Below are 72089 nucleotides of genomic sequence, written 5' to 3'. Positions count from 1 at the left end.
GTTGAGCCTCTGTTGAGAGGAGCTTTTTCGAAATGAGAATTTTTAAAGTTGTGGAGCCTCTGTTGAGAGGAGCTTTTTTAAGAAAGAATTTTAAAGTTGTTGAGCCTCTGCTGAAAGGAGCCTTTCCAAAATGAAATTTTAAAGTTGTGGAGCCTCTGTTGAGAGGAGCTTTTTCAAGAAAGAATTTTAAAGTTGTTGAGCCTCTGCTGAAAGGAGCCTTTCCAAAATGAAATTTTAAAGTTGTGGAACCTCTGCTGAGAGGAGCTTTTCCAAAATGAAATTTTAAAGTTATGAAACCTCTGCTGAGAGGAGCTTTTCCGAAATGAAATTTTAAAGTTGTAGAGCCTCTGTTGAGAGGAGCTTTTTCAAGAAGAAATTTTAAAGTTGATGAGCCTCTGCTAAGAGGAGCCCTTTTCTGTAAAACCAAAAAAAAATAACACGATTTATTTTCGGACAAAATCGTTGTCTTTGTCTTTGCCCTATTCCTGATTCTCAGAAACGTGTAAAGAGGGGCAGCTGTAGACATCGATTTTGTCCGGGTCTACTGTTTTATTTTTTTATAATAATAATATTTAACAAAACAAAACAAAAAAAGAAAAAAAACAAAACAGAAAAAAACAAAACAAGTAAACAAACAAAAAAAAAGAAAGAAGTCAAGGAGTTGGTGCGATGCCGAGCTGCCTCGACCAACTCCTTGACCAACTCCTTATCAGCAACCCAATCAGCGCCCCCCCGACCAACTTCCTGCCAGCCACCCTACAGCTACCAACTAACCACCCTACAGCCAGCAAAATCTCACTTAATTGAAACTCTATAAAATCAACACATAAACTCAAAAAAAAAAAAAAGGGAACGAAAAAAAAAAATTTTTGAGGTGAGAGTTCTAAAACAAAAAATTGTTCCAGCTTGACAGTTCAGGAACGAAAATTTTTGATCTACCCACCCAAACACCCAAAATACCCAAACACAAAAACCAACCGAAAACAACTATAAACAGAACCGCCATAAAAAAACCAAAACAGAAACAAAAATAAAAAAATACACAGTCCTCGCCTACGGCAAGGAACCTCAGCGCCAAGCTTCCTGCACGAAGAAGAGAAAGAAAGGTCAGCTTCAAAAAAAAAAAAAGGGAAAAAACGCAGAAAAAAAAAAAATTTTTGGTCGAAACTTTGAAAACAGATCTAGGAATTTTGAGACTCTTTTTGGTGAAAAAGAGGTCAGATCTACGCTCAGGGGGTCGAGAAGAGCTTGTGGGAGAATTTTAGAATTTTTCGACCATCGGATACTGTGACCGGAGACCGACGGTGACGACGGACGACGGCGGCACCAACGGTTGACCGACGATCTGCTGAAGAAGAAAAAAAAAAGTTTTTTTTTTGGAAAAATGAAAAACTGACCCAAAAAAAAAATTGAGCCTTTTATAGAAACTGCCAAAATCAAAACGACGTCGTTTCATTAAAGGCCCAAAACGACGTCGTTTTAAGCCCGAAGATCTGCGCGTCAACCCGCAACCTGACTCGGAGTCCGCGCGCCAGACCCACGACCCGCTTCCTTCATCCGCTCTGCTCGGTCTGACTGGACCGGACCGAACTGCCAGACAAAACTGATCCGGTACTAAACCGCCGAACCAACCAGACCGAACCGAACCGCTGATCCAACCGCCGAACCGATCAGACCGCCCGGACCAACGTTGACCGGACCGTTGACCGGTCTGGTTCAGGTAAAAAAAAAAATTTTTTTGAATTTTCTAATTTATTATTATTATTATTATTTGTTATTTTAAATATATTTTTATATTTATGCATGATAAATTTATAAATTTGTTAGAATAAATGTTTAATCGTTTTAATAATAATAAAATTAAAAATAAATAATAATTAAAATATATTAAAATGCTTTAAAATAATAATAATAATTTTTTCTGCCTAGATGTTGGAGGGAATAAAAATATTTTTCTAAAACAATAATTCTGCCTAGATGTTGGAGAATTATTGTTAATAATAAATAAACATAAGAAATTTTTAATTAATTTTCAAAAATTATTAAAATCGAACTTGCTTCAAAAATCCGCCTAAATGTTGGGGATTTTTAGAGATGTTCGTATTTTCTTAAAAACGAAACCTTAAGCGCTGTTGCTTAATCCTAGGTTTCTAAAACCCTTAAAAATCCAAAATCCATTAAATCCAAAACCGCTCGAAATCCAAAATCCTTGAAGTCCAAAGTCCGAAAAATCCTAAGGACACGTGTGAAAATTCTATTGGAAGCAATTTGTTCCCGAATGCCGCCTAGATGATGGGGTATTTAGGAAATTTTACTTCATTAAGTCTTTTCACACGAGTTCATAATTCATATTAATAATAAGATTAATAAATAAAAAGTATAATAAAATTGAGATTTTAAATATAAATAGTCGCACCTAAGCTCTGCCTAGATGTTGGAGAGTCGAGGTGGTCTCATTATATTTAAGAATCCAACTCTTAAATTGTATTTTATTAATAATAAGATTAATAAATAAAAAAGTATAATAAAATTAGGATCTTAAATATAAACAGTTACACCTAAGCTCTGCCTAGATGTTGGAGAGTCGGGGTGGTCTCATTATATTTAAGAATCCAACTCTTAAATTGTATTTTATTAATAATAAGATTAATAAATAAAAAAAGTATAATAAAATTGGGATCTTAAATATAAACAGTTGCACCTAAGCTCTGCCTAGATGTTGGAGAGTCGGGGTGGTCTCATTATATTTAAGAATCCAACTCTTAAATTGCATTTCATTTTACATGACATTCATTAGCATACATACGTTATCATATTATCATCAATAATTGTCTGCATTATTCTCTCTTTAATTTACTCATTGTACTCTGCCTAGATGTTGGAGAGTCACCAACAATTTTCTGTAAAGAGTGTTATTTCATTTTAAGGATTGTTGTGTTAAATCTTAAGCGAAAAAGGTTACTTTAAATTCTGCCTAGATGTTGGAGAATTTTAAGATAATTCTTTAACTTAAAGATTTTCTCAATATTCCTAAATAAAAATTTTAGCAAAAAAAATAATATTTTTTAAATAAAGGAAATTAATGTTAAATTTCAAATTAAAACCATTTTTATCCGACATTGAAAATAGCGCATAGTTGAATGGTACCAATTTATGGACGTTGTGGGGGTGCTAATCCTTCCCCACGCGTAACCGACTCCCGGACCCAACCTAATTTTTCGTAGACCGAAATATATCTTTTTGATAAACTTTAAACCCGTTTTTATAGTTTTATTAAAAAGATAAACTTTTGGGTGGCCAATCACACCCTAATAAAGATTGGTGGCGACTCCCTCTTTTTTTATTTTCTTTTTTTTTTAAAATAAAAACTCATTTTTACGTCTGGCGGTCCCAAAACCGTTACGACAGCTTATAACTTGTTTTGATCTCTTCTATTCTTCTTTTCATATAACTTGTTTACCTATTAACCAAAGCATTTATTGATAGCCTGGTATGATTCGGTAGAGGGTTTCTATTAACATTTAGAGTCTCTTGTTGGTTGGTATCAAAGTTTAACACCCCTTTATTGATTAACCCTTACACTTTACGCTTCAAAACAGTACAGTTCTCAGTGGAATGACCTAGATTCTCATAGTGATAATCAAAATACGAATTGAGGTCATACCATTTGAGGAATGAAGGTTTCAAAGGTTCAACAATAACAAGAGCAAGTAAATGTTTCTCAACAAGTCGAGGATACAAATCTGTGTATGTCATGAGAATGGGATCAAAAGTGAGTTTTTCTTGGATATTTCTTGGGGCTCTTGGACCACTATTAGGTCTCCATTCTAGTTTTATAGGTACAGTAGGATGATTATAAAAATAGGTGGATATCTGAAAAGATGACTAAAAATGGGATGGATAAGCTGATGGTTGTAATGGTTGGTATGGTTGATATGGATGAAGGATGGATGTAACATTGTTTATGAAAGGGTAATGGGTTTGGTAGACTGGTACAGAGTAGGGCGTGAAACCTCTAAATTGTTACCCCACATAGTTTACTGCTTGGGCTTCATTCTCTTTATTTTTAAGAGCTTCATCTTTCTTTACTCCACTTATCTCTCCTGTATTGAGCTTGCCATTCTTTATAGCACTTTCGATAATCTCACTCGATATCACCATATATGTAAAGTTCTTAGTTGCATTGCCTATCAATCTCTCATAGTATGGTGCTTTCAAAGTATTCACAAATAAAATAGTTGTCTCTTTTTCAGTGAGAGGAGGTTGGACAACCACGTCTCTCCATCTTTATGCATACTCTTTGAAGTTTTCAGTTGCTTTCTTTTCCATACTTTGTAGAGATAGACGATCTAAAACCAGATTCGTGACATGTTGATATTGTGTAAGGAATGCCTTTGTAAAATCTTGCCAAGAACAAATACGAGTCTTATCTAATTGAATATACTATCTAGCTGTAAAACCCGTAAGACTATATTGAAATATATGTATTAACAACTTCTCATCATAAGCATGTGCTACCATCTTTCCATAATACGTGGTGATATAGGTCATCGGGCATTTTGTGCCATCATATTTTTTAAATTCAAAGACCTTGAATTTAGGCGGAATGATCATATTAGGGACTAAACAAAGTTCGGTTGCATCTGTGAAATCGTAAAAATTCATTCCTTCCATTGCCCTAAGCCTTTCTTCTAATAACTTCATCTTTTTTTGGGCACTATTATCTTTCACTTTCTCAGATATCTTTATCCCTAGCTTTTCTCTTTTTTTGGGATCATCCAAATCAGGAACTAGGATTGGCTCGGGTGGTTTTTCCATCATAATAGGATTAATAAAATTTTGAAATTGTCCCAAAGTAGGTGTAGATGTCATTCCTGGATAAGAATTGGGATATCCACTGGTAATAAGAATTTGTACTCTAGTTCCTTGAGAAGTTTGAGTTGGTTGTGGCTCAAATCATGGAGGGTAAATAGGTCTGACGATTGCTCTTGAAAGCTAAGATTTTTTTCTACCGCTTTTCTCTTGTCAAGTTTTTCTGAGCATATCCATTATTATACTGAGATCCCCTCTTAGTTCTTCTTGAGCTTTCTCAATTCTCTCAAATCGACTGGTCTGTTTTTAGTTCGTAATTCTTGTTTGAGTCCTGGTGTTGTATGAATGGCAGTGGGTTGAGTCAAAAATTTTGAAGGAAGAGCTATTCGTGAACCTTTATTACCACAAAAGTTTTAGAAAAATCAGAATGACATGTGTTGAAAATTTTATTTTTTTTTTTGAAATTTTTTTTTGAAAAAAAAATAAAAATGATGCGAATGATGCATGAATACAAGTAAAAAATATTTGCTCCTGGACAAATTTCAATACTAAAAATTTTCATTGATTTCATACAACTTTGATTACATGAGATTTATCATCCTAGAATTATATTCATAGAAGCTTTTGACTTGCTCATAATGGTCTTTTACCTTGTCTAAAAAGTTTACTAGGTGTTGTCCATATTCTCCTACAGGATTGATTTCTTGTCTTAATGCTTCTACCTTTTCAACCATCTCTCATGCCTTTTTTACTGCCTTACAAACTTGACAGGTTACATACTCTATGTGCTGTTGCCTCCCTAAACTTTCTGCTTTCCACATCATGCGAACATCTCTTTCTGAATCATATGTGAAGATCCAATCTTTTTTCCTTCTATGCCACTCATCTATCATTACTAAATATGGTTCTTGTGATCTTGCAATTGTAGTTCTAACCCTTGGATTATCTGATGAAGTGATTCTTTCTCATTTAGTACTTCAAAGTACTTTCTTTTCTCTTTTACAAGCATGGCTTTCAACCTTTCTTTTTTTTTTTGGCATTTCACCAATCTTGCTAAAGTTGTAGAGTATAACCCCTTCAAATTTTGGCATTCTTGAGAAATTCTAGTGGTCTCCTCTTACTTTTCTTGAGCTTTACCTTTCCATTGGTTTATTTCTTCTTGGAGCTCATCCACTTTGTGCTGCCGACTAAGGTAAGACTTAATGACTTTTTCAGTTTTGAATTGGATTCGTAACCTCTTGTTTTCTTTATGTAGATCTTTCAAATCACTATTAGCCACATCTCGTTCTTTTATGGTTTTTTCTAATCTGCTCTCTTGTATCTCTACTTCATACTTTAGTTGTCTCACTTTTCTCATAAAGTCTCAAATTTTCTCTTTTTATTTCTTCTTTTTCAACTTCTAATTCTTTTTTCATAAGCTCAACTTCTGATAATTGTACTTTTGTTGAAAGATTAACTACTTGGTGTGAGCTATCATCGGGAGAGAGTATTATGTGTCTAGGCCATCTTACTTTTCAAATCTAGTAATCAAAAGTGACTTTGTCGATGAGAGGCCCTAATCTCATTCTTCATATTTTTTTCATGCTTGGATTAACTGCTCTAAGGTTTTTGATGAATTCAGTTCTCCATAAATGAATTCCACTTGGGCTAAACCATGAGTGGCAGGAACAAACTGTTTTGCACCAAATTTTCTAAGCACCATCAACGGAGCATAATTTACAATACCTCATAATCCTAACAACGGTATCCACGGCTCATTTCCTCCACGATACAATAAAGGCACTCGAGGTGTCCAAGGTACCATCCATTCAATTTCATCATCGATAATCTTTCGTAAGAAAAGGACCCACTCTTTCTTAATCTTCAATGTTGGCCATTGACTTTTGCAAAACTCTTTAATTGGTACTTTGTTTCATAAACACGGCTTTAAAAATGCTCTCTTTTAGCATTTAAAATGACTTCTAACACACATATATAATAGAGGTGCATATCTTATGAACCGTCCTTTTCTATTTCGTCGATAGAAATTCAATGATCGAATGGTTTCTGCTAAAACTATTGCTGCGAGATTAGTTGCTTGGGTTTCAATTTGCTCAAAAAAATCCACCACAGTTATCTTAATGTAACTCAAAGTCTTTGGAAAGATTACCATGCCATAAAATGATAAAGCAAACACAGCCATGCCTTTATCATCATTTAAATGCTCCTGAATGAAGTTTCGAAGAAAGTCCCAACGAATGCCGAGATGTTCACCTTTAAGCTTCACAAAGGAATCAATGATTTCCACTTTAACCCTCATAAGCTTGACCAACTTTTTACGATAACCTAATTTTGACTTTCGAGTGAATACTTTATCTGGACACTGTAGTTTTATCCCGAGCAAAATTGAATACTCTTCAATAGTTGGCATCAAATCTTCCTGATTAAAAGTGAAGCATCTATAGGATGGATCCCAAAACTATATAGCTGCCCTTATCAATTACTCATCGATCACTATTGAAATGAGGGATGTAATTTGCCCATACTTCTTACAAAAGCTTTCTTTTCTTTCTTCATTTAATTGTCCCTAGATAGCAATTAAATCTTCTAAATTATTTTGTGTGAGATTCAAATGCACCTTTTCGAGCAACTTTGACACATAGTCGATAGGCAAGCAATCTTCATTATTTTGTTGGGCTTCTTTTGACCAAATATATACTTCATTATATGACTCACGTGGGACACTGATTGAGAATGAGCAAATTTAAAGTTCTACGGGATCCATGAAAACTTTTTGGAAAGAAATACGTCTTAGAGCAAATATCTCGATGCAGAACTATATGATATGATTTATCTAAAAAAAAGAAAAAAAAAAACAAAATTGAGTTAGTGTGAGGATGGGGTTTGAAAACAAATTTTTTTGAGGTTTTTTTGTTTTGTTTTGTATTACACAATTTTTATTCTTAAGTATTTCCTACAAGAAGGTAGACGAGATTGTACCTAAGGTTGGTTTCCTAGGCTTATTACATGTTGGGTTTAGATTGACGCATGTCTGAAGGTTCCCAAATTGTTCCTCACTGTCATCCATGCTGGACTAGTAAAAGACCCCGATCCTCACCCATTATAGGCTATGAACGAAAAGGGTTCAATTTGAGTGGAAGTATTTCACTTGCCATTACGGAGGTTATCACTTCATGATGGCATAGGTACTTTACTTCCTCCTATAAGGGACAGAGCTCGGGTATAGTGCTCGTGCATGAGATGCAGCATGTCATTGTGTGTGCAAATGTATCCTAATTTATTGAGAGTAATATATACAGAAAAATAAAGTAAAAAAAATAGTAAAAGAAATGTGTGTGAACTTTTTTTTTGTTTTTGATTTGTTTTTTTTTTTACTTTTTTTTGTTGAAAATAAAAAATAAAAAATCTAAGAAATCAATTAAGACTGTTTAAATCAAAATTTGAGGATAACACATAGTTAATTTGGCCTGACTCTTAAAAACAAATGGCTATCCTCAATGGAGTCGTCAAGCTGTTGTAACAATTTTGTGTCCACCCGATGAATTTGGAAATGAAATAAAAAAATAACAGAGTCACCGCTAATCTTTTTTTTTTTGATTAGGTGCGATTAGCCACCTATTAAAACATATCCTTTTAATGAAATCTTAAAATTAATTAAAATTTATTAAAAAGATAATGTTATGGTCTGCGCAATAGTCGGGGTTCGAGAGTTGGTTACGTATGGGGAAAGATTAGTACCCCCACAGCGCCTGTCTAAGACGGTACCAATTAACTACATGTTATCATTCGATTTTGATAAAAACAATCTTATTTTTGGTATTTGAAAATTAATTTTCTTGATTTTTTTATTTTTTATTTATTGTTTTTAATTCAAATATTATTCAAGAAAAATAAATTAGAACATTTTTATTGAAATAATTCTTAAAATGTTTCAGTATGTTGGTAACATTAGAAAAACTTTTTCTCACCTAGAGATTTCTTAGGCATCGTTTCTTGAAATACCTTAGAATCTTATCCTTGGAGATCCGAATTTACTTTTCGTAAAAATTATATTATGTATGCAATACAGAATGTTATCATGTTGATGCACACATTTTATTTTATTTTAAAAAAATTTTATTAATTGTTTTATTAACTTTTTTTATTTTTAATTTTGAAAAAAAAATTTTATTATATTGAAGTTTTTCTATAAATATTCCAATACACTGGTAATATTTTAAAAAAAAAGCTTCTCACCTAGGGATTTCTTAAAGCATCTCTACTTGAAATACTTTTGGAATCCTATCATTGGATAAAATTTCTTTTTTTCTTATTTATATTATTATTTTTTAATATATTAATTAATTTTTATTTATTGTTAACAAAAAGAAATTTTTATTGTATTAAAAAATTTTTATAAATACTCTAATACACTGATAGTATTTAAAAAAATTCTTCTCACCTAAAGATTTTATAAGCATCATCACTACTCGGAATACCTTTAAATCTCATCATTGGATAAAATTTTATTTTCTTATTTTTTTTATCAATATTATTATTATAAAGGTTCATTATTTTTTTTCATTTTATTATATTTTAAATTTTATTTTAAAATTAACAAAATTATAGAAATTTTAACTACATAAAAAATTATTCTAACAAATTCAAATATTTTAGTATACATAAATATTATAAAAATAATATATAAAAAAATTTAAAAAAAATTTTTTTTACCTGAACCGGACCGATCAACAACCCGATCAACGCGGGTCTAATCGGATCAACGACTCGATTCTATCTAGCGATTCAGGGATGGTTTGGCCTGGTCTTGGTCGATTCAGATGAACTGGTCAGGAGTCAAAAGAGGAACGGATCGTCGGGTCGGTTGCGCGGATCTCGGGTAGGGTTGCGGGTCGACGTGAGAATCCTCAGGTCTCAAAACGACGTCGTTTTGGGCATTATTGAAACGATGTCGTTTTAGGTTTAGTCTTCTATATAAAAGTAAAAAAAAAATTTCATTCATTCTTTTCCTTCAACAGAAAAAAAAAACTTTCTATTTTTTTTTACTCAGCCAGAAAAAAATCGTCGGTCGGTAGCTTTTTCGCCGTCATCGGTGGTAGAAAAATTCTACAATCTCCCAAAAGCTTCCTTTTTTCGTCCTCATTCTAGATCTGACCTTATTTTCATCAGAAATAGCCCTGATAAGCGTAGATCGGGCTTCAAACTTTCGAGTTTTTTTTTAAACTAAAATTGATTTTTTTTTTAAGTAGCTTATCAAGCGCTGGGTTCCCTATTCCAGGGGAATGTTTTTGCCTTTGTTTTGTTTATGCAAAATGGCTTTGTTTTTTTTTTACAGAAAGCTCTTTTTTTTGAATTTTTTTCGCCTTCTTTTTTCGATTCCTTTCTTTTTCGCAGATTACAAACTCTATTTATAGAGCTTGCTGGAATTCAAATCCTAGATCTTCAAGGATTCGAGTCTCATTTTTTTAACTAGCGTGATAAGCTGACATTCACGCTTTGGCTAGCGTCGACGGCTGCCAGTGGTGGTTTTGGATTTTAAGGAGAGTGCATTTAATGCACTCATGCTTAGTCAACTTGAATCAGATAAGGAAAAAGAAGAAGGAAAAATACAGAAAGAAAGAAGAAAGAAAAAAGAGAAAAGAGAAAAAAATGAAAAATAAAAATAAAATAAAATAAAATAATAATACTAATAATAATAATTAAAAAAATTGTGTTTACATGTTCATATAATCACTTTTAAGATGGGACATGCAAATTATCAAAAATTCAAATTTAAGTATTTGTAATTTATTTTTTTATCATCAGATTGTAACCTCTTGTATATTAAAACATATAAAAGATTATAATCAAAAGGCTTACTATTCTAACAAATGATGAAGAATGTGACGAGGATCTCTTGAAGTTTATTGAAACAAATTGCAAAATTATGAACATGGATTATTGTACCATGAATGTGGAGGATTTTTTTCAACTTAAAACTTTCCAAGTTTCTTTGAGATTGAAACACCAAAATCTATGAAAATACTTATCTTAGACTTCATTTGGTTTCTACTAAGCACTAGTAAAATCAAATTAAAGCATACTATGCTAAACTGATGGATTGTTGGGAAACAAAAGTTAGTGCGTTTCATGCTTTGTGATTGCACAGGACGCTTAAAAACTAAATGGATCTTAAGGGTCTAGTGGAAATATTTCACTCTCACCATAGCGTTATTTCCATTTTTACCCATGCTCACTTGTCGTTTTCTTTTTTACACTCACGACTACAGTGCAAGGACGAAAATGTCTTTGTGACTTGAAGCCTTTGTTTTTTGTTTTTCTATTTATTTTTGGTATTTTAGTTTTCTTTTTTTTTAATATTTTCAAACAACATCATTATAATTATTTGATAAATTATTTAAATAATTATTTAATAAATTAATTAAAATATAAATATCTAAAAACCATAAACAAATAAATAAATAATTTTTAATTGTAAAACATTATTATTTTTTTAATAAATTTATTATTTGCTATAAAAATTAACTAATAAATGTTTAAATCCTTTAAACTTTTCATTAAACATAATTTTTAATTTAATATTTTTAATGATCATTTTATTTCTTATTAAATTCATCTCACTGTCACTATTACAATTATATCCAAATACATATTTTATAATTGATTTTAATTTCACCGTTTCAATATCCAATTTCACTTCCACCATTATTTTTTACTTCACCAAAGTCAATTTCATTGGCCTTTAATTCCTCATAATTTTCTCTCTTCTACAACATGAGCATAAAAAAAAAAAAAAAAGAAACTCAATTTTCCTATATTCAATCCCATCAAATTCTTGTCCAAAACTTCTCATTATATTTTTTTTTATTGAAAAATCTAAGTAATGAGATAAAATCAAGAAGAACCGGACAAAGATCAAATGAGGAGAAACTTTCTCAAAATAATGCAAGTTTTACACGTGAAATTTGATTAGGCATAAACACATCTAATAAGAACATGCTAACTAAGAATTTGTAAGTTTCCTGTACGTATTCTTTTCTTTTCTTTTTTTAATTTTAATTTATTGTTTGTAAACCTTTTCTTATAAATTAATTGGATCAAGATGAGTTATTCAGATTAAATTTATTACTAAAAAAAATCTGTCTCTCTTTTAAGTGGCATCAAAAACTCATATTTTATATATTATTTTATTTCATAAAAAACTATATTTTATAATCATCCTAACATAATTTTAACTCATTGTAATAGAATTTAAACAATAGTCAATTTATACCTAACGCAAACCAATTTCTTTTTCATTTTCTATTGTTAATGATCAATAATAATGAAGAAGATTAAAAAAAAAAAAAAAGACTAAAAAGGAATCATGTCTCAAGCATCTTAGCTATGATTAGTTCAATTAAAAATTTAATACTTGATAGAAAGAAATTGTAATATGAATAAAAGAGAAGATTTATAGGTGTTAAGATTTAAATTTAGATTTATTAAATATTATTTTTTAAAAATAATTATATAAATTAATTGAATTAACAACCGATTTTCTCACTTAATGTTTTATATTTACCTTTTTATTGTTATTTTTTTAATCGTATCTTAAAAGAATCATTTGTTAGTTTTAGCCATGTGCACAGACCATTTAAACACTAAAAAGGAGTCAGGTCACAAGCATCTTAGCAGTGATTAGTTCAATTAATAATTTAATACTTGATAGGAAGACATTATAATATGAATTCAATAGCGACCTCCAAACGGAATGTGTTATATTTACTTTTTTATTATTATTATTTTTTAAACCTATCCTAGAAGAATCATTTGTTAGTCTAAGCCACGTGCACAGACCATTTAAATACGCCTTTCTGATAGGTTATGCCCCATTGTTTGTAATTCCTAAAACCATTTCCGAAGAGCCAAAGAGCTTTTTCCTTCCTCTAACTCTCTGTCTGAATGTCTGCCATGGCAACACCAGTTAAAATACATGAGGTCGCTCGAGTCACCCCTTCCTCTGGCTCACCCAAATCAGCCAATGAGTTCTTTCTCCCACTCACTTTTTTTGACACATATTGGTTCAAGTTTCCTCCTGTTCAATGCCTATACTTCTACCAACTCACGGAATCAACCTCGAAACCTTCCTATTTCAACTCAGAGATCCTGCCTAGACTCAAGCAATCTCTTTCTCTTGCACTTGCCCACTACCTTCCTCTCGCTGGCAAACTCAAATGGCCTTCAGGGGCCTCCAAGCCCATAGTATTATACACTCCAAATGATGGTGTTTCTCTCACTGTTGCCGAATCCAATGTAGACAATTTTCACATCCTGGCTAGCAATGAAATGCATAAAGCAAAGGAGTTGCACCCTTTGGCACCTGAGTTGATTTTGTCTGAGGACAACGCTGAAATAATATCTTTGCAAATAACGCTATTTCCTCGTCAAGGCTTTTGCATTGGCACAACAGCGCAGCATGCGGTGCTCGATGGTAAAACAGCAAGCATGTTTATGAGGTCTTGGGGTTATCTATGCAAACAAGGTAATATCGAAAAAACCCCTTCTTTGCGACCCGACCTAATCCCATCTTTTGATAGGAGCAGCATCAAAGATCCAGCTGGACTTGAGATGCTTTTCTTGAACCAGTGGCTAGCCATTTGTGGTGAGGATCAAGATTCCCATAAGAAAAACTTGAAAATTCCGCTGAAGTTTGAGGCAATTTCCGATAATACGGTTCGGGCAACGTTTGAGTTCAATCACAACAATATCAAGAAACTTACAGAGAAGGCGTTGTTTAAATTAGGTATTAATGGAAATCAACTTCATCTCTCAAGTTTTGTGCTGACTCTTGCTTATACAGCAACCTGTCTGGTTAAAACAAAAGGAGGAGAAGGTGACAGACTTGTTGTCATTGATTTCGGAGTTGATTGCAGAACTCGTCTAAACCCTCCTGTCCCATTAACATATTTTGGTGACTGTGTTATGTGTTTTGCAAGTTCTACAAAAGCAAGAAATTTCATGGGAGAAAATGGTTTTGCCTTCGCTGTAGATATGGTAAGCGAATTGGTAAAAAAAATTAAAAATGGGGTTCTTGAAGGTGCTGAAAAGAAGGTTCCAAACTTTTTGGCTCCAAAGTTACCAGGATTGCAATTAATTAGTGTTGCTGGATCACCCAAGTTAAACCTTTATGGGTCAGATTTTGGGTTGGGTAAGATCAGCAAGGTCGAGATTGTGTCAATTGATAGGGATGAAGCTGTTTTTATGGCTGAGAGTAGAGATGGGAGTGGAGGAGTTGAGGTTGGTTTGGCATTGAAGAAGCATGAAATGGAGAATTTCGCTGCTTTGTTTTCTGATGGATTAACAAACAATGATTATGATCTAAAAAATTGAAATGCCCTGGATTTAATATCAAAAAAGGTTATATTGTATTTTGTATGCGTCGAAGTGTTCCAAGAAAAGAAATTTCCTTACAATTACAATGAATATGAAGTCATTGGATCTTCAGGAGAAGAGAAAAGGCTTCCATTAGATTCTAAGTTCAAGTAAAATGTTCTCTTTCTGTATAAATATTAAAAATCGTATTTAATTAATTAGTGAGTATTGTTCTTTTTTTCTTTTTAATCGAAGTCTATTTGTATTTGTTTCATCAGATTTTAAATTTCAATTGATCCCACGTTTGTTTAGTGGTTTGAAAAGTACGAAATAATGTTGTCATGTTTGCAGTTTAGCTTAGTAAGTGTGCACTGTGATCCTTTTTAAACCAACTTTGATCGGCTACCATGTTGGATTAGTACAGTTTTGATTTCAGTTATTAAGAAAAAAATCTCAATCAATTAATCAATCAGTCAATAACCCAAGTAAAAATCAAATATAATTAATTCATAAATCATGACATTCCAAAGATAACAATTTAACATTATTCAATTCATCTTAAAATAACTTACGTTTACGGTAAAAAAAATACAAGATATAAAAAATTACATATAATTATAGACATCTCAATCTGTTTGGAGTTTTATTTGATTTTGATTTTGTTAATAAAAAATTAAAAAAAAATTAGTGGTTGAGTTTATACGAAATTATGTGAGTAGATTGAAAAGGTTGGAGTTGGACTTAAAATTTGAGGGAAAGGTTTAAAGGGAATCAAAATCCCTTCTGAATTAGGATTCTTCGAATTAGAACCCTATAAATACATGCCTACAGTAAGCAAAAAAAAAAAAAGATTAGGAAGAGAGACACAGAAATATATATATAAAAAATAAAAGCACGCAAAAGGCAACCAAAAAATATAAAAATTTTTGGAAGATTTTTTAGTTAAAAAGGAGATTTTTTCTGAAAAGTTTTTGAAAAATTTTTAGTTTCCAATTAAATTTTCTAGCGACATTTGAAGATTTTGGCAATTTTTAGTGACTTTTTCAGTCTTCTATAAGTTTTCCAATTTCCAGTATCAGTTTTTCAGAAATCGATGAACTTTCAGCAACTCAACCTAGATTCCAATGAGATTTTCAAAATCCAGTGAATATTCAATCGGCATTCTTCGGGTTTTAGAGAAAAATGGAGAGAAAAGAGAAAAAAAGAGAGAGAGATAGGGAAAGAAGAATTATGAGGAAAAAAAAGGTTTTAGCCTATTTATACCCAACTGAAATAATGTCGTTTTGGCGTTTAAAATGCCTCATGATCCGCATGTTTTATTCAAGCCAACTTGACTCGAAGGTTAACCCGTTTTGACTCATTCCAACCTTCATCTCAAGCCGAGCCAAGCCAAGTCGCTTTTTGAGCCATTCCAGCTTTTCAGCCTACAATCGAGCCAAGCCTGCTAGCTGAGTTGAGCCAACCGTTCCTATTTTAGTATTTTTTTAATTTTATTTTAATTTATTTATTTTATTCATTTGATTATTTTCAAAGCATTTTTGCATGATCAATTTTTTTAGAAAAATTACAAAAAAGAAAAATATAAAATATAAAACAAAATAAAAATATTTTAAAAATAAATAATAATTATCCAATGACGAAATTTTGAAAAATTTCAAATGGTAAATTTCTATAAAATTTCTAGATGAGAAATTTTTTCTAAATTGGTCTCAAATGATGAAATAATTTAGATAAAGTTTCAATAATAATAATTAATACTTATTTTCAATTCAAAAAGGAGAAAAAAACACAAATTTTAATAAAATTTGAAATTAAATACTAATTACACAATGATGAGATTCTTAAAAATTTCAAGTGATAAATTTTTTAAGAAATCTCTAGGCAAGAAATTTATCTAAGTTTGACCCAAATTGTAGAATAATTTAGATGAAATTTCAATAAAAGTAGCATTATTTTTTTTCAAATAAAAATTTTGGTTGAAAATATATGACAATTATCCAATAATGAGAATCTTAAAAATTTCAAATGGTAAATTTCCTAAGAAATCTCTAAGTGAGAAATTTCTTTGAATCTATCCCAAATGATAGAAGAATTTAAATGAAATTTTAATAAAAATAATTGTCATATTATTTTTTTTAAAGATATAAAAAAGATAAACCCAAAAGGTGGAAAATTTAGAAATTAAAAAGAATTTTTTAAATAGACCTAAATGGTGAAAATTTTATGAATAAAAAAAATAACTTTCTAAGATAAAATTCTTAGTAATCGTAATTTTTTATTATCTAAAAAATTTCTAAGTGAAAAGATATTTTTAATTTTGACCCAAATAATGGATGAATTATATATATTTTCAATAAAAATATCAAAATAAAAAATGATTAAATCTTTTTCCAACGATGGAGCCTCTTCAAAAAAATAAATAAGATTCTTGAATACTCCTAAGATGATAAAATATTTTTAAGAATTCTATCAAATTGATGGAGAATCTTAAAAGTTATTTTCAATATTAAATATTACAATTAAGACTATCAAAATCAAGATTTTAGGATAATTTAAAATAAATTGGTACTGTCATTTGGAAGAGCATGTAGGGGTGCTATAACCTTTTTCATATGTAACCGAACTCTCAAATCTTGTTATAATTAATAGACTAAAACTTATTCTTTTAAAGACCCTTAGTCAAACTTAAGAGCTCCTTAAAAGTATAAATTCATTAAATGGTCAATCACACCTAGAAAAAAGATTGATGATAACTTTTCTTATTAAGTTTAACTATAGATTTACAGATCTATATATTATAACAACAATCATCAATAATCAAACAATCACTCACAGTCAATATTCATGGACATTCTCCTATAGTCCTATAATGTATTCTAAACACAATTAAACACGTATACCTATTTGGACCCTTTAAATCGCTTCTAATCCTAAAAGGTGTCTATGCCATAAACTCTACAATTCTTTTACATGTTTTTCTTATATCTAACTCTATTGAGACTTTTATTATTTATAAATATATTAACTTGCCTATCAAGAATCTTTTTACTTTTAAAATTTTCTCTTGCAAATATTTTTCTCCATCAAACAATAGATAGCCAATCTCAAAAAATCTTAAACAAATCTCTTATGAGATTTGAGTTACTAGTTACAATAATCTCCACCTTAACTCAAATTCATCAATTCATTAGTCTTCACACTAGATATGCTTGACTCCACACATAATGAAAGTCTTGTAATAGTCTTCTCTTTTGTCTTCAAGCTTTACATAAATCGATCTCTCAAATTACGAACTCAAACTCTTTCTTTAAATCAAGTTCCTCCAAACTTGCCTCTTCCCACTTCTTTAACTTTTGCTTTAATATCAATTTTTAGGATCATAATAGTTTTAATTCTAGTTGTTAGTTAAAAAAGCCCTAACAAATTAATCAATCAAGCAAGCAGAAACATAATCAAGTCATAAATCATACGCATAAGCGATAACAATTTAACGTGGTTCAACCCAACCCAAAATGGCTTACATCCATGAAAAAGAAAAATATCCACTAGTTGTAGAAAAATACAAATAATCATCAATAATCAAGCAATCAATCACAATCAATATTCATGAATATTCTCTTATAGTCATATAAAGTATTCTTAACCTAAACAAAAACACATACCCAAGTGGACTCTCTTAATTTTCTCTAGTCCTATAAGGTGTTTATCCCACAAAATGCTACAAGTCTTATACATCTCTCTCATATCTAACCCCATCGAGACTTTCTCTATTTATAAGTATAATAACTTACCTATCAAAAATTCCTTTTTTTTTAAAATATTTCTTTTGTAAATCTTTTTCATCAAGCAATATCTAGCCAAACTTGAAAAAAAAAACTCAAACAAATCTCTTATGAGATTTAAATCTCTATTCCTAACATTTTAATTCCTTCATATTGGTGCTAAGTTGTTTGTAAGGGTGAAAACTTAAAAGCACAAGAGAAAAAGATCGATCAATGACAATAACCAACAAAGATTGAAAGGTTTTTTAGCATTTGTACTCTAACACTCAAGTCAATGCTCAATCAGAGAATAGGAATGAGGAAAAGATAGGCAGTAACTATGGAACTATAGTTTTTTAATTGGTTTAGGAGTACTTAGAAAGGGTGACTTATACCTGTGTAATAAGGGCATTAGACCTAGATGGCTCGAGCTCTGAGTAGCAAAGCTAAAGCTGATGCCATAAGCCTAAGCAAAGCTGGCAATTGATGATCCAATCAAAGGATGATAAGTTTGCATTCTCATGTGCCAGCAGATGGTCAGTTAAGGCAGCAAAGTTGATGTAGAGCCTAGGATTTTAGGTCAACACTAGATGTCAGCTCGACCAAACTAATCAAATTACCCTTATTTGATAAGTGAGTTATCCTATGAAATGAAAGGTTTATTTTACCCTTTGATCATAAAATGCCTTTAACATTTTATCCCTCTATCAAGTAGTCTAAGATGTCAAACTAGTGAGAATAAGGTGATCTATTATAATTAAAACCAAACTATGAGTTAAGTGTAAATTTATTTCAAAGCTTTCATGGCATCGTGTTGATGAAGCATTCTCATGATTGACTCAACCTCAACTTGCCAAGCTAATCCTAAGATCATACCGACATAAATGAGGTGATGTCAATGTTTAAGTATAAGATAATGTAATTGACATGGTAATCCTAGGATCATACCGACGTAAATGAAGTGATGTCAATGTTCAAGTATGAGATAATGCAATTGACATGGTCCTTATTTGGTATGACCTTCGTGATGCTTGTTGTGTATGCATAGCATAACCAATACGATATTACGTATGTAATTGATGTGACACTTGTAAACTTTATATAGTAAAGCATAACATGTTTAACATGATATTACATGCAAGGCCAATGTGATATTTATGGATTTTGTATAATGGATTTTGCATAGTAGTACCAACTTGACCCTCAATTAATCTGAATTTGCATTTATTAAAGAGAGAAAAATTTTGATAATTTTTTGAATTTGGGCTAAGAAGTTGAAAAGTCATCCTCAATATCTATATAGTGATGTGGCTTAATTTGGACCATCAATCCGATTTGAAACTTGCTATATAAAGGTTTTATAGGGCCTCTGTTTCTCACTACACAGACTTTTTTACTCTTTAACCAACCAGTATCTTCCAATCTCAAACTTTTTAACCTTTTTTCATTTGACCTTTTTTCATCCAACCTTCTTTTCAAACTACTTCAATATGTCTTTCTTTTCTCATTATGCCATTAGATTCTAGTTTGTCTAACATTAGGGTAAAGATTAGGGATATTTAGCTTAGCCAAGATAGCTTTACTTCGGATGATGAGGTCCTCTATGTTATTATAAGAGAAAACTATCATCGTCTACAAAGGGCCAAAAATAGATCGAAGATAATGTTTGAGCTAGACGAAAGGTCTATCATGAGATGGATGAGCTTTTGATGGTAATAGATTTTGATCTTTAAAATTGTGTAGTTCTAATAACATGGTTAGTATAGCTCATCTGTCTGACCTTTATTTTTCTTCCTTATCTGTCCTACCAAACATTCTTAACCAGCACTCCATTTAGCCTATTAGTTGTCTAACTCTGAGTCTAGTTCTAGCTCATTGTCTAAGTCTAAGGAGTCTTCAAATTCCTCTTCATCTTCTTTCTCCTACAACGTGGTAAAGGTCTTAGCCTCTTCTTAGGCTTAAGAGCCTATTCATTCTTCAGAAGTCGAGCAAACTAGTGAGAAGGCTTTTAAAGTAATGTAGGCATAGGTTTTAAGTAGGCTTAAGGGTTTGGCCAAGTCAAGGATACAAATAAAGATAAAGAGGGAATAGAGGGTTTCGACAATGATGATGACTCCCTCGTCCCCTCTATATCCCTAGTCCCTTATATATAACCTCTAAAGATGTGATGAAGAGATTAAAGAGTCGAGTTAACTTTAAAGATTGTCTTAATCTGTGCTCCATTCATCATGTCTCCATTGTGAAATTCAAGTTTGATTTTTTCGAAGAGGGTTACAATGTTGTAATGCCAACCTCTCAAGACAGAATCACTAACCTATTAGAGTCCAAAAAAATATAAGTGTACTAAGATTTTATTATGGCCTACCACAGGTTTGTTTTACATTTTTTTTATTATTGAACTTTTTTTAGCTCATAATTTAACCATCACCCAGCACCAAACCTTTTATGACCTTTTGCTTTTTTTTTTTTTCAAAATAGATCTTTTCCTAAAATTTTTCCTCTAGTATGGACATGATCCTTGGTCAGGATTATTTAGACAAACAAATCATAGTAAGCCTAAAATGGGTAACAATGGATGATTTCATGAAAGGCAAAAAGAAAATAACTATTTTTCATTTCAAATATGAATGATTTCTTTAAAGATTATTTATTGAGTAAAGATAAACTCATGGATAAATCATCATAAAAAACCACATGCTTTCAAGACATGTCTATTTGATTTTGTCATGAATAATATTTGCTTACCAATTTTAACTCTCTTTACACAACTTACTTTTTTTGTTCAAATAATCTTTACGGATCAAGTTTATCAGTGTGAATGAGTTTTCAAAATTAAATCTCAAATTATTGTTATATTGTCTAAACATTCATTATTTGGAATTTGAGAATAGGAATAAAAAAGGATAAGAAAAATAACAAAACATAGAATAATGTTTAGATTAAAGAGAAAATGTAATGAAATGCATCATACTTACCTTTTTTTTATTAAAATGATAAAAAAGCATTACTCTAAAAGAAAAACTAAAATGATAAGTAACTTTCAGCCAATCTTTTAACTTTCTTATTATGCTCTTGTGTGATTAAGCAAAAGATTTTTATTAACATTTGCCCTCTAATTTATCGAAAGTCACCAAGCCTATTTGGATAACTTTACACATTGTGCTTAAAAGTATGACAAGTTTCTATAGAATGACCCACGTTCCTATTATGATAATCACATGTGGTGTTAGCATCTTACCATTTAGGATAAGTGGCTTCAATGGTTCCAATTAAACTGGAGATAACAGGTTATTCTTTATTAATTCTGATAATAGCTCAGTATATGTTATGAGAATAAAATCAATGTTAGTTTTCTCTTAGTTGTTCTAGATCTTTTCAAATCACTCGCTTGGTTATTAGCCTTGAAACTAGTGAAATAATAGGACCAGACCCATATACAAGTTTTTGAAAAATTGGTTGGTAAGAAAATAGGTAAACGGTTATGGAATAGGTTCATAAGGGTCTTGTGCAAGACTATTAACTATAGGGTAGTAAGCAAGATAAACTAGTTATGGATATGGAGCATAACTTCTGAACTATTACCCTTTTAAACTCACAACATGGGCTTTAACTTCTTCTTTTTTTTTGGCACCCCACTTTTCTTTGTATTGTTGTTTTCTCTTCCTTCGAACCTACCATTCTTGATTACATTTTTAATACTTTTTTTAAAATCACCATGGCAACAAAGTTCTTTGTTGTTTTTCCTATCAAGGTACTTTTAAGGTACTAACAAATAGTACTATAGTCTCTTTCTCAATCAAAGGTGATTGAATTTGAGCAACCACGTCCCTCTACCTTTGGGCATATTCTTTAAAAGACTCTGTCGTCTTATTTTCCATGCTCTATAAAGAAAGATGATCAAGAACCAAATCTATAATGTGACAATATTGTGTAATAAATCTCTAAGTAAGCTCTTTAAAAAAATAGATACAGGTTTTATCTAATTAGATATAGTACCTCATAACTAAGCTAGTAAAGCTATCTTGGACCATATATATCAACAGTTTTTCATCACTAGTATAAGCAGTCATTTTTCAAAAGTACATAGTGATAGGTTATCGAACACTTCGTACTATCGTACCTCTAAAACTCAAAAATCTTAAATTTTGGCAAGATTGCAATATCTGGGACCAATTAGAGGCTAACTATGTCTATGGGGTTGTAAAGGCCTATCCCTTCGACTGTTCATAATCTTTCCTTTAATAGGTTCATCTTTTTTTTATATTCCAAACCCTTTAAACTTTCAACTCCTTTCAGCTTCAACTTTTCGTTCTCTTTTTTGTCATCTAAATTGTAAACTAAAACTTGTTCAACTACATTTTCTCTAAAGATAGGATTAAAGAAGCTTTGAAAATGCCTCTGATTTGATGTTAATAGCATTCCTAGATAGGTATATCATGCAAGAAATATGAATTGTTATGAAAAAATTTCTCTAGAGGACTAGGTCTGGTATTAACCATACTCAAAAGGTATGAAAGGTCAACAATATCCTATGATTAATGGTCTTATAGGCTAGTGTCTTCTCCACAACTTTTCTTTTATTTAACTTATTCAAAGCTTTTAAAATTTTATTCAACTTTCTCTTGAGTTTTCCCTAAGCCCTCTCTATTTTTTCAAAGCATTTTGCATTCTCTGGCTTCATTCATCTAGCTTGGACCCAGCTATTATACTAATGGTGAGTAGGGTGAGCTGAATTCTTGGACAGTTGAGCTTAGACAATTGAACTATGCTTGAATCTTGTGTATCACAATTAGCATGTTTATGTTACTAAGTGTTTATGCAAATAAGTATTTAAGATTATCCTAACTTGCTTAAAAATCTTATATGTATGAATGAATGCATGCATTAAATGCTTAACACAATAAAAGTATGATGCATAGACACATGAATATATGTATAACAATGTATGAAAAGAAAATTATGAATATATGTACTAATGTTTATCATATTATGATGCATGAGTGAATGCATATGTTAATGATGTTGCATTAAAGTCCAACAAATAACAACTTAACAATAAATAAGAGATCAAATAAAATTTTTCAACTTTCATAAGGTTGATACGAATGAAACTTAAAAAGTGAATTCATATGTCCTAACTAAGGTTATATTTTAATGATGGGTAGACTTTAACATAAGGTTGGCATCTTATATTTATTATATGTGGTTTGGATTCACAATTTAAAAGTTTCCAAATTGTTCCTCACATCCTTGTTCATAACATACTAGTAAGGCACCCCAATCATTGTTTGTCGTAAGCTACAAGCGAAAAAATTTCAATTTGAGTGAAATTATTTTGCTAGCTCATATGAAGAAATGAAATCTCACAAAAGCCTAGGTACTTTACTCTCTTTTAAAAGACGAAGCTCGAGTGTAGAGCTCATATTATGCATATGCACATGCATAACACAATAATAAATGTTTGAAAAATAAATAAAGAAAAAATCTTTTTAAGAAAAAAAAACAAATTTATTAGGCTTAGATAACACAAGTTTATTTACTAGCCTAATTCTCATTTATCCCCAGTGGAGTCACCAAATTGTCATAACGTATAGATTCGTAAACCTATCGCTAGACATAACTAGAGAAGTCACTGTCAATTTTTTTATTTAGATACAATTGATCACCTAACAGAATCTGTCTCATTTTAAAGAGAAATCCCAAACTTAACTTGCGTATCTTTAAAAGGTATATTCTTATTTATAAACTAGAATTGGATTTAGGAGTATGATTACGTGTAGATAAGATTACAACACTCTTGCAATACCCATCTAAAGGATAATACTAGTTTGATTTGTTGTTATCCAAAAGCCTAAAAAACTTACCAATTAATTAATTATTGAAAATTACTCTCAAATTACATTAGTATATTGGTAATAATTAACAACATTTTCTTACCTCAAGAGTATTCAAGAAAACTATTTGTCACACTTTGAAAATGCTCCATCATCAAATTCATTTTAGTTTAAACAAAAAAAAAAAAAAAAACTCTTATTCACTACTAAAGGGGATTTAGAATCTTGATATTAAAAATTTTTATTTAAATTTTTTAACAAGTTGATAAATTTTAAAAAAGATTTCTCACGTAAAAATTTATATAGAAATTATTATTTACAACGTTTTAAGTAATTCTATCATCAAAGTTTCAAAATCAATTTTCATTTTTTAAAAAATATCTTTCAATATATAGGTAAGATTTCTTAAAAGAAAGTATTCTCTAATATGTAAGTAGTATTTTCTTAAAAAATTATTTTTCTTCTTCAAGATATATTTTTTTTATTAATAAGATTATTTAATATGTTGGTAAAATTTTATTATAGATTAAAAAAATCACAAACCTTCAAATATGTTGTAATGCTTTTATTTCCCCAAAACTTAATTTTAAAATTCAACCCTCCCATATGTTGGTATGGTTTTATTTTTCTTTTCTTCAAACTTTATTTTCCTAAATTTTTAATTTTGAATTTAAAACCATCCAATATGTTAATAAAACTTTGTTTGTTTCACTTTTCAAAAATTTTAAAAATCTCAAATATGTTGGTAAGATTTATCTCAAAATTAATTCAAAAAAAATTCAAACCTCTTAATTTTATTTGTTTTTAAATAATCAACTTCTTAAAAAATATTTATGATTTAAAATAAAAAATCAAATTAAATAAATAAAATAAAATATTTAAAAATCAAGAAAAATACTAAATTTTGTAAAAGTCAACTCTAGTCAACCTATCAAGCTAGTTCAAATGGTTCACTGGTTTAATCTGGTTCAGCCCAGTTTTTTGGTGGTTGAGAAACTCAATAAAGCAAGTCAGGTCGCGGGTTTTCAAATCGGGTCAAATGACCCAACTAATTTTGCTCCCTAAAATGATGTAGTTTTGGCTTTCTATAAACGCCCAAGTTTTTTCTTTGACCTTCAATTTTTTTTCTTCTTTCTTCTCCCTCTATGAATCAATTTCTTTACATCTTTCTCCCTAATAATTTTTTACTACCATTGCTAGTTCCCCTATCGTTATACTCTATTGCTAGGAAAGTCCATTCAAGCCCAAAATCTCACTATTATTTCTTGTCGACCTTTTTCTTCCCAAATTTGAGCTTAATTTTTTTAAAATCATTCTCAATTGTTCCAAATTTGAAATGAAAATCATAACTTTTCTACTACCTTTTCATCTTCTTCTTATCGTTCGATTAGGTGGAGATTTTAATATGCCAATCTCCTCCCAAGGCTATTCCTCCTCACAATTCGGATCTCTCAAAAATCACACCAGCCATCATTGATCACCACAATTATGTCTTTTTTATCACTAGTGTTCTCAATGTGGCAGCCACTTTAGCTGTTTGACCACCTCTTAAAGTATATTCTCTCTTCGTGGATAACCTTAAAAAAAAAAATCAACCCTACAACCAAAATGTTTTGGTTTATTGTACTTGATGATTTCTATTTATTATGTATCTGATGATTTTTGTTTGTTGTATATTAGGCTTCTTTATTATGTGGCTTTCAAAAATTTGATATTGATTCCTTTTGCATATTACCAAATTTTAATTCTTTAGCCATGGAGAGTTTAATGGTTTGTCAATTTTATGAATGTTGAGATAAGGTTCACATATAAGTAAAGAATTTCATATTATTAAAAAATTTGAATGAAATATCTTACATATACATAGAAGACCCAAAAACTGAATAACTTAAGCTTTTGAGCTCAAATGTGTCCAACATATAATTATGAGCTCTCTAATGTGCTCTCCTGGGCTCTAAATATAGCAAATCTCTCAATAATTTGTATCAAAGCCAAAGTCAAGGATTCGAGTCCCAATAATGTTGATGGGGAGAAGATTATTGGCAAATCAAAGGTTGACCGCATCCATCAACTCCATGTGCTCAAACATCAGTGTTAAAAGGTTTAACTTGAATGCAGCGAGTATATAATAATATGTAAAAATAAAACACTCAAGTGAGCAATACTGAGACAACCTAGGTGGCAAGGTTGAATGTTATGGCCTGGCCTAAAAGCACATTAGAGATGTAAGGTTGCCTGGCTCAAATAAGGTTTTGATAAGACTTACTCGTACAAGAAAATCGATATGGGAGTTGATCAGAACTCATAAGTGAACGAAGGAACAATGTTGGGATAAGGTTCACATATGAGTAAAGAATCTCATATCACTAAGAAATCTGAATGAGATATCTTATATATATATGGATGACCTAAGAACCAAATAGCTTAAACTTTTAAGTTCAAGTGGTGCCTAACATATATGTATAAGCTCTCTAATATGCTCTCGTAGGCTCCAAGTGTAGCAAATCTCCCAACAGGGAAGAGGTATAATGATGGGAGATTCAGGTTAATTTGGGATGAATTTTATGTTCCTGGATGTTAGTGGACGATGGTGATGACTGTGGCTATTATAGGCTAATGGGCTCAAGATCATCGATAATTGCTTTTTTTGCATTGACTAGTGATGGTGGAAATGGCTAGTTTTGAGTTGATAAGAAAATCTAATATTGGACACTGCTCAGTGAAGGTTGAGTCAAGGGTTGACAATAAAAACAAAGGTGAACTTGTGGTGGTTCAAGGGTGCTAATTAGTTACGAATCGGCCACTGATTGTTAGGTCTTGCTCTACTCTATATGTGCTTGATTGTTATGTTTAAATAAATATCTAATCTTAATAGAATTCAAATCTCCAAAATGGGATTCCATTCTTTGGGACTTTTTTGCATTATCTCTTTTAATTTCAACTTTAATTCCTACCACTTTATCTTTGAAGAAGTTTTAATTCAAATCTAAATTCAAACATCATAGATTATTATTTTTTTATTTCTTTTAAATATAATAATAAAAATAAAATAAATAAATAAATAATAAAAACAATTATCAAAGAGTAAGTAGACTTGGTTTGGATTTAAAATCCAAACTAAGACCAAAACTCAAATGGTAAACCAAAACTAAACAGGCTGGACTCATGCCCAATTAGAATTTTGAAAACTAGACCATCATGAATTAGTATCAAAACACTCGATACTCGAGAACATTCCCAATAACCTCGGTCAGGGTGCCTACAATTTTCATATAAAAGAAACAATTTGCACGATATATATTATTTCCGATTTGCTATCAACGTCAAGAGTCAAGGCCCACTAATACCAGAACCAAATCACATATTAAATATTCAAGACCCCGCATATTAAAGGCAATTGGATAACAAAAAAATTTATTGAATTCCCCATAAAGAGCTAAGAACCTCTAGAGGAGGGTATACCTGTATTTGAATTTAGTGCAAACCAAGCTTTTATTATTTTCTTTGTTTAAATATCTGCCACGGCATGTTCAACTCGGTGAAAATACTATAGATCACTCGAGTCAATCCATCCTCTAACTCAGCAAAATCAGCCAAAGAATTCTCACTCCCATTCACATTCTTTGACATATACTGGCTCAAGTTTCCTCTTGTTGACTGTGTCTACTTTTATCAACTCAGTGAGTCAACTTCTAGCCCTTCCTGTTTCTACTCAAAAATAGTCCCTACACTCAAACATTCCCTTTCTCTTGCACTTGTTCACCATATCCCTCTAGCAAGCAACCTCATTTGGCCATCAGATTCTTCCAAACCCATCATTTGATATACCCCAAATGATGGAATTTCACTTACAATTACCAAGTCCAATGTCGATTACTTTGAAATTCTGTCTAGCAATCAGATGGATAAAGCAAAGGAGTTGCATCCTTTGTCGTCTCATGATCTGTTGATGTCTGATGACAAAGCAGCACTAATTTCTTTGCAAATCACACTGTTTCCTCATCAAGGCTTTTGCGTTGGCACAAACGCACCATGCAGTTGTTGATGGTAAAACTGCAACCATGTTTATGAGGTCTTGGGTTATTTATGCAAACAAGCTGATGAAGCAAATGTATCCGATAATTAGCCACCAGAACTAACCCCATTTTTTGATAGGTGCATCATCAAAGATCCATCTAGACTTGACCTGTTGTTCTTGAAACAATGGCAAGCTTTTCTTGGGGAAGATCAAGATGTCAGTAAGAGAACCTTGAGAATTTAACCGACAAACACCGAATTTCTGATGATATAATTCGAGCCACATTTGAATTCAGCCGTGAAGATATCAAAAAACTCTAGGAAATGGCGTTATCTAAATTGGGTACTAATTGGAAACTGCTTCATCTCTCGAGTTTTGTCCTTACACTTGCATATACAGCAACCTGCTTAGTTAAAGCAAAAGGAGGAGAAGGTGACAGACTTGTTTCAATTGATTTTGGAGTTGATTGTCGGAATCGTCTAGATCCTCCTATACCAATAACTTATTTTGGTGATTGTGTTATGTGTGTAAGAAGTTCTGCAAAAAAAGCAAGAAATTTCACGGATGATAATGGCTTTGCTTTTGCTATACAACTGGTAAGTAAATTGGTTGAAGGATTGAAGAAGGGGGTTCTTGATGGGGCAGAGAAAAAGGTATCAAATTTGTTCACATCCAAGTTACCAGGATTGCAGGTTATTCTTGTTGCCGGAGCACCCCAATTAAACGTTTATGGGTTAGATTTGGGGTTGGGCATGTTGAAGAGAGTGGAGATTGTATCCACAGATAGAGATGGAGCCATTTTTATGACTGAAAGTAGGGATGGGAGAGGGGGAATTGAGGTTGGTTTTGCATTGAAGAAGCATGAAATGGAGAATTTCACCCCCTTGTTTTGCGGTGGATCAAGAAACATTACTATAAGGTCTAAATTCTAGACATTCCATCGCATCAGTGTTGATGAAGTATTAAATTTTTAATTTTAAAATTCAAATATTGATAACCTCTCCTATTAAAAAAATCTAAATATCATTTAAATACCTTGTTTTTATGGGTTTCTTCATCGCAGCATACAAATATATTCTAATTCAGTTACGCTAATCAAATTTGAGTAAATGTCAAAATAATAGACCCAAGGTAAAACAAGTCCCGTAAAACATGTCATATAACCCGTAAATGTCAAAATAAAAGGAAAACAAGTCCCCGTAGTTTATATTTTATCAAGGATAAAATAAATAAATAAATAAATCCTTAAGGAAACCAACTACTATTTTATTTATTTTGAATTTATATTTGATAATAAAATAATATTATACAATTTATGAACAGTATATAAAATTTGTATACTTAAAATGTATCAAATATTAATTATTTTGTTATTAACCTTGATAAAAATTACAAAATCTATCAATCATGGTATTAAAAAAAAGAATTTATATTTAATGTATTATTAATGTATAAATTTTACACACAATTAATGAATCAGATGATATTATTTTATTAATGAAAAAATATCAATCCTTAAAATTAACTTACAAAAAATTAATATTTTTTAAAAACTTAACTCATTAATAATTAAGATGATATTATCTAATTTATTTTATTAATAAAATAATATTATCTAATTTATTAATAATAAATAAAATTTATACACTAATAATACATCAAATATAAACCTTAAAAAAGAAAAAGTAGATTTATCAAGTCCAACCAAGAGATCTCGAATCTTGGGATTTTATTTAAAGTCAAAATCAAATCCATCACATATTTGATATTTCCCACCTTGTAGAGAATTGTTTGGTGTAGTTTTAAGCCAACCGTTGTTGAATGTTCAAAAGGGAAAATATAATAATTATTATTTTTCTTTTTGATAAAATTCAGTATAGAACTTTTTATTTAAAAACGAAAATTCTTGATCAATAATGTTGAGACGATTTTAAAATCAAATGAACATTTGTTTTAGAAAAGCACAAAGTCTATACTTGTCAAAATCAAGCTTATGCCAAATTTATTTTAATTCTTTTAGCTAAATAGGGATAAGATATTAAATTATAATTATCTATATATCCCAACCTCTATTTCTCAATCACATGAAATATTATGACTAAAACTAAAATAAAATGAAATATATAAGCAACAAATTAATTATTATAGAAACCATTATTCAAAATCCAAGGCAAGAATGTTATTGAGGCTCGTTAAATTTATTACTATGATTTTTTTAATAATTAATATGACTTGTTTAAATAAAAATAGTGGTCGGTTCTTTAAAAATACACAATTTATTTTTTTGCAAATGATAAATATAAGTTTTTATTTTAATAAAATTATTTTTTAACTACAAGTTAAATTTAGTGGCCACTTCTGACTTAGGGTCTTTTTGGATATACAATGATATCGGTTCTGATAAAATTAAAAATAATAATAAAAATAAAATTAGTTATTATTGCATTAAATTAAAATTAATGATGAGATATATGTGTGGATGTAAAAATAATGATAGCAATGAGATGAATTGTAATGAAAAAATTAAATTAAAAAATATATATGATAAAATTTTAAAATTATTTAATATTTATGAAATTAATAAATTATTATAAATTATTAAATTAATTCTATATCAAATCATAAATTTATTAATAAATAATTAAATTTTATTTATTAATTTATTTATTTATTATTTCATAATTTTTAAATAAAATAAAATAAAAGTTAAATTATAAAGATATTTTTATATTTACAACTTAACTTGAAAGATTAAAAAAAAAAAAAAAAGCAATTGTATATTACACCAAAATAGTCTAGTGAGCCATCATTACAAATCATGCCGCACTGAGATAACATTTGGATATCTTCAGCTCTGTTGACACAAATTACATGCAGACCGCACCACATTAAGGATAACGTAGAATCCAAACGTAGCCTTAACCAATTTGATCAAATTAGTTTTTATCATGGAAGGGAAGACTTTTTTTTTTAATAATAATTATATATTAAACATATACTTATATATACATTGTAGATAGGCTTTACATTGAATTAAAATTCTTACTTATAAATTACATAAATCTTATTAATCAAATAATTTATTTAATGAATGTATTTTAATGAAATTAGAATTCTTATTTATAAATTGAAAAAATCTTTTATTAATATATAAACATAAAAGATTTTAAATGACAATTTAAAATATTATGAACGTAAAAATATGTTTTAATCAGTTCAGAAATTTTTAAAAATAATAATTTGTAGAAAATACAAATAAGTATTCGATAATTTTTCTCATTCTTTTTATTTAATCATATATATAATGACATGAGATTTAATTTCTCGTAAACTCTAATTTCACTTTTGTTAGATGAAATTTAGTCAGTTAATAGTTATTTAAAGAATTATTATCTAAAAAATTTGATCATATTAATGATAACAATTCAATATAATTAAAGCTCTTTTTATCTATAAAACTAATCTTGTTATTAAAATTTAAAATTACAATAAATAAAAAAAATTAAATGAAAAAATATAAAATTTTAATAAAAGAGAATAATTTAATTACTCTTGAACTCTAACTTTGCTTTTGTTGATAAATTTAACCATCCAAAAATTATCTAGAGAATTATTATCTAACATATTCTACCATAAATGACTACAATTCAACATAATTGAAACTATTTTCTATTTATAAAACTATTCTTATTATTAAAAATTGAATTTATAATAAATGAAAATTAATTTAAAATGGCAGTTTAGGAATTTAATAAAAAATTGGTCATTTTCATCAATTTAAAAAATTATCCTAGTCAATACTTATAGAGGAGGGACCAATTTATACAGTATAAAACTTTTATAATTTTATATTTTTTTAACTATTAATTTTAATAAATTTAAGGGATAAAATTAAATTATTTTTTTCTATTTCTATTTATTTCTCTCGCCTTTTGATCTATTAAAATTAAAGATAAAAAAAATTTAAAACTAAAAAAAATTTAAATATGAATATTATATATATATTATTACTTCTAAAAGTTCCTATGGAATATATTGGAACAATGAAATGTATTTCGAGTCTAACCGGATGCTGCAAGGAAGATTAAAGCCCACTTAATGGAATTTGCTAGGTCACGTAGCTTCGCTTTTTTCTTTTTTTCTTTTTTTATAAAGTAAGTTGTAGGTTAGAAATAACCAAAAAAAAAAATTATATATATTAAAATTTGAACTTTAAACATATAAGACATCAATTTTTTAAAAGTATATGTATAAATCAATTAAATTAAAATTTGAGTTCATATAGCTTTGTTCTCTTTAGAACCTACTGAATTTGGTTCTTAAAAACTATATTAAAGGAAAATTAAATTTATGAAATTAATATCATTAAATGAAACAAATATAGGGTTTTAGTGGGAAAAATGTCACAAAATGAGTGATTGTTATAGAAAAATTTTAAGCTATCAATAAGAGTTAATTTTTTCATCTTATAAAATAAAATTTATCTAGATTTCAGTAGGAAACTTTGAAGATTCTCTTAGCACAAAGATTTTTATGAATTAAATGTAATTATTAAACTGGATGTTTGAATTGATAGGGAATGATTCAATTATTAAATTATAGTTTTAACTCTCCCGTTACATTCAAGTCGGATAAATGATTAATAGATTTGCACTGATAAAGGAACTTAAATTAAAGATTAAAAAAAACATTCCTTTGATATCATACCAGTGTTGGGGTCTAGTTTCGCTAGTCTATTATAATAATTTTTAATATTTTATTGATTTAGTAAATATTTAAATTAAAAATTAGAGTGATATATACAATTAATATAAAATAATTATTTAAGGAAAAGTTAACATTGTTAATTGCTAATTTTAGAAGAGTTAGGCAGTAATATGACCTTATTAGAAAGCTAAACTCTTATAGTTACTTTAGTTAACACAAACCTGTTCTTTACACATTTTTTGTAAAGTCGTCGAACTATCATAACGTCTAGATCCGTAGACCTATCGCTTTATATTTACTTGAGGAGTTGCTACTTATCTTTTTTATTTAGGTGCAATTAGTCACCTAATCAAATCTGTCTCCTTTAAAGAAAAATCCTAAGTTTGGCTTAGGTATATTTAAAAAGTAGATTCAATATTTATGAAACTAGAATTAGATCCTAGAGTACAGTTACATATGAGAAAGGTTATAGCACCCTCACAACGCCCATTGAAAGATGATACTAGCTCAATTTTGTGTTATTCGATAAACTTAAAAATTTTACCAAATAATTAATTATTAAAAATTATTCTTAATTAACTCCAATACTTTTGGTCAAAAATGAAAAAAAATTTTCTCACTTCAAGAGTATACAAGAAAACTAATGTTTCTCTTGTAGAAGCTCCATCGTCGGATTATTTAATATTTAAAAATTTTCCAAAGAAAGAAAAAGATAATATGAATAATGATTCGACTTTTGATATAGATTTTTCTTGTTGTTTTATAAGAAAAGACTCACACTTTTATACAAGAAAAATTGATATTTTTAATTTTTTCTTTAAAATATTTTTTTTCAAATTTTTTTTTCAAGAAAAATTGATACTTTCAACTTTTCCTTAAAAATCCCTTCTTAAAATCTTTCTTTTTTTATTTTCAATTAAAATTAATATTTTTAACTTTTTCTTAAAAATATTTTTTGAAAATTTTTATTTTTAAGGGAAATTTATACTTTTAACTTTCCCTCAAAAATATTTTTTTAAAATTTTTGTATTCAAAGGAAATTGATATATTCAACTTTCCTTCAAAAAAATTTTTTTTTTTAATTTTCATTTTAAAAAGATCATTGAAAATTAAAGGATGTTTAATTAAATAAATAACTTATTTTAATTTAGTCAATAAATAAATAAAAATAATAATAATAATCAATAAATAAATAATAAAACTAAATGAAAAAGAAAAAAAAAACCTTTGACGCGGCTCGACTAAGAATTTAGCGCAACTCTAGAGACAGAATCAACTGGTTGGTTTGGTACACGACTCGGCTCAACGGCTCAACGGCTCAACATCGACTAAGGTGAAACATAGGGAAGCAGGCTAAACGATCGGGTCAGGTCGCCTGGTGATAAAACGCGCGGATCTTGGGTCTTCTTAAACGTCAAAACAACGTCGTTTTGACAATGCTATAAAAGGCTAAGTCTCAACCTTTTTCTTAGATCCCACTTTCCCTTTCTCTCTCTACCCCCTTCTTTTCTCTCCCTCTATTTTTACTCGGATGAATTTCGGTTGAATCTTTCATCAAATTTTAGAAATTCCATCGAAATCTAGGTTGGGTCCTTGGACGATCGTTGAAAAATTTATACTTTGCCTAAATCTTCATCAGATTCTAAAAACCCTAGCTAAAAAATTCATCGAAAAATTTAACCGACGTCGAAAAATTATCGAAAACTAAAAAATTTCGTCAAATTCTAAGAATTTTCTAGATTTTTCTAGAAAAATTGTTTTTTTCTTCCTAAACCTAAAAATCTTCAAAAACCTTTCTGATTGCTTTCTACTTGTGATTTTTAATTTCTATTTTTGTGTGTTGCTTTTGTTTTTCCCTATCTATTATATTTTTTTCTGTGTATTCAAGCCTATATTTATAGGGTCTCAAATCCGAGAACCCTAAGCAAAATAGAATTTCAATCTCTTTTGGGTCTTACTTTTGAGTTTTAATCTAACTTAAAATTCCCCAACCCAGTCCTACCCAAATCCAACCTTTATTTTTTTATTTTTCCTTTTTTTTCCTCTTTTTATTATTTTTTATTTTTAACAAAAATCAAATGTAAACCCCAAACAGATTGGGGTGTCTACACCTATTACAAACAAAAAGTAATTTACCATAAAACAATAACATTCAATGTTTAATAATCAGCTTCAATATGTAAAAAGTAAAAATCATTTTCTAACCTGACATGGTATCTAAGCAGCAAATCAATGCTCCTTAGGTTGTAAAATTTTTCAAACCTAAAGTGCTAAAGAATTGATAGTCAATCAAAAAGGGAAGAATGAAGCTTACAAAGCTACTTGTGAGTATCTAGGATTACCTTTCTCAAACTTGAACTCCTCTCTACAAAGTCAAAACATAATATATGCAAACCAACTACAGTGAATTGAGAATCATACTATTTTATTTATAAGTAAAAGATGATACCATGTACAAAAAAGAAATGTTGTCACCTTCATCAACCTGTCTTTCTTTTGACAGACATCTAAATAATGTAAAGCCTTCTTATACTTTGTAAAAACCATCTTATAGTATTGTTTCTATTAAGTAAATTCATTAACGCAAATAAGACTTCAAATGAAAAACTAAAAAAGAATGAGAAAAAAAAAAGAGAAAGAATAATTAATAAATCTAAAAAGCACCATCTTGAAATATCAAATGTAGTAAGAATATTGCATAAGCACAGTCCTATTTGGCAATGAACCTATTACTACATTAATAAACATCAATAAGCCTATTACCTTATAATGTTCATTTCTAAAAGCTTTAATAGAAGCCACAACAGTCATCCACCAAGAGAGTTCATTAGTACTCTCATTAATGTCAGCTAGCCAATCACAATAAATATCACCACAAATATCACCATCATTGAAAAACTTGGATATCCTATCATCTGCCCCCTCTAAAATCATAACATGTTTGATTGGACGAACAATTCTCATTCCTTTGACAACCTTACCAAATACAATAAGTTCTCCATCTAAATGAAAAGTGAGAGTTGTAGTGATGAATAATAGAGACCCATTTGTGTTAAGACCAGCATTTGCCATAGATAACACTCATTTCTTTTCATGTTGCAATTGAAAATTTTCATCTTCAAATTTTAAACCATAAATTGACTCTCCTCCAATACCATCTCTAGCAGATATATCTACACCTTATACCATAAATCTTTTGATAACTTTATATAATAATTTTACAACACTTAGATTAAATTTGAAGTTATAGTATAGGTACAAATACGTTTATTCATAGTTATGGTAGATGATAACTTTGAAAGTATTATGTGTGATCATTGCCAAGATACAATAATCACCATTTTTCAAGTGATTATCAATAACAAATTTGTTTTGGGAGAACGTTCAGTATAAAGTTAACTTTCTTTTTGCAGAGGAAAACATAAAAGACATTAAAGAAAATAAAGAGATCAAGACTCAAAAGAACTAAAAGTAAAAGGGAAATTAGAAGACATGGAAAAGCTTCCATCTGTTTAGTATGTGAAAATCTTCTGCTATTTGTAAAACATTAATTTTGATGAGGAAAATATAGGCATTTTTAGGGGAAACAAATATTATGAAGGATATCCCATTAAATTTTGAAAACCATATTTATTACTACTATTAATTAGAAATTGAAAAATTAGGAAAAAAATTAAGCTCAAGCTTAAATCCACAGCTTAATTGATTTATTCTTTTAAAAAATAGCATGTTTATTATACCTTCCATTATATTATACTTTTATTATACTTCCCATTTAAGCTTATACCTTAATCTTGACTAAATTATTAAAAAAGGCTTTAAACTGTTTAATTTTATTTAATTAAACTATTTATTTCATTTGTATTCATATGTCTTTATTTCAAATAAAAGATTGATTTATATTAAAGACTTATTTAGGTATAAATTAAATATTAAAGGTTTATGTGCATAAAAATTAAAAGTTAAATGTTTATTTATATGTAAATTAAAAATTAAGAGCTTATTTGGATATAATAATAATATAAGAATTTATTTAAATAAAGTAATAAAATTGAGAGTTTTTTGTATTATTATTATTTTAGCCCTTAATCTTCTAAATGAAAAGTAATTAATCTTTTCAATATAGGTTTAGTTATTTGATCTTCTTGTTTGGTAACCCAACTTTGAATAATCATTAAGTTAGATCTTACATTACTTTTTAATTAAAATATTAAGCATGTAAAAAAAAAACATATATGTAAATATAAATTGTGAAATATTAACAATAATCTCAAAATTATGAAAATTTTAGATGATATATAGTTGTTATGGACATGTTTTTCATATATAGCTAGGCTTAAAACAACCATATATAGCATGCATGCATGGTTATAGACATGTTTATCATTTTCAGTGAACCTGTGTGATTTTCGTTTTCTATTTCTCTTCCTACCACATTTATGATAAATAGTCATAATAACAAATAGATAAATGCAAACTCCTACTGCTTTACTTTCTTATATACAAAGTGCATGGGCAAATCATTAGCCAAGCTGTATACTTTTTTAGGATAAAAACATACACTGATTATTGATTAATTGAAAAAGAAAATTCAATACCAACTATGATTACTGAAGCATGATACTTGAATAAAATCCAATAAATGTGGAACAACCAGAAAATTTTGCCTTTTGTTTAAACATTGTTTATTATTAATATTTATTTAAAGCACATCATTTGACAGAGCTTCTCACAAACAACTAACAAAGCAAACATGATAATTGGTTTCAAACCTTTCCAGAAGTCGTCGATCAATGTCCATCAATTCTGTCACATTCTTGTCACCATCACAAAAAAACTATAGAATCTAAGACGGAAACATATGAAAAGAGATATGAAAGCTTATTTTTCTTCAACCATCTCTAAAAAAAATCAAAAAGGAAACTTAGCTCAAAATCCAATAATTTGCTTATATGAAAATTTTCCAATGAAATCCTTTGTTACCACTCCATTCTATAAAGAGATAACGAAACTAAATATCTCAAAAATAGACATGATCAATTGTATAACAACACCTAATTTTATTTTAACCAAAAAAAGTGAAACATATACAAAAATGCTCATTTAGGGAAAAAAGCTCAATAGAATCTAATGATGAATCATTAGCTTAGAAAAACTAGTATAATCAGTAGGCAGATAACTTTCAAAATTAAGTTCATTCATGAAAATGTAAATCGTAACTTGTATTTTAATACTTATTTTATACATATTTGTCTATGTGGGACATGAATAAACACATGTAGCTTAGAGGAATCAATTGAGAGGCAATGAAAGCAATGGCTTCTATATAATTAAGCCTAAGCCCTCATGCCAGATGCTTTAAAGCAAGGTACCCTATAGTATGAAGGCCTAGCTTCTCAACTTCTGCATTATGAACTCTTCTAGGTGACTATTTATAAAAAGGCAAGGGATGGTTTAATCTAATACCAAATGCATTTTTTTAGTTAAGAAAAATTGAAATAGGTAAGATAAATGAATACATGCTCAATATAACAGTTGTTGTAGTAAAGGCAAATTTACAGAATAAAAAATTATAGTAAAATTCAACTTAATCCCCAACAACATTTAACAATACCTGTATAAAAAAATGCTAATTAAACAAAAAATGCAACCCAATCCAAAAAAAAAAAAAACCCAATTTGATTACCATTTATGCAACATATAACAAACATTTTAGACAAAACATTTTAGACAAATATTTTAGAAAAAAATCCAAACATAACAACATATATTCTAAACAAATTAAAGACAAAAAAAAAATATAGCATTGAAAAAATTTTGTTCAAAATCCCCATGATTTATTTAAAACTTTTACATGTCTCCATTAATATAAAAAAAAATATCAAAAAATCCATACCTAATCAATTGCAACAAAAATAGCTAGTTCCATAAATGCAAAACCATACATTTCACTTACAATCATCATACATTTAACTCATTACTTAATTATTGTAAACATCAAACAAAAACAAAATTGATTTAAAACATACCATCCAAGCAAAGGATTGGAAACCAATTGACTTATTAAAATTAAATTCATAAATTCATGAAACTCTCTTCTACAGCTTCCCTCTCATTATTTCATTCGCTTTAGGTTTTCACACGATTTAAGAGTCTTTGGTTAGATATGATCCACCTGAATCGTAAGTTTATTGGAAACTTAGCTTCGTGACCTCTAATCAAGTTAAGATTTAAATATTGGACTTTTTGAAAAACTATGACATTTCCCCAAATTGGTGTTGCAAATTAAGAAAGTTTCCAAAGAGGAAAAGATAGCAAAAAAAGGTCATTGAAAGGAGCAATCCATTTAGAAAGATATGGGTAAGACTAGACTATGAAAGAACATGGCAAAGGAAAAAAAGAAAGGCAATAAAGATAGTAGAGCCATTGAAACCTGTTAAGTAAAAGAGAGATGAGTCAAACAACACTTACATCTGTAAAAGCTATTAGATGCCACATGTGTACCCTTATCTTATCATTGCTAACAACCCATCGGTAGAGACTCAAATATAAAATTCTTAAAAAGAAAAATTTTATCATCATGAAGATCATTAAGGATCCTTTTTATATAATGTAGTATTGATTAGAAGTTGGATGATGGATTGTTTCACTCCATTCATCTTAAATTTAAATTCAAAACCTTCAACTTCAAGATAAAGAATTATGATATAAGCTTTCTTACATACATCAAATGTAAATTTCTTGTATCTAAGCATTTGACCTAAGTATAGATAGAAAGCATTTCATCTACAATTTTTTTATTATAATCTTATAATTATCCAATCACATTAAAGAATTATGTAAGAATATATTACTTATAAATGTGTGTTGTATATAAAATTTTGATGGATCCTACATAATTTTAAACTGTGATTGATTAAAGATTAAGTACAAAATGCCTTTTGTACAATACACTTTCTATCAATTTAGTATATAAAGAAATAAAATTCGTAATTAGCTATCCGAACTTTCATTCTGTCATACACTTCGATATTTTGGACTAACGTCATTAATGGAGTTGTTAATATGACATTAATACCCAATAAAATTATTACACATATAAAAAAGTCTAATTATCACTACTTCATCATTGTCATGTCAATATTAAAAAAATTCAAAAATTCAAGATTAAAAAAAAAATCTAATAGATTTTTTAAAAAATCCATAAATTTTGTGGAAAATAAAAACTACAAAAACATATTTTGAAATTTTTAAAAAATTCAAAAAAATTGAAAATTAAAAATCCGAAAAATTTTCAAAAATCACAAATTTAAAAAAAAATGAAAAATTTTTAAAATGTTCCAAATTTTTGAAAAATGAAAAATATGAACAATTAAAAAATCCAACAAATTAAAAAAATTTTGAAAAACTAAAAAATTTTAAAAAGTGAAAAAATAAAAAATAGTAAAATTTTGAAAAAGTTCCCAAAATCTCAAAAAAAAAAAAGTGAAAAATTTTTAAAATTCCAAAAATAGCCAAAAAGAAAATTATATGAAACATTTTTAAAAATTCAAGATAATTACAGTAAAATTTTTAAAAATTAAAAAACAAAATCCTAAAGATTTCACAAATCTAAAAAAATTATTGAAAATCCCAAAAATCTAAAAAAATTTTAAAAAATTTTATATAAAATTTTTAAAAAAAGAAAATATCATAAAATTTTGAAAAATAGAAAAAAAAAGAACTTTAAAAAAATCTAAAATTTCTTAAAGAATAAAAAAAATTTAGAAAAATTATAACAAAATTGAGAAAAGTAAAAAAAAAAATCTGAAAACTTAAATATTATAAATTAAAAATATAAAAAAAATTAAAAACAAATCATAGATGGATAAAATTTATTTTTCATTTTTTTAGATTTTAATTTTTTAAAAAATTTTAAATTTTTCTAATTTTTCTTTTTTGAATATTTTTAGATATTTTTAATTTTTAATAATGTTTATTAATATTTCAGTTGTATTTTTTATATTTTAGACTTAAAGTTTTTTGGATTTTTAAATATTTCATTTTTTTAAAATTTTTTAAATGTTTCTTTTTTAATTTTTGGGATTTTTTTGAAATTTGTACTATTTTTTATTCTTTTGTTGTTGAATTTTTTGTTTTAAGAATTTGTTTCTATATTTTTTTTAATTTATCATTTTTTCTTTTTTAAAATTTTTTTGGAAGTTTTTAAAAAGTTCTCAAATTTTCTTTTTCTGAATTTTTTGGGAATTTTTTGAATTTTTCATATTTTTGGAGATTCTTAGGATTTTTAAAAAATTTTAATTTTTTAATTTAAAAAAATGTTTTGAATTTTTATATTTTTTAAAATATTTTTATTTTTATTTTTTGAATTTTAGAATTTTTTAAGAATATTTTTAGATTTTTTGAATTTTTCTCCCAATGATGATGTGAGGACGTTTTTGTCACATATCATGGTTTTATCATATATTGATGTTATATCAACAATTTTATTAATAACACTAATTTAAAGTAGCAAAGTGTATAATAAAATAAAAGTTCAAGTATTTAATTGTGAATTTTATTCGGTCAAATATCAAATTGACAAAAAATTTATAATACATAAGCCATTTTTATATTAACCCATTAATTAATTGTAATACAATAATTATAATTTGTAAGTGAATTATGACATTCTCTATACATTAGTATATCATTATGACATTCTCCATACATTAGTATATCTTTCAACTAAAAATATTTACTCCCTCTATCCCTTTTTTTTTTTTTTGTCCATATTTTTTTTAGGATGTTCCAAACTTATACCTTATTTTCTTTTTTAAACATCTAAAACTTTTTTTTTATATTTTAAAATTATATTTTATGATTTTTTTTTACTTTTTGACATTAAAAATCATGAAATTTTAATTTTATAAAAAAAAATTAATTTTAATATTAAATACATTAAAATCTAATTTTTTTCTTAAACTCTATAAAAATTAATATATAATAAATATTTTAGGACGGAGGAAATATTTCAAAACTCCTAAAAAGCATTTGCATAATTATAATTAAAAATTTTATTTGGAGATTTGAGTTCTAATCTTAAGGACAAGAGGGTAAGATTTATGAATAAGAGAGACTTGTCTCATTTTGTATAGATCAAATTCAATGTAATTTTATTTTTAATGGGATTTCATATATAAATTTAAAAAAAAAAAAAAACAACTAGTAATTTAGAATATTTCCTTCTTCTAAAGTCCAAATAAACTGTTTATGACTTTTTTTAAAAAATACTATTTTAAATTTAGACTTTTGATTGGTGTTTTATTTTTTATTTTTTAGTATTTATTCTTATTTTCAATTCGCTTTTCAATTTAATCTTTTTTATTAAAAATAAAAACAATTTTTAAAAATTAAATTAAAAAATTAAAAAAACAAAAAAGAAGAAAACCACACAAACCGTATAGAGAGAACCTAACACAAAAAAATTGTAGGCAAGTAGAGAAAAATACCTCCAGAGTTCACAAGTGGCTTTCACTCTCTCTCCCCTTATTTTCCTATTCCAATTGTACTTTCTTTCTCCTTCTTCCTCTTCCTTCTTCCTCTCTCTCCCTGCAACTAAAACAAACCACTGTGCCATCTTCACCCCTTTGAAAGAACTCTCATTGCTCTCAAAGCCTTCAACATTTTCAGGTACCATTTCATTCCCTTTTCCCTTAGATCATTTTATTTTCTTCTCTGTCCTCTTCCTTTCTTTACTCTTAAGAAAAAAAAAAAAAAAAACCTTTTCTTTTAATTTTGCTTGGCGGGTATTTGTTTAATTTTTGTTTTTTGCATTTATTTCTTTGATCAATCATTATAAAATTTTTGTATTGGAAACTGGATTTTTAGTTATGGGTTTTTTATGTTCTTTTTTAGTTTATAGTCTAAATGTTGACTAAAAATGTTGGTTGATTTATTAAAAGCTGTTGGTTTTCTTCAATGGGTATTTCTCTTTTTTTTTAGAGTTTTTTTTTTTAGCTACTTGCTAGTTGGATCCATTGAATGTGCTACCTTTTTTTCGAATATCTAGCTTTGTTTTATTTTTTTTATTGTTCTAGATGAATACTTGGCTTAATGCATTTAATTGTTAGGATTTTGATGAGAATGTAGCAGTCTTTTGTTAGAGAATGTAGGTAAAATAATGTAAGTTAAGCCCTTTTATGATTTTATTTTTCTCTAGACTTTGCAGTTTTAATAAAAATTGTTGGTATCTAGTCTCTTTTGGGAAGTTTTTAACGGAAATTCTTTTTAATTTGTTTTTTTTCTTTGTTTCTTTCCGTTTTGTTATTTCAGTTTCCTCATGCATTTCTATAGTTTTGATACTGCCTGAATTGTGTAAAACCGTCCATATTTAAGTTTAGATGGCTGTCTTTGAAGATATGTTCTGGTGGTGATATTATACGTTGTGTTTTCTTTCAGCTGATGGCATTGGAAACAGCAACTCCCCCACCTACTCCCAGTGCCCAAGTTGTTGGAAATGCTTTTGTAGAGCAGTATTACAACATTCTTTACAACTCTCCAGAATTGGCCTATAGATTCTATCATGATTCAAGTGTGATTAGCCGGCCAGATTCCAATGGTGTGATGCAATCAGTGACAACCATGCAAGTAAGCTCCTTTGGGTGTTATTACTTCTCAATGTTGTTGTTTTAGTTGGTTCTAAGACTTTCTAATCATTCATCCTTAAATGTTTCATGTGAATCATTAGCATGTTATATGTTCCTATAATTTGCTTGATTCTATATGCAGTGTACTTTTGCATCACCAAATGGTCTTTTGATAGCTACTGTATGGTTAAAGGGCAGTATAACCCAATGTTTATGATTTAGATGATGCTAAATTTGAGCATTGGTGCTTGAGTCATTAGTTTTTTATCAATAAAATTATTGTGGAGTTAATTTTCTTTTAAGTTAGGGTATAATGCTTCATAGGATAACCCCATGTCATAAAAGTGGGATTCTTTATTTTGGCAATAAAATGTGGGTTATGCTTTGTGCATTTTTTGTCTTTATATGCTGACAAATGTTGTTTGTTTCTGCTGCTATCATTCCACGAATAATCATATTAATTTAGCTTAGTTGGAGCTTGAATTATTATTTTTCTTTTTGGTTTTCGTCAAAAATCTGGTATTATGTTCTGAAAAATGTGTCAATTTTCTGGCACATAATATTTGTCTCTGATTTCCAACATTGCCCACCCATGTGGTAAAACTTGAACATTTAGTATTCAATTAGGTAAACATGAGAAATTGGTCGCTCACACATGCTCTAGCTCTCTCTCTCCCATCCTTCTCCCCTTTAAACATATTTTTTCTTTTGGGAAGTTGAAACTGCGATATTAGCGTCCTTTTCAGATTCCAGTAGTAACAAACAACAATGTTTAATTGTCTTGTGTTATAACTGCTGTCAGTATCATCCACTGCAAAGAAATTCCAATATTGTTTTTCTTGAACAGGGTATTAATGAGAAGATTCTTTCCTTGGATTACACAAACCATAAGGCTGAGATTAATACTGCTGATGCTCAGAAGTCTTATAAGGAAGGAGTAACTCTACTAGTAACCGGATGTCTAACAGGAACAGATAACTTGAAAAGAAAATTTGCACAATCTTTTTTCCTTGCTCCCCAAGACAATGGGTACTTTGTTCTGAATGATGTATTTAGATATGTAGAAGATGGTGAACCCTTGGAGAAACATAATGTTAATGGTGTTCATGATGCTCCTAGAGTGCCTTCAACACCAGAACCAGGTAAAGTTATTTTGTTTTCTTATTTTTCTTTTCCTTATGTTTTATTGAGATTCCTTTCGATATTCTTGTAATTTTTGATTCCAGAGCCTAATCGAGTGGTGGATCCTTCTGCACCAGATCCAGGAACTGCTCTTGTGGAAGAGAACCAAAATGTTGCTGAGCAAGTTTATGAGCCATCAGACCAGGAAAGACAGGTGGTCAATGAAAAAGAGGCTGTTTTAGATTCCCAGTCTCATTCAAATGGTGATGATATTCCCATAATTGTTGAATCAGCTTCTTCTTCAGCCCAAGAGGACACTCCAAAGAAATCTTATGCATCAATTGTTAGTTTATAAATGAATATGATTATTTGCAGTATTTGCATCCAGTTGCTCGTTTAAGTTTATTAGTTATTGTTGTAGGTGAAAGTACCAAAAGGGGTTTCAGTGCCAACTAGAGTCTATGTGCCTACTAATACTACAAGAGTGACACCCAAGAAAACTGAGAACCAGCCTCTTGTGTCCATAGCACCTGCACCACCTGAAGCATCTGCACTTTCCAGCATTGATGCCCAAGAGAGTAACAATATTCCTGAGGAAGGTATCTTGCGTGCTTGTGTGTGTGTGTGTGTATGTTCTTTTTACAAAAATGAACTGTTGAAAGTGAATAAAAAATTATATGCTACTTCTTTACTCTAGGTATGTGTGAACTGACATGATGTTATAAGTTATAATGCTTTCAGTACAAGTAACTGTGTATTAACTCTATATAACTCACAGTTGAGGGCCATTCCATTTACATTAGAAACTTGCCCTTCAATGTGACATCTTCACAGCTGGAGCAGGAGTTTATGAGGTTTGGACCAATCAAGCAAGGGGGTGTCCAAGTTCGAAACAATAGGGTTGGTTGCTGACGCATTGAATGGATAGATTATATTCTCTTTCACTTGCATTCTTTTGTTGATATTTTTATCTTCTGTTTCTTCAGCAACAGGGATACTGTTTCGGTTTCGTTGAATTTCTGTCTTTGAGCTCCATGAATGATGCAATTCAGGTGTGGCCCTCTTTTGATATACATTGATAGAATTTTTCAAAAATTTAAATTTTTTTCTTTTAATACTTCTGACTTCCCTTGATATCAAGCAAGGTTTTGAAAATTATATGGGAGGAGTTACATGTTCTTGACACCCCTGCCCCCTCAACCCGTCCCCCACCTTGAGTCTTTCAACCAATTGGGGAAACAAATTTTTGTCAATGGCATCTTTTTTAATTTTTTTGTTAATGCTTTTATACAAATTCCAGCATAGGACAGTGCAACTTTGTATGTCTTTAGGATCTTATTAGCTTCTCCATTGATCACCTATAGATTCGAATTATATATAGGAACCATGGAGCAAGCATCAACAGCGCAAATTGAGAGCAAATCAACCTTTTTAAGTAGTATTTTTTTTCTTTTTCTTTTATCAAGTTACCTTGCTTTGGCAAATTATACAAAAGTTGACACTCAAAAAATAATTCTTTTATCAAATGCTTGGTGCATTTATTGATTATTCTCCTAACTTGGTGCTTCGCTATTTTTGTTGGTTGAATCTTATTCATTTGTGCAATAATATGCAACCACTTTCATGTTGTCCAAGTGTCCAAACCTTCGTTTAGATTTTTATTCTCTTCCTCTCCCCTCCTTTCTCCTCATTTGCATGCATGTACCGTGCCAAGCTAGAGATGAAATTACCGAAACCTTTTCATCAGTTATTTGTTTAACAAGTAGTTACTACATCTTTCAGAGCTTGTTGGCATTGTCTCTTTTATTGAGATGGGTTATAAAAATTAGAAGAAAAATGTATGGTGTGTGTATATTGAAGTTCACATAATTCACATTACAAATTGATGCATGAACTAGGAAAAATGAGTTCGGCATGGCCAAGGCTCTTGTCTGGAAATGTACTGGTTAGATTCTTGGATTTTCGGATAAGATTGACAAAGTTTTCCGAAGATATGCAGAAATTTATTTCCTTTATTTAAAAGAAAAAACCATTTGTGAATTCAGAGAGAAAACTATATCTCTAGGTTAGTGACCTTTTTAGATGTGTTTGGGCTCTCATTTAATTTGAGGCTGTATGTTATTTTCTACATATGATATGGGATGTTGTAGATTGATTTTAAAAAGCCTAGTGTGATCTCATACTCGTTCATGCAATGGTCATAATGCATGGTAACTTATCATTGCATACAGTAAGCTTTCATATGGCTGAGCTGATGCTGATCATGGTCTGTTTCTATCAGATGAAACTTTAAGCATGGCACCTGATTCTTTAGATGATGGGCCTGTATTAGAACCATTTCATATATGCAGTGCCGTGAAGATAACTAAAAGATATTGTATTGCTTGAAATGGTTCTTACTAATGTGCGCCCCACGCCCTTTGAAACCTTTTATGTCCACCTGAGTTGTTTATGGCAAGATGACAATTTTCCCTTGCTTACCTAAGTTATTGGTTTTCCTTTTCAAATCACATCTTTATCCTAGCTTGCTGATATCATCCATTATATTCGGTCATAACTACAAATGCCATACTTTAAATGTTATCCCTCAGTTGAAACTTTAGTGAGTACTATTGTTTCTTTTTTGTTTTCTTTTCTCTTGAGTAGCAGTTTTGTCCATTTTCTATTTGAAGTTTACGTTTTAGGGCATTGGGCTTATTGAGTAATAACTTCAATATTCAGGCTTCACCAATAATAATTGGAGAGCGTCAAGCTGTTGTGGAGGTAAAGAGAACTTCGACTAGAGGTAAGTAAAATGTCTCAACTTATTGATGTGCCCTTCTTTTTATTATTAGAATATAAAATTTCTGCGCGAAAACTCTTCAAATTTTGTAAAACTACGAAAAAAAATGGAAATGGTGTTGATTAATTTGTGATAGTTAACGTAGATAGTGGATGAAGTGTAAAGATCAGACATGTCTAATGAAGTTGTCAATGCTGCTGTTTCTTACAGTTGGTAGTGGAAGAGGTAGCTTCCATTACAGAAGGGGAGGGTTTCGAAGTGACAGCTTCAGGGATCGCGGAAACTATGGTGGTAGCCGAAGCTTTGGCAGAAATGAGTATGGAAACCGAGGTGAATTTTCTGGTCAACCTAGGGGTTCAGCTGGACGAGAAGGGAGAGGGAGAAGTGTCCGTTCAAGTGGACCGAAACAGACTTATGCTTCTACTTGAAACCCAATAGAGTAAAACTTCGTTTCTTGGCGGAAAAGTTTTTTTTTTCATAGGGTTAGTGCTCAACATTTTGGAGGAATTGGAGTTGGTGAGTTTATCTTAGTAATTAATTTAACTAGGAATCAAATGTTGGAATCAATGAATGAAAGGCAGTGATGTATCTTAGATATTCTGTTAGAGAATTTTGTGAAGGGCCTCTTATTACCATGCCAAACAATTTCTGATTTTATGTTGATGGAAATCACTTGAGTTTGTGGTGACCCTAACTTCAAAATAGATCAAGACCCTTTTTTTTCTCTGGTTTTTTTTTTACTGTCTTGTAATTGTTCAAAATGGATATGACTTTTTGACTGGTATGATACATTCCATCATTATCATCTCTTCTCTTGGTATTACAACAATGGCAATTGAACATGTTTTAATTTTGCAATTCAGGTGGATTATTTTTTATTTAATGATGGAATTTTTAAGCTCAACCAACCTTCTAGCAAAATAAAATGTGGATAAATAAAAATTAAGTCTTTCATTTGCCTATGATTATAGCTAATGTTCTATCCAAATCCAATAATTTGGTTGAAAATTGTGTTTTTTTTTTTTTTTCCGCAGTCTGATTATAGAATCTAGTCCTGATAAAAAAATTTTAGAAGTTAGTTGAACCTGACTTTGGCTGTTTCCCTCTTGTTTGCTCTTTGCAACTTGATTGACTGCTTAGCTGTTTCCATGCAACGGGAATTCGCAACGTGTATTTCCTTACAACTTAAGCCACGTGGCAAAACCTAGATCACTAATCCAAAAGGTTGTACCGTCGGAAAAAAAGTGTGCAAGTTGGGGCTTTGGGACCCCATTCTCCGATCTCCTGTTGATTTTATGCGTGTTCTTCGGAGATTCCCCTGCTCCTATGTCCTTACTTTCTTTTTTTTGCTTTCTCTTTCTTGTCTTACTGTCCTTTTTATATTTTAAAATATTAACCAACGTTTTACCGTATCCACAAGCATTTTGTACACGTATCGTATTTTATGTATGTCTCGCATATGTATATACATTTTTTTAGATTGCTCCGACAATCAATTATTTTTTTAAAAAAATAGGATCCGTCATTAATTTAAAATTAATTGATTAATTTAATATTTTTTAAAAATAGCTATTTATTATAGTGAATATTTATTTTTTAAAATTATACTCATAATAAAAATTATATTTATATAATTAAAAAATCAACTAATATATTATAATTTAATTAAACAATCAAATTCACACGTAATGAATATTTGTTGAATGTTGGTATAGAGGATAATGATTATGAGTTGAGTGATTAAAAATTAAAAAAATATGTTCAAAAAAATTAAAATTATTTAGAGAAAATTTTTGAGAATTTTCAAAAGAATTTTTTTAATTTTTAATTTTTAATATTTTAAAATACTTTACCTTTGCATTTGCATTATCATAATGCAAATTAAGACTTAAATATAAAATTAATTTTTACATCAAAAAAATAAATTTAATTGATTGAACTAGCTTATTATAATATGTATATACGTTAATATATGAATAAAATGCTATCAATAAAAAATAATAAATATTAAATTAAATATTAAATTTAAATTATTTATATAATTATTCACAAAAAATTTATATTTTAACACTTATATTTTTTTAATCTCTAAATTACGATCTCTTTAAATATATATATATATATGTAAACTCTAAGAACATAATCTAATTGATTAGTGGCTCATTCTTTGACAATAATATCGAATATATGACTTTGCAATGATATAAAATTCATCTTGTTTCGATTCAATCAACTAAACAATACATAACACTTGGCCAACAAAACTCTTAAGAGGTTGATCATCAATAGCCTCTACCATTCTTTTATTATGAATTGTTCGATTATGTATAATACTATTTTTTTTTTATAAAAATATCACAAGATCTGAAAATAAAAAAATAATTACATATATTAAATTTATTAAATTAAATATAAATTTTGCTAATGAATGTTTTAAAGATATGCACTTAAGGAGTATTTTAGTGTGATAAAGTAACTTTATTGTTAGTGTGAGAATATTTCCTTCAAGTAAAAAAAAATAAACTACTATTTGATTGACAATGACATGAACTTAAGGAAAAAGATCCAAAGATTTGAATCTAATACCATGATTAATTAGTGACACCAATTTTAACAAAAAAAAAAGGAGAAAATAAAACTAAGAACTTACACTATTTTGTTTTTTTTATCTTTCATCTTTTTGCATATAAATTTCATTTATCTTATCTTATGTTGTTACTTTAAAATATGTTTAATGTATAAAATTATTATAAGATTCGATAAGATAATATTATAAATATGATTAAATTAAATAATATTATTTTATTTTATATTTGATGTATATAAAAATTAAAATATAATAATTTGATTTATTGATTAAAATTATGTTTTCTTAAAATTTATATATTTAAATTATTAATATAATTTTTAAGAGTATAATAAAAAATATAAATTTTTTTAAATTAAAATTAATTATTTTAAGATTTAATTATTTTATATAAAGTAATAATTAATTTTTTTATAATTAAAAATATTTTTAAATACAAATCAAATATCATATAAAATAATTATTATTTTATACACTTATGATAATCTTAACAGATATTTTTATTCTCTCAAGCTAAAATATTAATAAGAATTTTTAAAGCAACAATTGATATCGTGGCATTGATTCCAAAAATGTCATATCAAACTCAAATGTCGTTTGCAATGATTTTTCGAATCATTACACTTTTATTTTTCGTTTGTTTAAGAGGATTTTACTTTTTGTAAATCTTTTTTTTCAAAATCAACGAATATTTGTTAGTTATTTCACTCAAACCAGAGGGTTAAAATAGTAATTAAAAATAAAGTACTGTGGTATAAAAAATATAAGTTAATGTTTGAGTTTATGATACATTTTAATTATTTCCCATTTTGAAATGTGATGTTATTTTTTATCATTTACTTTTATTTCTTAAAAACTTTTAAAGAAGTGAATTTAATTAAAAATAATAATAATTAAACTAAATTAATTATTAAAATATTAATTTTTTTTTTTAATTTCATACTTTCAAAAGGATTAAGGTTTCATAAGATGACAACAAAAAAATTATTCCTACTACATCGTATAAGATTAAGATCCAATGAAAATTAAAATAAACAATATTCGTTGGTCGTTAATCAAACACCCATGGATGCTACGTTATCCACGGAAAGACCACTCCTTACGTGTCAATAGAGATCGCGAGTAGATGTCCACAAGCGTACACGTTCAGACAAAAAACTTAGAAAGATTCCAACACGAATGCCGAGGTTGTCTATCCAGGTGTCATCTCCCTTTCTCATCTTCAGCTAAAGCTTAGCCCCAGAATTTTTTAAAAAAATTAAAAAGGTTTTATTACACTTACATCCCATATGATTTCAAGTTTTGCAAAACATATCCTTTTTATCTTTTGCACTATACATCTTGCAATTTCAACATGTTATAACTTGTAAGAGATTACAAACATTAAATTTTAACAAAAAAATTCCAGAAGCACCCTTATGTCTCAAAAGAAATTATTTTTGTTGACATATAAGATTAATTTTATAATTTTACTAGATAATTGTTGATTATTTATAATTTCACTAGATAATTGTTGATTGTTTTTTAAGACATATAGATTTTGATTTAAACAGATAATCTAATAAAAATAATAGACTTGCAAAAGAATAGGTAATAGTGGAGCTAGAATTTGAGCTCTTAAGCATGTTTTGACACTTAAATGAGTGATTTATGCAAAAAGAATGTAAGTTGAATGAGAGAATTATACAATTCTAAGGGTCATTATTGTTATACCATAATCAAAGTTTAAGATTATTATTGTATAACTACAATATCATTAATAAATTATCATATAAATAACAAAATTAATTATCAAAATACTAAATACATAAAAATAAAAGTTCTATTTTTTTTTATATTAGTGAGTAGATACAAACTTATCTTCTCTCTTTATTAATTAATTTTTTAAAAATTTGAAAACTTTAAAAAGTATAAAGTTATCCTTTAAAACGTATTAAGGTATATTTATCCTTAAACTTAATTTTTTAGGAAAAAATGATTAAATTCAAACCTAATTATTTTACAAAACTATTTAATTATTATTTGATCTAATGTTAATGAGTATAAGCTTATAAATATTTATTTTTGAAATATTAGATTAAAAGAGTGTGCAATTGACACATTACAAAATATGAGTGTCTCAAATGAAAAATTAAAAAGTTATAGGATATATGTGAAACAGTTAAACCACTTCAACGACAAAATGAAAGTTAAGTAGCTAAACTAAGATCAAGGCAAGGACAGATTTTTTTAGCTCTGCCCAATGAACGTAGCAATTAATTGTGTCTCCCGTACTGTAAGTAGGACACGTGTAAAAGGAAAAGCGATAGAGTCATGTTTAAAGAAACCAACGACTTGGCGACAGCTCGTTAGAAGTCATCTTCGAATCTGAGGTTTTTTTTTTTTATTTAATTTATGTTATTTTTTCAAACAACAACACGTGGGGTCAGCTCCTTTCTGTGGGGTGCTCTTCATGTCCGCCACGTGTCCATTTGCATGAGCGGCATTTTTTAGGGCATTCTTGTCATTTAATCCAATATTTTCTTTTCTTCTTTTTTTTTCTCTTCACTTGTTATTCTTTCAATTTCCTCCATTTTCCTTTGGATTTGTTCCTCTTTTTCTCTTTTTTAACCTGTTGGTCTTTTTAATGAAAAATGGGAACTTTGAGGTTTCTTTCGGTGTCTAGATTTTACATTTATAATTCCATGTGTTATAAAATTTAATTTCCTCACTTTTTTCTTCTTTTAATAATTTTGGTTTGTGTTTCAACGGCAAAAGCCGAGGAAATTGGAAGAAAAGAAACCTAACAAAACATTTCCATGCAAATGCTCAATCTTCCAAGGGATCTACTTCAAAGATTCATGTCATCAAGCGACCATTTTTCTCACAGAAATCATGAAGAGGAAGAAAATGATGAAGAAGAAGAGATTGAGTTAAGCTTAGGACTTTCATTGAATGGTCGTTTTGGGGTTGATCCCAGAGCCAAAAAACTCACTAGATCATCTTCAATACCAGATTTCATCAACAACTTAGCAAGAAAAGACACTAATGAATCTTTTTCTTCTTTGTTCCCCATGGCTTGTGGTTCTCTTGTGAGGACATGTTCTTTGCCTACAGAGACACAGACAGAGGAAGAGTGGAGGAAGAGGAAGGAGTTGCAAAGTTTAAGGAGAATGGAAGCTAAGAGAAAGAGATCAGAGAAACAGAAGAATTTAAAAGCTGAGAGGCATAGGAATGGAGGGGGTTTTGGTGAAGAGAATTGTGAAGAAGATAAGAGAGAAGAGGCTGGGAATGGAGCTAGTTGGGTTAATGGTGGTAGAGGACCTTGTGAAGGAGTAGCTGCTTCTCTGGGTTCAATTGGATCCCAAGGTAGTGGTTCCTTGGGGATATCAGAACTTGAGAGCCAACCAACTCAAGGTATCAAAAATTGTGCAGCCCCTTATTTTGTTCCTCATGAAAAACTTTTTCCTCATTTTTGTTAGTTTACTCATGCTTTATCCATCTTGATTGTTGTTATTTTTACTAGTATTAATGTCCTATTATTTGCTATTTGATCTTGAAACTAGTCAGGTAGTGTTTGTTTTGTCCTTTTTTTTCCCTTATAATTAATAGTAATATAAAAGTTAGGAAAACTGAGATTCTCTTGCCATAATCATGTTGATTTGTTCTCGAATTTCAGTATTTCACAACCTCTTTTGCGCTTTGATTAGGGTGACATATTTTAATTGTATTTAGATGCAAGTCATTGGGTTGACTGGTTGGTTCATGTGGTCTATGACTGATCACATAGATGGATTGCAGCCAAAACATGATGTTGCTAGTCCAGTAGTCCAGTGGAAATGCCACACTGATCTCTGAAAGGTTATCTTTTAGATGCTTGTCTTCCTTCAGTTGATATATCATCTCGAATTGCTGTCATGTTATAGTTGTGCTTTAGTTGAACTAAGGATGTCCTAGTTTTTACCTAAGATCCAATGACAAAGAATGGAAAATGAGGATCAGACATTAGTTAAAATTGTACCACTTCTTGAGATACAGACTAAATCCAAGTGAAGAATAATGCACTAAATGGCAGTTATCTATTACTATACTTTCCACTGATTCATAGTTTTAGCAAACATGGGTCGATAGCTTTTTGCTGTTTGAATTTTGTGAGTATCTTGTGGACCTGCGGATATCGATTTGCCTGTTTCGATCCTTCTAGGTGAAAAATTGACTACACATTGAACAAAGAGGAAGTTGTCGTTTTTGATAGTGTTGGTATAGGTGATATAGGAAAATTTAGTGGCATAATTGCTCTGTTTTATTATTTTTGAACATCCATGTATGAAATCATTCCAAAGATATTCCGTGAAATGGAGGCATGATTTACAATTTTAGAAAAATTCTACTCAGTCTTTTCAGTATCAACCTCATGACATAACTTCATAGCTCCTTTGAACTTTTTGATAGCTTAAAGTGGAAAATTTGACATGGAAGAGAGGAAAATTTGACATGGAAGAGTGGAAGAGTGAAAAAGAAGTTCTAGAGACTGATAACCGATTCTAATAACAGTAACGCTGCTATCATATCTCAATGCTAACTTCCTCTTCTGATGCCTTTTGATAGCGTCAACAAATTTTCGAGTTGACCGAATGAAATGTTATCATCTCATCAGAAAGTGGATTTTGGTATTTATTTATTTATTTTTAGCAATGGAGCCTATGAAAAGGAAAAGTATGCAGGGAGCAGGTTATTTATGCTATTAATCCTCCTCTAGTAAATTGCTGACGAGCTATGCTACATTTTTATAATTACTTGTTTCGATACCTTATGCTTACTGAGGATATGAACTTGAATAAGTACAGCATACACTTGGCAATTCATGTATTCATATATGTTTATTTTGTGTCTAACACGTATAAAACAAAAGAATTATTATGTCATAATTCGTGTTAACACAAGAAACACAACACATTTTTTTGGTTTTTGCCAAACCAATATATGGCTTTTGTTAAAATTGTAAGTAGTATCTCTTTCATGTCTTTTTTTTTGTATTATTTTCATATTATCAGGAACAGGAGTAGTAATACCCTACGATATTACAAAATGGTTTAGTTTGTTGTTTTTGTTGTTATCTTAAACTTGCATTTAGCTTGAGCTCATATATATATATATATATATATATATATATTGCATTAAACTAAAGGAACTTGTAAATGCCGTGAAGAAAGAAGCCCTACCAGTGTGCAATCTGCAGCAGAGACTGAGCAGAAACCAATCATCGTCCCTGCAACAATCTTGACTCGAAAATCAGAAAAGTTAGGTGGAGTTGAGACAGAGAATCAACCTATTGAACCAGCGGCAGCTGAAAAGAGGGTTAAGGAAGTGGTGAGGAACATATTTGATGATATGCCTTATGTATCAACAACAGGCGATGGCCCCAATGGGAAAAGAATAGAAGGCTTTCTTTACAGATATAGAAAGGGTGAGGAGGTGAGAATAGTTTGTGTTTGCCATGGCAGCTTCCTCTCCCCAGCTGAATTTGTCAAGCATGCTGGTGGTGGTGATGTAGCACACCCACTAAAGCATATTGTTGTTAGTTCTTCTTTCCTTTTCTAATGCAAATCCCACGGTTTGAAGGAATGCAGAGAAAAGGTTAATGAAGCTTAGCCTTTATTGATTTCAGAATCTCCTTTCTTTTATTCTGGACTCGGCTATTAACTTTTTAGTGAATCAAGCTTCAAGTTTGGAAAATTAAGAGGGGTGCATCATTTTCGTTTCAAAACATCGGATGTGAAATTCAGAGCTAAATTCGGAGCTTATCTTGATTGATTTATCGGATGTTGATTCTTCCAATCTTTCACCAATTCTATTTTCATTCAGAACCGTAAAATGCTTCCATTAGCATCACATGCTTAGGGAAAGGAATCCTTGGATTTCCTTCGCGGGACATCCGAAACAGCAAAATCATCAAAGGAAAAATTGAAGTGAAAGAGGATTGATTTGGTTACTCAAGAACTAAAGAAAAAAAAAAGAATTGAAGGTATCGGTATCCCTCAAGAAGGAACAATAATTTAGATAATGTTTGGTATGAAGTGATTATTTAAAAAATCATAATTTATATGTGATTAAATCATATTTGGTAACCATTTAATAATTTTATGTGACGATGAATTTAGATAATTTAAAATGATTAGATTATTAACTTCAAGGGTGATTTAATTCTCATCCAAAGGTATGAAAAAATTTTACCATCGAAGTGAAATTATATGTAAAATTAACGAAAGTCAATATTATTCATTTAATATGTGAATTAAAAAAATTTTTTTTTTAAATTAATTATAATTATTTTATATTATAATTTTTATATTTTCAAACTAATAATTATTTTCACAAGTTTAAAAATGTTTTGTGTGATTTTTTTAATTTTTTTAATTTATATATAATATAATTTGTTGGTTTTAATATATTAATTTTATTTTCTAATCCAAATATTTTTTACATAATTTATACTATAAAAACTAGTTTATTATTTAACAAATATATTTTTAATTTAATAATTTAATAATATTATTATAAAGTAAATAAAATATTACTAATATTTTATATATAAATTATTATTTTTAAATAATATTAAAATTATTAACTTATGTAGTTATGGTAATATATATGATTATTTTGATGCTTTCAAATAAAATAATATTTAATTTTTAATAAAAACCAAATACAATAATCTTTATTTACGAAAAATTAATGATTTTTAATCAAACAGAATAATTTGATATAATAAGTGATAAAATTACCTTAATAATAAAATTATTTTATTAATTAAATTATCATAATAATTTTAAAAATGATAATCGAAACATTACCTTAAACATCGCCAATAACAGTACAATGGCAGAGTTATTACAAACCTAACTGAGAATGGCAGTGATTTTACGGGTGAGCTGCTCAGTTTGATTGCTCCATCTCATAACCCACAACCTCAGTCCTTTGTTAACTCCATATATAACCCAATATTCTTACAACATAATTATGATATAATATTTTCAACTCTTATTTTAAGTAAATAATATAATTTAAATATTTCAAATTGAATAAAATTAGAAAGTGATCATGCATTTGTATTTGACATTTATTGAAATTTAATTAGGATTATTGTCATGTTTGGCTTTTGGATTACATATTTTTTAATATGATACTTGTATTTTAAAGATATTCAATGTGGTATCTAAGATTAACATTGTTAATACAAAAAGGGTTAATGTTAAGAATAACAATTAAATTATAGTAAAAATTTTAATGTAATAAATAAATTTAAAAAATTTTTAATATAATATTTAAATTATGAATATATTAATTAATGTAAAATTTAAAAAATTTATCCGTCATGCCTTATAATTTGAAATTAATCATATTATACATGAATATTATATTAATTAACAAATTTATAATTTAAGTATCACATATATTAAAAAAATTTTAAATTTAAATACTATATTAAATATCTCACTATAATCTAAAAATTATTCGTGTTATTAACCAAATAAAAAATGATGACATGACAACCAATCAATGGGATCATGCCATTTAACATAATCAAATTGAGGATTTCCCCATTTTCAAGTATTCTTATTTCTCATATGTAAGTACATATTTTTTTTAATTAAAAAAAAACGAGTTAATGTCATAGATGTTCTCTAAACTATAATAAAATATTTAATATAATATTTAAATTTTAAAAATTTATAATTTAATATTAAATTATAAATTTATTAATTAATGTGATATTTACTTTTAATATAACTAATTTCAAATAATAATATATGAGGAATAAAAAATTTTTAAATACTATATTAATTAACAGATTTAAAGTTTATATATTTTATTAGAAATTTTTAAAATTTTGATATCATATTAAATATTTTATTATAATTTTGATATTAATTCAAAAAATATACAAATACATATTCTTGACAAAAAATAATATAAATACGTATACTTGTCTATTCTTTTAAAGACGAAGTCTATGTTAAAAGCAATTTATAAACTATTATTAATTTTTATTTTTCTTTTCAAATGAGATCTTCAAAAGTATGTGATGCAATGAATTTGGGTAATTATATCATTGGATCTTAGTTTGTCAATGGAATTAAGATGCAATAATTCACAAAACATAGGAAAAGTTCCTTAGGACAATTTTTTTAATAAAATTATAAATAAAAGAGAAGTTACAATTATAACAAAATATTATATTCATGTATAAAATTATAAGTATAAAATAAATTATAATCATAATTAAATATTAAAATTTATGTATAAAAACTTATTAAATATCCAATCAACATATTAAAGCATAACTTAATAAATTCAAATAAAATTAAATCAAAACTCACGTAAACATAAAATTTCAAGATTTTAAGATTTCTTCTTTATTATTAAATCAAAGTCTGATTAGCTCATTCAAATAAGTTTTAATTATAAAATAGAAATACACGTGATTTTAGTTATAAAGTAAGAACCATAAAAACAAATAAAAAAAACAATTTTTTTAGAAATTATTCTTGGGTTTGTCTTTCAATTTAAATTAAAATGTAAAAAAAAAATTAAATAGGTATTAATATAGAATAATATAGTTATCATATACTAATCTAAACAACACATAATTATTTATTATTATTTATTTTTTAACAAATGGAGGTCGAAGGTTGAATTATATATACAAAGAAAGATAACTCCTTTCCTTATTAACATCCTACAAAAGTTTGAATTTACAGTCCATGGAATGCGTTTGCAACAGCAAAGTTAGCAATTTCAAGAGGAAATCTCGCAAGTATTTATTTCTTAATCTTGGGTCAAAAAATGATATCAGAAGTTTGCATATATCAAAGGAAATGCTGCAGATCATTCCAATGTCATACTCTTAAACTAGATGCACTATCCTTTAGATTTTGAAGATTATCTGATACACAGAGGGAATATGTTCATTTTGAAGTGCTGACACAACTTTATTTGCATTTGCAATCCTCTTAACAATGGAACAATCATTGTACCTGATAATGGATGTAGTGTTCGGTGTAAATTCAGATATTAAATGATTTAATTTGATTCAAATTTGAATTAATTTTGAAACTGAACCTTACCTCACCCCGTAGCTTCAACTGTTCAACATCACTTGCCTTCTAGAGTTCCAGAAGTATCTTTCATATAGATTAAACTAAAATAGACATGACACTGAACTGTAAAGTGGAAAACTATTCTATTGTTTTATTAGGACATCAAATGAAGCTCAGATACACGTACAACTTGAATTTAAAAAAACAAAAAAAATCTGCATTCTTCTGCAGAGTCATCCGAGAAATAGCATCAGAAAAATGGGGGAAAAACTCTGTTACAATTTACAAAGTGGCAATAACTACAGCTTTAGAACTCTACCTAAAAGGCCAGCCGGCGACAATGACCTACAAACACTGTTAGTCAATAGAAGCTTTGTCAGGTAAACTAGCAAGATGGTGGCTGAAGTTGCTTCAGCCGCCGTACTACTTGCTTCATAGTAGGTCTGGTAGAGAGAGAATCAACGGTACACACAACTGCCAAGTGTAGAACTTCGACCAAGTCATTTTGGGGACCTGCATCCCATAGCCCTGCAGTGAAGAATTCCTTTGCCTGGCCTTGTCGCAAGAGCAAACAGGACCATTGAACAATGTTGAAACCATTTCCATAGCGAGAAAACGAGGGATCCAAGGCTTTCTTATCTGAGAGCAACTCAAGAAGCACCACCCCATAACTGTAAACATCAGCTTTATCAGAAACACGGCAAGTCATTGCATATTCCGGAGCAACATACCCAAAAGTTCCAGCAACACCCGTGGTAGCATGGGTTTCTGAAGTTCCCAAAAGTCTGGCCAAACCAAAGTCTGATAAATAAGCATTGTAATCATCATCCAACAGGATATTGCTGGGCTTGACATCGCGGTGGAGAATACGTGGGACACATTGATCATGTAGGTAAGCAAGAGCACGGGCTATGTCCAAAGCAATCTTGTAAAGTATCCTCCAATCCACAGCTCTTGTGGACCTCTCCTGAATAAAATTCTCCAAGTTACCACCTGACAAATAATTGTATACAAGGAATGTCTCCGTTTCACTGGCATGATAACCAATTAAAGTGACAAGATTTGGGTGGCGCAACCTCCCAAGGATTTTAATTTCTGCATCAAACTGTTGAAAGCCTTGCAACCGTCCAATTGCAAGCCGCTTTATTGCCACCAAAACTCCAGGAGAGATCTCAGCTTTATAAGTGGACCCAAAACCTCCATTCCCAATACAGTTGCTGGCATTGAAATTCCCTGTGGCCTGCACAACGCTGTCAAATGTCAAAGGGACCCCAATGTCGTTGAAAATTGTCACTTCTTTTTTGGTGGTGCTGACAATTTTGGATTTTGAATTCCACTTCCTGGTATAGAGGAATAAAATAACAAGAGCCAGAAGAACTGATACAATGGCTGAAGCAGAAGTTATTGATGCTATCTCGATTGCATTGAAACCATTATTTCTATTCATTTGAGTTGTGGATCCCGTTGGTGATGCAGCATAATTTTGTGAATCACCTGCTCTTGCTTCATCTGAAGATGGCATTAATGAGTACACATGGCAAGGCTGTAGAAGAGGGTTTCCAAGAAGACCGCTGCATTTCATCAAATTATTACTTGATGGCAGTGGCCCAGACAAGTTATTGAAGGATACATTGAATACAGAGAGCATGGTCAAATTTGCCAAACCAGAGGGAATTTGCCCAGACAGTTTGTTGTTATTGAGCAGAAGAACAGTCAGGTTTCTCAAGTTAACCAGATTTTCAGGAATTTCACCAGAAAGAGAATTTGATGACAGCTCCAGCATTTCTAAAGATTCCAACAGCCCAAAGGTGAAAGGAATAGATCCGATCAGATTGTTACCAGCCAAAGAAAGATACCTGAGATCCTTCATCTGCCCAAAACTGTTTGGAATCTGGCCTTTTAACAGGTTCCAGCTCAAATTAAGAGAAACAAGGGAAACCAAGTCTCCAATGTTAGGGGGAATGGGCCCAGTTATTTGATTCACAGACACATCCAGAAATTTGAGCGATTTGCAAATTTTACTGATTTCGGCAGGAATCTGACCAGACATTCTGTTGTAGCTAACATTAACAAACAGTGCATTCAATCCTTTGCAGTTCTCAAACAAATTCCCTGGGAATGGTCCACTGAGCAAGTTTTCTCCGGCATAAAATGCATAAGAAATCTGTTTCCCTAATCTTTGAGGTGCAATTGGCATTGACAAGACACTGCCAGTAAAGTTGTTACCTCCAAAGTTGTGAAACACAGCAGGACCACCATCTCCTCCAAAAAACTCAAAAGATGTTCCAACCTGAGCTTTACTTGCAAAGAAAGATAAATATGCAGAAGTTGGGTTGAAGGGTTCAGAGGAATACGAATCTGAGGTAAGAACATCAGGGCATCCATGGTTATAGAATCTAGGGATAGAACTTGACAAGGAATTTTCACTGACATCAAACACACTCATACAAGGAACTGCAAGTTCCTCAGTAAGCGCTCCGGTAAGGCGCTTATTTGAGCTTAGGTAAAGGTACCGGAGCTTCTTGCAGAGACTAAGACCAAAAGGAATTTCCCCAGAAAAAAAATTCTGAGCCAAATTTACCATCTCCAAGTTATCACAAGCACCCCAATCACTTGGCAAGTTGCCCTCAAGCGTTGCCCTTGGAGCCCATAATACCCTCAGCTTTGAAAGCTTTGTAATTTCATCAGGAATCCCACCTTGGTAAAAATTAAAATCATCATTTACAGAACTTGGATCTCCTTTAGCCATAGCAAGGTCATCATATGGATTAAACATAGTTGAGAGAACAAGCACAGTCAATCCAGAACAATTCCCAAGCTCAACAGGTATCTGACCACTCAAACTATTCCTCGAAACATCCAACACTTCAAGATTCTGAAGCTGACCAATTTCACGCGGTATCCCTTCCTCCAACAAATTTGTATACAACAACAATGACCTCAACTGACTACACTTCCCCAAACTAGCAGGAATCTGCCCATGGAAGTAATTCCCTGACAAATCCAAATGCTCAAGTTTACAACCTTCACCGATATCAGCTGGCAACAACCCACTGAGCAATGTAAAGGACAAGTAAACACCTCTAAACCTTCCAACAAATCCGGGAATGGTTCCATTCACAAGATTACCAGCCAAATTCAATATGTCCATTTGTTCCAAACTCGAAAGCCACCTCGGTATCCCTCCACTAATGTTATTAAACCCCAAATTAAGAACTCTCAAATTCTTTAACCCAGTAACGCTAACAGGCAATGGCCCAGATAACAAATTGTTCTCTAAATCAAGTACTTCCAATTTTTCCAACTCCCAAATTTCAGCAGGAATTTCACCACTAAATCTATGAAAAGGAAGTGATAAAATTCTAAGTTCACTCAATTTTCCAATAGAAGGTAACAACTTTCCAGACAAACTCCCATTACTTTCCCCACAATTCCTTCTAATACCAAATCCATAAAATGGAAATAAACCGTAATCAGAACAAGAAAACGAGACAGAAGCAACGGTATTTTTGGAATTACCTTTTTGCCTTTTTCCAAAACCGGTTATGTTAAGAGACAAAACCTTGGAGCTTTTGTCACATGTAACACCCGACCATGAACAGTGATGGGAAGTTTCGGTCCAAGTGGACAAAAGCCCTGAAGGATCTGAGACAGACTTCTTAAACCGAAGAAGAACAGCTTTGTCAGAAGAATCATCACTCAAAACGACACTGCTCAATACACAGAAGAAGAGTAAGAAAAATGGCTGCCACTTGATAACTGAAGCTGAAAAAGAACCCATTTCCTTAGATGCCCTTTTCAAAGGGTACTATAGAAACACTTAAAAAAGCTTCCTTTTAGCTTTTTATATAAGAATTTGAAGTTGGAAATCTGGGTTTCTCTTCTGGTTTGAGTTTTTTTGAAAACCCTAACCCTAATTTTTTGGGCTGTTTGGGTAGAGAGAAAAAATAAAATGAAGGAAAACCGAGAAAGAGTAAAAATACAACAACGAAAGACGCGTTTTACTTTCCTTTTTGGTTCTTCTCTCGTCTTTCTCTGTTCTTTCTGCTTGGAACTTTCCATTTTTTAATTTAGGAGAAAATTATGAACAGGTATAGAAAGTTTGCCATATTTATGAAAAGCTCCGAAATGTTTTGCTTAATTTTTAATTGAGTCCTTATTGATTAGATTTTAATTTTATGTAAGTTTCCAAATATAATAGACATATTTAAGGGCTGATTTTAATGATTTTGATTTTAAATTGATTTAGTTTGCATTTTGAAGTAAAAAAAATTTTATTTTACATTTTTAATGGTAGCAGACAAATAAAAATAATTTTAAAACTTTTTTTATTTATTTTTATCTTTTCATACATAATGTGCTTGATGGTACAACATAAGTAAGGTAACCTTTTAATTTTATTATTCATAATAAAAATTTTCAATTTTATATTCCATCATAATTTTGAAACTCTTTTGTGCACACAAGAAAACACAAATGGCAAATGAGGTTTGTTGGGTTTTATACTTTTTTTTTTCAATTTTTTTGTTTTATAATGATTTATTTTCTTTAGCCCTTGATAATATTCAATAAACAAATGTTACAAAATATAAGAAAATTATATAACAAAAACATGAAGCATAACAGAAGTTATAAATATATTAGACAATGAATGAATTCAAACTTTTTTCTTTTGTACATGCAAAGGCTCATATTGCATCATGTGTTATCACAATAAAATATAAATTTTATTTTATAAATTTATTATTTTTTTGAGAATGGAAAATTATCAATTATTAAATTTTAAACTTAATTCAATTGATTAATATAATAATACTTAAAATATAACATCCAATAAATTTAAATTTTAAATTTTAATATCTGCAACTTATTTTATCCTTAAATTAGTTTTTTTGTACAAAAAAAAATTTAGCCAATATTTTAACGGGCCTTTTCGAAAGTGAACAAAATTTCCTGGTTCTATTACAAATATTTGGAACTTGTTTTCATTTTGGAATTTCAACTTTATATTTTATATTGGTTTTCATTTTAAATACTTTAAGCCAGTTAGAAAAAATCAAGCAAGGTGGTGTTGGGTCCCACAAACCGTTCATTACACGCATCACGACCGTCAATTTAAGGGCTTAAGGTTGATTTAGACTTTAGCCTCTATTTTTTTTTTTAATTTTTTTCGTTTGATTTGATAGGGTAAAAAGCATACTTTAAACTTTATATTTCACACGTGGCATTGGATTAAGAAATCCACGTGAGGCACCATTCCAGAAGGTAAAGTGAGGGCCATCCCTCCTTTTTTTTTTTTTGGGATTATCTTATTTTTAAGGTTTACGAGGTCCAGAAAAACTAGGGTCCCCACCAAAAAAACCTATGGAATATTCTTGGTTATAAAATATCAACCACTCAAATTAGTAAACGTAAGAAAAATAAATATTAATTTAATTTTTTTTTGAAATTATTAATTAAGTAATATTTAATTAAAAAACTTAGTGATATTTGATTGGTTGAATCAATTTGATTAAAAATTTTAAATTCAAATCTCAATCAGACAAAAGATAAATGAAATGAGTTTTTTTTTTTGTTTTGCAACTAATCACAATAATTATTTGTAACATAAAAAAATTTATTGTTTTATTTTACATTTCTTGTAGTGATCACGTTCTCATCCTATGCATAATTGGCCAACTAATAAACCTATAATGGGGGCATTTGATTACAGAAATTTTGATTTTGTTTTCAAAATTTTACTTATAGGAATATAAATTTTACGTTTGATTTATAGATATTTGATTTTTGAAATATTTTTAGATTCTTAGTAATATTAAAATGTCTTTGTCTTTTTTTAATTTTTAAGATATTGAAAGAAAAGTTATTATTGTTTCACATTTGATTTTAATAATAAATTTTTTTGATTTATTTTACTATTAAAAATTAACGTATTTTAAAAACTTTTAATTACAGTTTTTATTTAGAAATGTAGTCTTTAAAAGAAAGATCATGTTTTTTTTATGTCAAAAATGTAATTTAAAAAAAATAAAGATCACATTTTAAAATAAAAAACGTAGTTTTTGTTAAATAATAAAACACTTTTTTAAATAATAAAGATCAAATTTTTTATGTCAAAAAATGTAATCTTTAAAGATATAATGATCACGTTTCTAACATAAGAAACGTAATCTTTGATAAATAACATAAAACACTTTTTTTAAATAATAAAAACAATGTTTTTTATGTTAAAAATTTAGTCTTTGTGATTTTTTTTTTTAATTTCAAAGACGTCATTTTTCATGAAGAAAATGTCGTTTTTATATTAAAAACTACATTTGCAAATTTATTAACATAATTTTAATTAAACATTGTATTTGTATATTTTCAAGTTAAATATTGCGTTTCTAACATAAAAAATGTCATCTTTAATTAAATAACATCATTTAGTTAAATAAAACTACTTTATCTACTGTATTAAACATTACGTTTAGGGTCATATTAACGTAGTATTTGATATAAATACAATATTTTATATAAGAGTAACATAGTCTTTAATATATTTTATTTTTTATTTTTTTAATAACAAAAACATAATCTTTAACTATATAGAACTTCATATTATTTTAATAAAAAACTGTGTTTATATTTAATAAAATCATTGTCTTTGTTATATAATGAAGAATATTATAGTAAAAATATTTTATTAAGTAATCTAAGTTTTCTCCAACAAACACAAGAAATTAATATTTTCATATTAGGAAGAATCACCTCTAGCTAAAAATTCACACTTTCTTAAGAATTATTTTTCTTCTTAGAATCTAAAATTTTGCTACTTAAATGTCCCTTAACACAATTATAAGAAAAAAAATATCAGGGAGTTTTTTTACTAGTAAATCTTAAAACCTTACTTTCAATGATTTAAAATCTTTAAAAAAAAATCATGAAAACATGATAGTTTGTGTAAATAATAAAATTTTTTAGAAACAACAATTTATATATTTTTTGATTAATCATTTATCATATTTTTAAAATTTTTTAATCATTTTTGAACTGTAAATTAAATGCAAATTTAACTCTCCATTTAGTGAAAATGATTTTTTTTTGTTACATCAGGACGGCAAAGCTCTAATATAAGTAGTAAAGAGGAGGGAGGCTTAACTCGAAATCAAATCCTTAATATTTCCTCAAACGCTTTTAGCCATTAGGTCAAAGGCTTAGGGACCAATGATTTTTTTTCCCCATTGAAAATGAGAACCTAACAGCTTTCTTCTTAAACACTCACAGAGGCATGCAAATTTGGGTTAACATAAAAAAAAATTTACAATAAAGTAAGCATTATTTATTAATAAATTTAGAGTTTAATTTAGTTAATTCGTATAATTATTTTTAAAAGATTATATTTAGTATATTTGAATTCAAATCTCAACACTTATAATTTTTTTAACTTACAAATTATGCTTTTTTTTTTCTAAAAAATGTTATTTATTAACAAAAAGAAAATTGACATTTAGTGCTTAACTTTATTTTATTATATGTTCAACAAGAAGTCCACACTCATAAAAACAAACAAACTACTTATCTCCTCCATATTTACATATTCTAGTATTAGCATATGATTAATATATGGTTAATTAATTTTTACATTAAGGTGATGAAAGAGTGATGAAACCAAGCTTATTAATTATACCTAGCTAATAGGTGCTATTAGTCTTGATTTCTTTTATTAAATGATAAGATGAAGATGGAGTAGCATTATACTAATAATATTAGTCAGATTTCTTATACTATATTCTTATATTCTATTAGTTTATTGAAATCTTGGACAGTAGCCTGCTCAATCATTTAAGAGTGAGAGAATGGAGTTCATTTTTTTTTTTTTTTTTAATTTGTGCCATGCTACTTGCGACTAAGGAAGGGTTATTTCGATTGATAAGAAGAGGGTTTTCAATTTTTTTTATTAATCGAGGTTCAATTTTTGGAAGATTAATTTTGAATGCCCTATATCAATACATGAAGGTATATGTTCTTAAAATTATTTGAAAATAGAATTAAGTAGAAATAAAATTTACGAATATATCTAACCGTATTAAAAAAATTAAAGTTCTAAAATTATTGTATAAAGAAATCAATATAATTAGAGTTTTCAAGCTATATTTAAGGCTCATATATCCATTAATTTTTTATTATATTTTTCATGATGCCTCCTTGTTTTAAATGAGCTTCTATGAATTGTTTGGGTTTTACAATTAAAGGGGTAAATTGCAAAATTTTAAGCCCAATAACTTTGTTTTGCCTTTGTAGAAAGAAAGTTGGATTGTTATAGGTGAAGGTTATGCTGCAAAAGTTATGAGTGGCAACGTTTTATCTGAAGTTATTTGTTTGTTTGTTTTTATTGAAAGTAGTCTTCAACTGGCATATGGTAAAAGCCAATTACAAAACCATATTAAATATTAAAAAAATAATCCTATACATCAAAACAGTATTATTATATCTTATTTGAACGGTTAATATTATGATTGATTTTTATAATATAATAAAATATTTAATATGATACTTGAATTTTTAAAATTTTTAATATAATATTTAAATTATAAAATTATTAATTTATTAATTAATGAATTTGTTAAATAATAAATGTGATGGATAAATAATTATTAAATATTATATTAATTAATAAATTTATAATTTAAATATTACATTAATTTTTTTTTAAAATTTTAATATTATTTAAATATTTTATTATAATTTAAAAATTATTTATACCATTAAATTCAAAATTGTTACGTAAGGCCTCAAAAATGAAGTCAACGATTCCTTTTCATAACAGCCACAGGGCAAATTGATGCTATTTCCTGGCTGAGTTGACCAATCTTATTCCCCACTGATGTAAATGATGGGAAACATGTGATTTTAATTCGGATGGAAAATGAGCAACACTGTGTTTCCCGTGAAGTACTTGTGGATGTCCAAAGTATTGAACTCAATTTGCCAACTCTTTAGTGGTTGAAATTATTTTTTCCTTTTATGATCTATTTAATGTGGTGGTATGTATTCAGGTCAAGAAGCCAGAATTGAAACGTCAATGTCATGTCCATGACATTTGAAATTATTTTGTAAATTAAAAAATATATGAGATAATTGGTGTATTTTCATATTTGCTTCATATAAAATATATATAAAATATAAAAATTATTGTATTAAATTTTATTTGATACATCAAATAGGAAATTTATTTTTTAATTTTTTCAAATCGATATATAACTGTTATTAAAATTTTAAATTGTTTTATTTTTATATGTTTTGATTCTTGTTAAAAGTGATAAGAAAATACTATTTTTTTGGAAAAGGGTAAAAGAATTGAAAAATTATTTAATTTCCTAACATTTTATTATAATAATAAAGTTTCGACTTTTTATTTTGGATTAATTAAATTTTTAAATATCTATTTTTATCTAATTAAATCTTTAAATATTTATTTTCACTTCAATTTAAATTTGAGGTCTCGTTTTAATAGAAATAAATATTGACAATTAACTAATTTTCGCTTAATAAAAGTTCGATTGATAAAAATAAAAGCTCAAAACTTAATTGATCGTAATAGAATGATACAAATTTTGAAATATTTAATTTTTATTCAAAACGCTTTTTACTTTTTTGCTTATTTTTATTTAAGCTTTATTTATAATTTTATGTCTAATTCCTTTTTTACTTTTAATTTTTCATTCTTCATAAAAAAACACAAAAAAAAATTCTTTTCTTTTTTTCATTTTTTTCAACTTTTTCTTTCTTTTTGTCAAACATATATTATCGGTGTCATACTTAGTAATCAACTCGGGAAAGTTAGAGCATAGTAAGTAATGGTTAGCTATTATCTATTGATTTAAATTCTTGAAGGGAAAAAGACTTAAATGCAGTTAAAATGTGAAGAGATTTTTTTGCCAAAAAAAATTTTGTTAAAAGATTTCAATTCATCCTACAGCTTAAGTGAAAAATATACAAAAAAGAGTAAAAAGTAATTAAAGAGAAAAGTGAAAATATAGAAGAGTAGGGAAGATATACAAAAGAGATGAGAAAGTTATCAGAGAAAGAGAAAAGAGAGTCTACCTTTCCTAAGCCATCGTAGCTCATTTTATCCTTTCTTATAATGGTCATTAACTATTTATTAGATTAAGTAGCATTTATTGGATTCTGTATAATTAAACTTTGATAATTATAAAAGGAGATAATGATAATTATTTATGAGATACCGATACATATCCATCTTTTTAGTAGCAAATGTTGACTTGTTATCTTCTTATCCATAACTATTTTGATGATAGACTAGCTGTTTAGCAATTTAGCAAATATTCACTTCTTGTTTTTTTATCCCTTTTGAAGGTTTGCCAGATTTATAGCTTCTTCATATTCTGAATTAAAAGAAACTGGTGAAGCTATTCTTCACTTGTTTCATTATTCTCATCATTTTAGATATTAGAGTAGTAAAGAAAGTGGATAATCCAGATATTTCATTCTAGATGGTTTTTCTAAAAGTTTGACTATTTCATGCTTTGGTTTTGGATTATTTTCATTATAATTTTTTTTTCAAAAATTCTTTTACCATTTGTTGTAATAGTGATATAATGAGCTTGTGAATTTGATGAAATTTTATTTAATAATTCTTTTGCCTTTTCTATTATGGTAAGTTTAGCTTGAAAACCACATAAACTTACTCTATTAAATTAAGAAAAAGCAAATTTTAAGTTTTCTTTATTTTTATTTGGTGCCAATAAATCTTGTCCATAAAGTACTTTTTTAACCTCCTAGATTTGAAATGGCTAAAAAAATCTTTCTCTGTGAAAGAGTCTCATTAAACTAGTTATTTTAATATGCACATAAGAAAAATATTCATCATTTTTAACAAAATTAAAATTTTTAATTTGATAAAGGCAACAAATGCCTTATTAAATGAAAAAAAATTAAAAAATAATTATTCCTACAAAACCCATTTCAATACTGATTATATCATAAGAGTCAAAACTAATCTAAATTTCATTTTAGGAAATTCTCACGAAATTCTATGATTTTTTAAATAAATAAAAGGGAATATTCTTGAAATTTTTCTTGAAATAGATGATATACTTCATTTTTTATTGAATTTTTTATTCTTTTAAAAAGTTCATTAGGTAAAACTTTGTTAGCCTTTTAATATAAGAGAATTTTTTAAATTTTTAAAAGAGAAGAAAAAATGGTTTTTCTGTCTATAAGAAAATCATAAATATTTAAGAGATTGTTTATCTTTTCAAGAGAGTATTCTTTTTCATTAAGTTCAAAATTTTGTGGTTCTTCACAATCTTTTAAATTTAGGCTTTCATAAAGCAAGATTTTGAAAAGTTTGAAATTTGTTAATCTGTTTGGTTAATCCTTTCGCAAGCTTAGTCATATTTCATATAAAAGCCGATTTACTACTTTGAAGTTGGGCTTTTTAAACTTCATTTATAAGATTATATAACTCAAGGGGTAATCTTAGGTTATAAAAATCTTTAATTTTTAGAAAATTTTGTTATGGTTCCAACAAATTTTTTATTTTCTAAAGAATTTTATAGTATGACATTAGAGTCGATTGGTTTGGATCCTAAAAAAGTTCAAATAATCTATAGGGTTTCATTATTTGTTGTAATGAAATTCTTGGTATTTCCATGTATGGTTGTGAGAAAAAAGAATATCCTGAATTAAGATATGGAATTAATGGTTGGTTAAGGGACAAAAATCTTAATCCTTAGTTGGGATTAACATGTTTAAAAGAAGAATCTTGTTTGGGTTCCTTCTTTTTAACAGTAGTCCATTCACCAATTTGTTCTAGAGATTTTTTACCTTGATCCATTAGGCTTGCTTAAAAAATCAGTAAGAACATTATTAGGTTTTTTAATAAATCCAATAAAAAAATTATATTGATATAAAAAGTTATACCATTTAATCCTTCTAGGATTAATTTTTAACTTCTTATTTTTTAAGAAATTTTTAATTGCTTGATTATTAGTTCTAATGATAAAGTTTTTAAGTGCTAGATAAATATGAAATCTAGTTATAATATTTTTTTATAGCAAGTGACTTTTTTTCAAATATAATATATTTTAATTCATTTGGTTTAAATTTTTTTGAATTATAACCGTAAATTAATTCTCGATTATGTACCTTTGATTTAAATACACATTCCTAATGTTGATCTAAAGTATCTATTTCAAGAATAAGTAATTCTCCTGGTTTAGAAAGATATACTTTAGGTATAAATTTAAGATCTGATTTTATTTATTTATAATATCATAATCATCTTTTGTTCAGGAAAAATGTATATCCTTTTTTAGTTTTTCTTGTAAATTTTTTTCTTTTTTAGAGAGATTTTTAATGAATTGTCTTCCATAATTAAGAAGACCTAGAAAACTTTAAAGTTTTTTATCTTTCAATTGTTCTAAAAATTCTTTGATTTTTACCATAATATGATCTTATAAAATAAAACCTTCTGAGGATAAATTTAAGCCTAAGAATTCTATATTAATTTTTTTAAGCTTTATCTTTTTAGGGCTTAATATTATACCATGTTTTATAAACTCTTGAGCTATTAAATTTAAGTACTTCCTATGCTTAGTTAATATTTCAAAAAATATAAGTATATCATCAATGTATACAACACAAAAATCTTTATACTTTCCAAAGATTGTGTCCATCCATCTTTAAAGGTTTGTGGAGCATTACAAAGTTCAAACAACATGACTTTCCACTGATAATGGCCTTTTGGTGCAATAAAAGCTATCAAGGGTTTTGACTATTCGATTAGTATTATTTGTCAAAATCTTGATTTACAATCAAATGTACTAAAATATTTAGTATTTTTTGCTAAATTTATTAACACATCTTTTCTAGGAATAAAATATCCATCAAATACTAGGTTTTGGTTAAGCCTTTTATAGCTGATTACCATTTAGACTTTACCTTTTTTTTTGCTCAGCATAACATCTTAACATAAATATTGGGCTTAAATATGGACTAGTAGTGGGTATTGTAAGTCCTTTTTGTAAAAGTTTGTTAATTTGTATATTAAATTCATCTATATCTTATTTATGATAGATAATTGATTTTACTCTAATTATTTTCTTTGAATCAAGAATATTTAAACTGTAGAATCTAGGACTTCTAGACCATAATTTTAATGGTTCCTCACTAAAATTTTCTTTTAAGATTTTATATAATCAATGTATTTCAGTAATTGATTTAATTTCTATTTTCTTGGTTTTAGGTCAAAAATAAGAGTTACATATATATATTTTTAATTTTTTACTAATGGTATTTCTATAAATTCTTTATCTATGGTAAAAGCAATATTATTGTTATTCAACTAGAAAGGTAGATAATTGTATATAAAATTAGTTCCTAATAACATATCACAAT

General features: G+C 28.6%; 2 protein-coding genes and 3 pseudogenes across 5 annotated transcripts; 4 read left to right on the top strand and 1 right to left on the bottom strand.

Annotated features, from left to right (window-relative positions):
* Positions 1-12628: 12628 nt before the first annotated feature.
* Positions 12629-14352, top strand: LOC149511877 (phenolic glucoside malonyltransferase 1 pseudogene; annotated as a pseudogene).
* Positions 14353-27287: 12935 nt separating this feature from the next.
* LOC111316330 (phenolic glucoside malonyltransferase 1 pseudogene) lies at positions 27288-28711 on the top strand (annotated as a pseudogene).
* Positions 28712-41935: 13224 nt separating this feature from the next.
* On the top strand, positions 41936-47830 carry LOC111316009 (nuclear transport factor 2-like). Of its 2 annotated transcripts, none has more exons than XM_022918022.2 (9): positions 41936-42158; positions 42927-43115; positions 43962-44256; positions 44341-44579; positions 44658-44835; positions 45015-45136; positions 45223-45288; positions 46958-47021; positions 47229-47830. In XM_022918022.2, exons 2-9 carry the CDS (start codon positions 42930-42932, stop codon positions 47444-47446), a joined length of 1368 nt encoding a protein of 455 aa, XP_022773757.1. In that variant the 5' UTR covers positions 41936-42158; positions 42927-42929; the 3' UTR covers positions 47447-47830. The 2 variants fall into 2 exon arrangements, with proteins under 2 accessions (XP_022773757.1, XP_022773758.1); XM_022918023.2 differs by having other exon boundaries at positions 44374-44579; positions 47229-47744.
* A 4316-nt stretch (positions 47831-52146) lies between these two features.
* On the top strand, positions 52147-55388 carry LOC111316753 (ninja-family protein AFP3-like). 2 transcript variants are annotated; one of them, XM_022918855.2, is made up of 2 exons: positions 52147-53001; positions 54773-55388. In XM_022918855.2, the coding sequence occupies exons 1-2, from the start codon at positions 52404-52406 to the stop codon at positions 55183-55185; spliced, it is 1011 nt and encodes a 336-aa protein (XP_022774590.2). In that variant the 5' UTR covers positions 52147-52403; the 3' UTR covers positions 55186-55388. The 2 variants fall into 2 exon arrangements, with proteins under 2 accessions (XP_022774590.2, XP_022774591.2); XM_022918856.2 differs by having other exon boundaries at positions 52153-53001; positions 54794-55388.
* A 3416-nt stretch (positions 55389-58804) lies between these two features.
* On the bottom strand, positions 58805-62706 carry LOC111316752 (LRR receptor-like serine/threonine-protein kinase RPK2 pseudogene; annotated as a pseudogene). Its single transcript, XR_016333173.1, has one exon. The product of XR_016333173.1 is annotated as an LRR receptor-like serine/threonine-protein kinase RPK2 pseudogene (transcript).
* Positions 62707-72089: the final 9383 nt, after the last annotated feature.

Source organism: Durio zibethinus, chromosome 24, assembly GCF_047325235.1.
Source record: "Durio zibethinus cultivar Kanyao isolate XHJ-2024 chromosome 24, ASM4732523v1, whole genome shotgun sequence".
Classification (NCBI taxonomy): domain Eukaryota; kingdom Viridiplantae; phylum Streptophyta; class Magnoliopsida; order Malvales; family Malvaceae; genus Durio; species Durio zibethinus.
The sequence above is the reverse complement of the archived record's forward strand: the minus strand, read 5'-3'. Positions and strand labels throughout refer to the sequence as shown.

Bases quoted from the DNA above. Each gene is read 5' to 3' on its own strand.
- LOC111316009 (XM_022918022.2), top strand. From the start codon at position 42,930: ATGGCATTGGAAACAGCAACTCCCCCACCTACTCCCAGTGCCCAAGTT. The intron at 44,836-45,014 runs GTATCTTGCGTG...TATAACTCACAG, and splicing joins TAACAATATTCCTGAGGAAG to TTGAGGGCCATTCCATTTAC. The intron at 47,022-47,228 runs GTAAGTAAAATG...TGTTTCTTACAG, and splicing joins AAAGAGAACTTCGACTAGAG to TTGGTAGTGGAAGAGGTAGC.
- LOC111316753 (XM_022918855.2), top strand. From the start codon at position 52,404: ATGCAAATGCTCAATCTTCCAAGGGATCTACTTCAAAGATTCATGTCA. The intron at 53,002-54,772 runs GTATCAAAAATT...ATTAAACTAAAG, and splicing joins TGAGAGCCAACCAACTCAAG to GAACTTGTAAATGCCGTGAA.